This window comes from Dromiciops gliroides, chromosome 1, assembly GCF_019393635.1.
Source record: "Dromiciops gliroides isolate mDroGli1 chromosome 1, mDroGli1.pri, whole genome shotgun sequence".
NCBI lineage: Eukaryota > Metazoa > Chordata > Mammalia > Microbiotheria > Microbiotheriidae > Dromiciops > Dromiciops gliroides.
Window position 1 is genome coordinate 49,011,594 of NC_057861.1, and position 72,089 is coordinate 49,083,682.

Genomic DNA, 72,089 nt, shown 5'->3' on the forward strand with positions numbered 1-72,089 from the left:
GGACACTCAGGCCACTTTCACATCTTTTTTTTTTTTTTTTGTGAGGCAATTGGAGTTAAGTGTTTGAGGCTGGATTTGAACTCAGGTCCTCCTGAATCCAGGGCTGGTGCTCTATCAACTGTGCTACCTAGCTGCCCCCTCACATCTCCTTCTTGAAATTTAATTAGCTCCCATTTATCTGGTGCTTTATCTCATTTGATCCTTGCTACAACCCTATTGGGTAGTTTTTCCCCCTATTTTACAAATGACTAGACTGAGATTGAATCCTGAGCCCAAGGAGGTCACATGACTAGTAAACAATTTTGTTGTTGTTGTTGTTTTTTGACTAGTAAACATTTGAGGCAGGATTTCAACCCAGGTTTTTCTTCCTGACTCCCAAGTCTGGCAAACTGTGCCCCATGCCTCAGTTTCCCCCGCTCTTTGTTTCTGCCTCTCCCTCCCAGACATAAGATTTGGAGCTTGAGGAGAACTTAGCATGTATCTCAGGCTTCTTGTTTTATACATTTTGCTCCCCAGGCTATCAGAGATCAGAAAGGACTTGCCCAGGGTCACAGATATTCTAAATGTCAGAGTCAGGATTCCAATCCAGGTCTTCTGACTCCAAAAACATGGTAACAATAATTATTGTCATTATTATAACTAGCAGTTACAGACTGTGTTAGGGTTTTCAAAGCTCATTTGAGTCATCCCTCTGATTCCCAGGGTGGGAAGTCCACAGAAGCTCCTTTCCTATGCAGACTCCCTCCCAGTGCAGGAATCCTTTGAACCACAAGGCTCACAAAGACTCAGCTGGTCTCTGATTGACTGTGGGGAGCAGCAGGGAAGTTCCTCTGGGAGTCCATCCCAATGCCTCATGGTTCTCGGACGGTAAATGAATGAAAACACACAAACACTGATGTGCCCAACACTGTGCTAAACTCTGGGGAAAAAAAATGAAAAGGCAGAGACTATCCCTGCTCTCAAGAAACTTACACTCTAACGAGAGGAGTCAGCACACATAGGGGAGATTTGGGTCTAGAAAATGACAGACAGGGATGGTTACTGGAACCACACAGCAGGAAATTGACTCACGTTTCAGTTTCATGTTAAATCAACACACCTTTGTTCAGTGCTTACTGTGTGCCAAGCATTGTGCTAAGCATTTTCCTTCAGGATCAACATCAATGTCAGTATTGATTTGGTTCTTATTACAAAACTGGAAGGGGAAGAAGGTGCCTTGGCAGAGGATATGCTTTTGATGGACGATGGCTAATGAAGATGGCCAGAGAAGAAAGCATCGCTGGGGCAATGTAGATGGACCAGGCCCCAAGAGGCCCTCACGGATCATAGCAGCAGGAGCCTCAGGGCAGGAGTGCGGAGGTGAAAGGGTTAAAGCCTGCAGGGCATGCATGCTCTGGGCTGAGAGGGAAGGGGCAGGGAGGCTGCTTGGAGGATAAGAAATTTCTCTCTCATATAGAGTAGAAATCTAGGCAGCAGAGCTTAGTGATTAAAGGGCTGGGCTTGAAATCTGGAAGACCCAGATTTAAATCTTGTCTCTCTAAATCAGCTCTGAGGCCTTGTGTCTGTCCATTAAATGAATAAAGACTGGATTAAGTGTTGCCAGTCCTGACCAAACTCGCCAGATTTGGGTGCCGATAAGAGAGAGACAGAGAGAGTCAGAGAGACAGAGAAACACAGAGAGACAGAGACACAGAGAGAGAGAGAGAGAGACAGACAGAGAAAGAGACCGAGAGAGACAGAGACAGAGAGACAGAAAGAGACAAAGAAACAGAGAGAGAGATGGAGACAGACAGAAAGACAGAGAGACAGTGACAGAAAGACAAGGAGAGATACAGAGACAGAGAGACAGACAGGCAGACATAAAGCCAGAGAGATAGAGGGAGAGAAAGTTACAAAGAAAGAAAAGGAGGAGAGAGAGAAGAGAGAGAGAACAAGACAGAGAAACAGAGAGGAAGAGAAAGGAGAGGGAGGGTCAAGAGAGATAGAGAGGAGGAGAGAGGGGGAGAGAGAGAGAAAGGGAGAGAGAGAGAGAGAGAGAGAGAGAGAGAGAGAGGCAGAGGGAGAAGAGACAGAGTGTTCAGTAAGGAGGCAAAGGCAAAGACAGTATGCTTATCAAATCTGAAATGACATAAAGGTGGGAGTGATAGCCAACATGTTGGAAGGCAGTCAGGATCCAAAAAAAAAAGCTTGACAGACTAGAAGAACACTGGGCTACACTGAATAAAAGGCAACTGAATAAAGACAAACAGCCTGTCTTACATTTGGGTTCAAAAACTCAATGGCAAAAGTGCAGGACTCTGGCAAAACCAGCGTCCATGTGATATAGATGTGGGGGCCACATAATCATGGACTGAGGAACAGAAAGGAAGGAGCTCAGGGTCCTTCTAGGCCAACCTAGGCCTGAAGAAGAAGCCCCTCTACAACAAGTGATCATCCAGCCCTGACGAATGGCCGATGCCCTAAGGAATTAGCCTGTGCCACTTTGTAACGTTCTTCTTCACTTTGAGCTTAGATCAGCATCTCGGCAGCTTTCATTTCTTACTCTTAGAACTACGCTCCAGGACCAATGAAACTAAGTGTATTCTGGCTTCCATAGGACAGCCAGTCAAATACCTGAAGGGGCTCATCTATCATCTCCCTTGAATCTTCTTTTTGATGGGATACACTTTCCTGGTTTCTCCAACTGATCCTCCTGGTGGCTTGATGCAGAAGCTCTTCACCATTTTGATTGCTTTTCTCTGGGCACTCTCCAGCTCCAATGCGTAGCCAAAAGCATGGTGCCCAGAATTTGTCACAATTGGGACTTCAAATGTGATCTGACCAGGGCAGAGTAAAAAGGAATCGTCTGGGGCAGCTAGATGGAGCAGTGGATAGAGTACTGGCCCTGGATTCAGGAGGACCTGAGTTCAAACCCAGCCTCAGACGTTTCACACTTACTGGCTGTGTGACCCTGGGCAAGTCACTTAACCCCAGTTGCCTCACCAAAAAAAAAAAAAAAGAATTGTCACATCCTAATTCCTCAATGTGATGTGTCTTTTAATACAACCTAGAATTAGTATTGTATTAGCTGCCATATGGGTGGCTCAGTGGCTAGGGTGCTAGACCTGAAGCCAGAAAGACCTGAGTTCAAATCCAGTCTCAGACACTTACTAGCTGGGAAATCCTGGATAAGTCATTCAACTTCTGTTTGCCTCAGTTTCCTCAACTGTAAAATGGGATTACTAATGACATCTGCTCCCTCCCCCCTCAGGGTGTTGTGCAGATTATTGTGCAGAGATAAGATCTGTAAAGCATTTAGCACAGTGCCAGGCACATAAATGTCGTTGCTGTTGTTTGTCCTTCGTTCTGGAAGAGGACCATGACATCAGGGAGGTGATGTTATGACTTGCAGTAAATTGGATTGAAGAGAGGGAGGGCTGTGCAAAGTCACCAGCCTCACTCACTCCTCCAGAGTCATCTGGGTCCAGTGGCGAGATATAGACCAGGAGGACTGAAGATAGCCGGGGATACAGTGGGAGACCTTGGCCTTTTTAAGCTAAGGCCTTTCCTAGGTCTCAGTTTGCCTGAGGCAATGTCCATTCAGTGATTGAGGTTAAGTAGGAAATGTGGCAACGTCCTCTTTTAACTAGACAAAAATAAAAATAAAAACAAATAGATAGATAGATAAATGGGGGAGGGGGGAGACCCTCAGTGTTTCTGGCCAAAATAGAAACAATTGCTATGTATACCCACTCAAAGCTATCAAGAGGTAGGCAAATAAGGATATGATTCCCTATATGGAGAGAGAGAGAGAGAGAAGGGGGAATTAGAAGGGAAAGGGAAGAGGAAGGGGAAGGGGAAGGGAAGGGAAGGGAAGGGAAGGGAAGGGAAGGGAAGGGAAGGGAAGGGAAGGGAAGGGAAGGGAAGGGAAGGGAAGGGAAGGGAAGGGAAGGGAAGGGAAGGGAAGGGAAGGGAAGGGAAGGGAAAAGAAAGGGGAAAAGAAGAGAAGAGAAGAGAAGAGAAGAGAAGAGAAGAGAAGAGAAGAGAAGAGAAGAGAAGAGAAGAGAAGAGAAGAGAAGAGAAGAGAAGAGAAGAGAAGAGAAGAGAAGAGAAGAGAGGAGCTGTGTTGTCCAGCTGGAGCTGACCATACACATAATAAATACTTAATAAATGTTTCTTTCCTTCCTTGCATATCACACCATTGACTAATATCGAGCTTGCAATCCACTAAAACCTCCAGATCTTTTTCAAAGAATTGCTTAGTCATGCCTGTACTTGTGAAGTTGATGTTTTGAATATATGTGTAAAACTGAACATTTATCCTCATCTATATATGGCACCTAAGCATGCCATCTATGCCTTTATCCAAGTAATAGATTAAAATGTTAAACAACACAGGTTCAAGTACAGGTTCCTGAAGCAATACCTTTTGCCAGGAAGCAATTCCCATTGGAGCTGTCTGGAAATTACTTTTGTTAAGTACCACAGCCACAGCTACCAAAGGTCCAGGAAGTTTTCACTGCCAAAGTCCTTGGCTCTGTCAAATGGTTCGTCATCAAAAATGGACAAGCTTTTATCAGTAGAAATTATGTCAGAGAAAATGTATCACCATCTGCTTTGCTGCTGCACCCTCAGCACATGACCTTTCTATTTGACTTGCAGCTGAAACATTTCATACATATTATCTCCCCCCCTCTTAGAATGTGGATTGGGACTGGCTTACTTTTCAGTTTGTATCTCTGATCCTTAGCATAGTGCTTTGTACATTGTTAATGAGTGTCTTCATTCATTGATGCATTGGTTCTTAACTTGTTCTTTGATGAAACTATGTTTGTTCTTTTTTTGTTTGTTTTTGGCAGGGCAATGGAGGTTAAGTGACTTGCCCAGGGTCACACAGCTAGTAAGTGTCAAGTGTCTGAAGCTGGATTTGAACTCAGGTCCTCCTGAATCCAGGGCCAGCGCTTTAACCACTGTGCCATCTAGCTGTCCATGTTTGTTCTTTTTGATCACTGCTTCCTTTTCTAGTGTCCATTAACCATCCCTTTGATGACATAGTCTAGAATTTTGCCAGAAACTGAAATAAACCTCACCTGGCAATCATTTGAAGACTCCATTCTTTTTTCCTTTTGAAAATCGGGGCATTTTGGGGCAGCGAGGTGGTGCAGTGGATAAAGAACCAGTCCTGGATTCAGGAGGACCTGAGTTCAAATCTGGCCTCAGACACTTAACACTTACTAGCTGTGTGACCCTGGGCAAGTCACTTAAACCTCATTGCCCCACAAAAAAAAAAGAGAAAGAAAGAAAAGCAGAATATTTGCCTTTTTGTCCTCTGTTATCTCTCTTGTTCTACATGGTCTTTCAAACCAGACCTGTGGCTCAGAAGTCACACCTGCAGGTCCTTTCATTGCTCTGGGATCTAGTTTGCATCAGCTCTTGGTTTCAACCAGGGCAACTAGGGGATTTCTTACGATCTCCTTATTTATCTTGGATTTCAGATCCCTATTAGCCATTTGTGTCGGATCCTCTTCAGTCCATACATCAGTCACTTACTGTCTCATCCATCCTGAACAGTGATCCTATCCCTTCTTTGATACTGATGTGGGATGGAATTTGGGGGGAGGGAGATTGGGGGTGAGGTTTGTTCTTAGCTTTTCTTGGCAGCCTCAGCTCATTCTGAGATTGAATATTTCTTCTTATTTTTTTTTTTTTGGTGAGGCAATTGGGGTTAAGTGACTTGCCCAGGGTCACACAGATAGTAAGTGTCAAGTGTCTGAGGTTGGATTTGAACTCAGGTACTCCTGAATCCAGGGCTGGTGCTCTGTCCACTGCGCCACCTAGCTGCCCCGAGATTGAATATTTCGGAAACTACTCATGCAGAACCATATCACGCTTTTGTGTGTAATCATCCATAACCTTGCCTTGCTTCTCTATTCCATAAATTCCTTAGTTAATTAATCTTAGTTTCTTAGTAAATTCCCTGTGCATGTTCATGTCTTCAAGCAACTCCCTCTTTTCAATATCATTGGACTTGTTTCTATTTACATCTTCAGAATTTCCTTCTGGAGAGCTGTCTATCCCTCTTGTATCAGTTGATCAGGCAGTCAACAAGCATTTAAGTTCTTACTCTGTGATGGGCACTGTGCTGGGGATACAGAGAAAGACAAAAGCAGGATCCTTGTCCTCTGGGAGCTTACATTCTGATGGGGAGACAACATGTAAATAATGTTGCACTTACTATATTTTGTGGTTATTGTTGTGGATGGTGGTGGTGTTAAACAGATACAGTATATATGAATAGGTTACAAAGTAACCATGTGGGAAGGCACTAGCAGCTGGGGAAACCAGGAAAACCTGATAAAAGGGGGTTTTTCTATTGAATCTTAAGAGAGCCTGGGATGTGGAGAGGCAATGAAGGAGAGGAAGAGCATTCCAAGCAAATGGGACAGCCAATAGAAAGACATAGAGGTGGAAGATGACAGATTCATGTGTGAGGAACAACTAGAAGACCAGCGTGACTGGAACATAGACTATGTGGAGGGGAGTAGTGTGTAATAAATCTGGAAAGGGAGGTTGGGGCCAGGGTGTGAAGAAGGCCTTTAAATGACAAATACAAGAGTTTGTATTTGATCCTAGAGGCAATGGGGTTTATTGAGGAGTGGAGTGGGGTGGGGTGTGTGGTATGGTCAGACCCACCCTTCAGGAATATTGCTTTGGTGGTTTATGGAGGGTAAATGGGAAGGGAAGAGACTTGAGGCAGGGAGACTAGCTAGGAGGCTAATGCCACAGTCCAGGCAAGAAAGAGTTAATGAGGGGGCAGCTAGGTGACGCAGTGAATAAAGCACTGGCCCTGGATTCAGGAGGACCTGAGTTCAAATCCAACCTCAGATACTTGACACTTACTAGCTGTGTGACCCTAGGCAAGTCACTTAACCCTCATTGCCCCGCCAAAAAAAAAGAAAAGAAAGGGTTAACGAGGGCCCAACTTAGGGGACTGGTTGCATGAGCAAGAAACAGGGTTGCATGTGAGAGATGTGCAGGTAAGAATGATGAGATAGAAATGATGAGATTTAGCAATGGAATGGGTATGTCTAGGGGAAGGAAAGTGAGGGTGACACTGAAGTTGGTTTTCGTCTTGTTTTGGGGGGGCAGGGCAATGAGGGTTAAGTGACTTGAGCAGGGTCACACAGCTAGTAAGTGTCAAGTGTCTGAGGTAGGATTTGAACTCAGGTCCTCCTGAATCCAGGGCCGGTGCTTTATCCACTGTACCACCTAGCTGCCCTGACACTGAGGTTTTGAACTGTCCTCCATAGAAATTGGGAAGTTCAGAAGAAGGATTCATTTGGGAAGAAAAGAGAGAAAATGGATTTTGTTTTGGACAGGTTGAGTTGGAGATGACTTCCAGTTTGAAACAGCCTGTCTCCTTTCTTCAAAGTCTTTGAGATCTGTTCTCCCTAAATCTGGGATGTGTTAGATTCTGACCAGCCTTCTTCCCTTTCTCTGTGATAAATTCTAAGATAAGTGGTCATTCTCTTTGGCAGAAAAAAACCACGAAGCAAAATGAGAGTTGAAGCCATTATCATTACTCCTATTATTTTCTTTTTCTTTTCTTAAAATTTTTTTGCAGGGCAATGAGGGTTAAGTGACTTACCCAGAGTCACACAGCTAGTGTCAAGTGTCTGAGGCTGGATTTGAACTCAGGTCCTCCTGAATTCAGGGCCGGTGCTTTATCCACTGCGCCACCTAGCTGCCCCACTCCTATTATTTTCCCTCTAGAAACCAGTCTGTACCTTTTGGGGAGAATTACATCCAGATTTTAAATTTCCTCTTTTGGTTCCTTCACCTTTTGAAGAATAAAATCATCATTAAGGCAAATCAAGAAATTATTAGCTACTCTGCTTTTGGCAGAGAGAGTACTCAAGCAGATGTTTGAATGTTTGAAGTGCCAGGCATGGGAATTATTTCTTGGACTCTTCATGTGGTTCTTCTTTCTGCAGAGCTGCCACTAGGAAGGGGTAATAAGGATTTTGCCCAGGGCACTTGATTCTGAGGAGCACACTTCCTTCCACAGTAGTCTTCCCACACCTCTCTGACATTTGCTAGCCCCTCTTATCTGTAGTCTGACTACCTCTATTCCCTCATCTGGACTTTGACTGCATGGGAATTATTTCTTGGACTCTTCATGTGGTTCTTCTTTCTGCAGAGCTGCCACTAGGAAGGGGTAATAAGGATTTTGCCCAGGGCACTTGATTCTGAGGAGCACACTTCCTTCCACAGTAGTCTTCCCACACCTCTCTGACATTTGCTAGCCCCTCTTATCTGTAGTCTGACTACCTCTATTCCCTCATCTGGACTTTGACTGCTATCCCTAATGGTCCTGTAACTGGAGTGAGACCTGAGGGCTGGACCTGGGCATTCTTGCAGTATCCTGAGGTCGAGGAAGATGAGCACATCTTTGCTCTGATTCACCACCACATTGCTTTTTACCTTCTACCCCCTCTTTTAGCCTACTCCTTGGAGTTTAGGGCCTGGGAGTTATTAACTAGGCAGAAGGGGCACAGGCTAGATTCTTCAGAGGAAGGACCACCAAAGCACTGACCCTCCCCCAGCCCCTGGAGCAACGGCAGGCTATAGTTTGAGACCTTTTTGGTAACGGGGTGGTTTTGCCTTGGTGAGTCAGAGGTCTGCTACCTTTGTGTTTCTTCCTGGAACACATATCTTTGACAAGCAACCAGCAAGCTTTAGAAATGGACATTTCCAGCCTGGGTGGCTGCTTCATCAGTGTGAGAGTTCCTGAGTTCTGGATTCTGTGTCAGCTGCCCAGTAGGAGGCACTTCCTGAAAACAAGGCTGCTTTTTGGAGACGATAACCACAGATAGGAGCCTCTGCCTGCAAAGTAACTAAGGAGATATGCCTGGCTGGCCAGAAGAACTGGACCTAAGCCGTTGTTCAGACCTAATGATGAATAGGAAATATCTGTCCAGCAATCCCACGAATGGTCTTTTACCTCCTGGGGAGAATATAATGGGTGTGATGCATTATTGTTTGATGTTTCAAGTATTTGTGAATATGCCTTTATGAGTCTTTTGTATTTTCAGCATTTCTTTTGTGGTTGAGAAAATAAATTGCTATAGAGCTGGGTACATATTGTACCTTTTCTAGAAAAGACCTTGCTTTTTATAAATACACTTTTATTGATATCTTTGTTTTTATAACACCTCTAAATTTCCCCTTGTATCCTCTCCCCTCCCTTTCCAGAGAATTATATCTTATAATAGAGATTTTTAAGAAAAAAAGAAACATTTTTAACAATATCAATCGATATATTTTTTAAAAATCTATTGTGTGCAATGTTCCATATCTGTGCTCCCCCACGCCTCCGCAAACATGTGAAGAAAGATGCCTTCTCTTATTGAAGAGACCCTATTAATCTTTTTTTTTTTTTTGCGGGGCAATGGGGGTTAAGTGACTTGCCCAGGGTCACACAGCTACTAAGTGTTAAGTGTCTGAGGCTGGATTTGAACTCAGGTACTCCTGAATCCAGGGCCAGCACTTTAACCACTGTGCCATCTAGCTGCCCCCGAGACCCTATTAATCTTATTTGAGAAAATTGAGTCATACCCAAGCTTTGCTTAAGATATTCCCCCTGGAACTCAGGGGTGTGGCAAAATGAAACAGAAAGAAGGAAAAAAGCCTGACACTTCTTGGGGGGGGGGGGGTGTAAGGCTGCCCCAGGATGTCATCAGGATCTACGTGAGTTCAGAGTAGAGCCTTTGGGAGAGGAAGGGTCTTGGGTCCCAAAAATAAAGCTGAGACCTTCATGGAAAAAGACTTTGGGTCTATAGTTCCCAGGATACAGGAAGGCTGCACTTGGAGAGGTTTTCCCTCAAGGGATGAAGCAGACAGGATGGAATGGGCAAAAGCTCACCTGGGATACAGGAAGGGGTGGCTGCTCCTTGGCTCTGTGGCCAATCATTTTTGAAGCAACCCCTTTGTGATGGGGACCAGGAACCACTGTTTCATATATGTCTTTTACTGAGAGGCCAGAGCCTGTACCTAACAGAAAGGGACCAATTCACATCACATGTGCTTCCCCAACTACCTATTGGACTACTTCAAACTAGATAACCCATTAGCAGGTAGGTGGCACAGTGGATAGAGTGCCAGGCCTGGAATCTGGAAGATTCATCTTCCTGAGTTTAAATCTGGCCTCAGATACTTACTAGCTGTGTGACCCTGGGCAAATCACTTCATCCTATTTGCCTCAGTTCCCTCATCTGTAAAATGAGCTGGAGAAGGAAACAGCAAACCAATCCAGTATCTCTGCCAAGAAACCCCCAAATGGGGTCACAGAGTCAGACACAAGTGAAATGAACGACAACAAAAAATCCCATCAGCATCTCATGCTCGACATGTCCAAAACACAACCTATCTTTCCCCCCAAATCCATCCCAGTTCCAAATTTATCTATTCTATGAAACTGAGAGTATGTTGGATAGAGCACTGGGCCTGAAGTTATGAAGACCTGAGTTCAAATCTTACCTCAGAAACTTACTAGTTGTTTGAATCTGGGCAAGTCACTTACCCTCTTTCTGCCTCAGCTTTTTCAGTTGTAAAATTGGAATAATATCAGCACCTACCTTTCAAGGTTGTTGTGAGGATCAAATGAGATATAGATAAAAGTACTTAGCCCAGTACCTGGCACACACTAGGCACTATATAAATGCTTATTCCCTCCCACTGTCCTTCTAGCCACTCAGTTTTGGGCCATCAGCATCATCCTCAACTTCTCACTCTCCCTCACCTCATATATCCACTAGGATGCCAAATCTTGTTCTTCCCACTTAAACAACATCTTTTGATTTGTTCTCTTCTTGCTATTCATACCACCATCATTGTCATCAGGGCCTCATCACTGTCCATGATACTATTTCAATAGTTCCCTAATCAAGTCTTTTCCCACAACAACCCATCCTCCACAGGGTTGCCAAAGAGATTTTCCTCAAGCACAGGTCTGATGGTCTCACTCCCCTACCACCTTAGAAGCAGCTCAATGGTGCAGGGAAGACCTGAGTTCAAATCCAGCCTCAGACACTAGGTATGTGACCCTGGACAAGTCACTTAACCTGTTTTCTCAATTGTAAAATGGGGATAATAATAGCACCTACCTCGAAGGGTTGTTGCAAGGATCAAATGAGGTTTTATGTATATATATATATATATATAGTGAGGCAATTGGGGTTAAGTGATTTGCTAGGGTCACATAGCTAGAAAGTGTCAAGTGTCTGAGGCGGGATTTGAACTCAGGTCCTCCTGACTGCAGGGCCACCTAGCTGCCCCTAAATGAGGTAATATTGATAAAGGCTTAGTAGACTACCTGGCCCATAGTAAGGGCTTAATAAATGCTTATTTCTTTTGCTCCCATAAACTTGATTTGTCTTGAAGATCAAATATAAACTCTTTCTGGCTTCTAAAGCCCTTCAAAACCTGCCCCCAACTGACTTTTCTAATCTTGCTATACATTTCCTCCCTTCCTGAGCTCTGTCGTTAAACTAGTCCTGCTTTCTAAAACATGACACGTCATCTCCTCCCTCCTGCCTTTGCCCTGTCCATTCCATACGGTTGGAAGGCCCTCCTTCCTCTCCTCCACCTTCGAGGATTCCTTCAAAGCTCAGCTCAAATGTTATCTTCAACGCGAAGTATTTCCTTATGCCCCTATTTAGATGCTAGTGCCCTCCCCCCACCCCTAAAAATTCACTTTGACCTTATCTTGTATGTGCTCATTTATGCACATTTTGTCTCCCTTGAATATAATACCATTGAGGGTAAGGGTGATTTCATTTTTGTCTTTACATCCCAGCCCCCTAGCAGAGAACCTAGCACATAGTAGCAGGCCTCCATCAGTCGCAGATGACCATGGATCAGCGCCTTGAAGAGCCACAGGCCACCGTGTGCCTGCGCAGTTCGATATGGGAGCCACAGCTCCTGAGTGACTATAACTGGTAACTGCTGCATCCCGTGTTGTATCTACCTTATAAGGAGTAGCTGGAGTGTCCTCTCCAGGGCACTGGCCTGGGCAGATCAATATGGAAAACAAGTTGTTGCCTATTCAGCAGGTTTTCCCTCTCCATGACATTGGTGGATCCAAAGGAGAGGCAGAGCCAATACAGTTTGGCACCAGTGCTGCCACAGGAGTTGCCAGAGGGATGTGATGTCCAACATCCAACTGTCTAAGGGATTCCAACTCCTGATTTTTCCACGGGGTTAACTCCTGAAGCCTTTCCCATATATGGGTATAGTCACAAGGCAGAGAAGGTTTAAAATCAGGATTTTCTTCCCCTAGGCTGGTTGCCTGCCAAGGCTAACGAGCCCCACCTGCCCGAAGCAACTGGTTTTAAGGCGCCAGTGACTCGCCTTTGCCCCTTCTCCTGTTAGTGGAAACAGTTCCGCCACGAGAAGGCCAGGAGTTGGGCTTCAGTTGTCAGAGGCTATTTGAGATGCACGCTATTAGAGCATTTTATAGAGAGTGGGAGCTTGTCCCCACTCCCACCCCAGCATGACAAACCTAGCACATAGTAGGTACCTGATAAATGCTTGTTGTCTGGATTGGTTATGTTCTGAGGTAGGAGGTCTCCTGAGCTTGCCCAGGTACCAAATTCACTGTCTATGGTGCTAAATTTCTGTCTGGGGTCTAAGGAAGTTGGAAAGCTCTCCTTGAATTTTCATTAACAGGCCTTTACCCAAAAGAAGTCTTTGTTGGTAAAGACATTGTCCCTGGGCCTTCTTTTTAAAACTATATGGACGGGGGAAGCTAGGTGGCACAGTGGATAAGAGCAACGGCCCTGGAGTCAGGAATACCTGAGTTCAAATCCGGCCTCAGACACTTAACACTTACTAGCTGTGTGACCCTGGGAAAGTCACTTAACCCCAATTGCCTCACTAAAAAACAAAACAAAACTATATGAAGGTTTAGGGGGAAAAAGAGAGAAAAAAAGAAAAAAGGTGGGGGCAGCTAGGTGGTGCAGTGGATAGAGCACCAGCCCTGGATTCGGGAGGACCTGAGTTCAAATCTGGCCTTAGGCATTTGACACTTACCAGCTGTGTGACCCTGGGCAAGTCACTTAACCCCAATTGCCTCACAAAAAGAAAAAAAAAAGAAAGCTATATGGAGGTTCTTTCACAACCTGATGGATGTAGAAATGTTTTGCATGACTACACATGTATAACTTACATTGAATTGCTTGAGTTCTTAAGGGGCGGAGGGAAGGAGGAAGAGAATTTGGAACACAAAGTTTTAAAAATTGATGTTAGGGGCAGCTAGGTGGCACAGTGGATAAAGCACGGGCCCTGGATTCAGGAGGACCTGAGTTCAAATCTGGGCTTAGACACTTGACACTTACTAGCTATGTGACCCTGGGCAAGTCACTTAACCCTCATTACCCAGCCCAAAAAAATGGGGGAAAAGGTAGGGAAATCTATGTTAAAATTTGTTTTGGGGGAAAATAAAATTCTTTAAAAAAAAAAAAAAAGCTATATGGAGGGAAAGAGGGCCAGGAATTGCTGTTTGGCATAAATGGGTAAATGATGACTAACATGAAAGAGAAGGCAGAGCTGCTTATCTCTTTTTTGGGGTCTGTTTTCTCTAACAGGGAGAATGACCTTTGGAGTAGAAGGGGTAGAATGAGATGTTTAACAGGGGTGCATACCCAAGGTAAATGGGACAAGAGCTGGAGAACACTGACATGGCCCTGATAGCTAGCATTTCCTGGGCATGGTGCTAAGCATTTTACCAAAATTACCTCATTTGATCCTCACAACCACCCTGGGAGGTAGGTCCTATTATGACTCCATTTTACAGTGGGGAAACTGAAGCAGAAGGTGGTTAAGTGACTTGACCAAAGTCACAGAGCTAGAAAGTGTTGGAGACTGGATTGGCCCTTTGCTCCACTGTGCTGCTTAGCTGCCTCCTAGTGAGTTTAAGCCACCTGGTCCAAATGAACTGCATCAAAGAATGGACAGATTTGATTGCTGAGTCACTGTTATTGATCTTTGAAAGACGGTGGCAAACAGGAGAGGTACTGCAGAAAAACAGAGAAAGGATAATGTCATCCCAATTTTCAAAAAGGAAAGAGAGCAGAGGGTATGAAATCCTGACTTTAATTATGGAAGCAATCATTAAAGTGATGGCTCGTGAGCCATCTTGCAAGGGAACCGGTGATCACAAAGGAAGCGGAAGCATGGATTCATTAAGGCAGGGCATTACAGAAGAGCCTTCTGTCCTTTTGTGAGTTGGGCTACTCCAGTACTGGGTCAGGGGAAGGCTATGGGGGCAATTTTGCTTTAATGTTAGCAGAGCATTTACCTTACATCTCACGCTAGTCTCTTGGGAAAGGGGGAGAGATATAGTCTAGGTAAGTGTCCATTTCAATGAATTTGGAACTTGCTGAACTACTGATTCAAAAAGTAAACATGAAGCCTTCAATGTCAATGAGACAAGAGTTATTTAATGGGGTTAGCGGGGGAGAGCTGGGAATCTATGCCTTGCCTTGTTTAATGTTTTTTTGTTTTGTTTTGTTTTATTTTTTGGTGAAGCAATTGGGGTTAAGTGACTCGCCCAGGATCACACAGCCAGTAAGTGTCAAGTGTCTGAGGCCGGATTTGAACTCAGGTCCTCCTGAATCCAGGGCTTTATCCACTGCTCCACCTCGCTGCCCCTTGGTTTAACGTTTTTGTTGATGACACGGATAAAGGCCTAGATGATGTGTTCATCAGATTTGTAAAGCACCTCAGAGCTTAGCCCAGTGCCTGGCATATAGTAGGCACTGAAGCAATGTTTATTGACTCCCTGGCTGACTGAACAAGCTGGTCAGGAAAGCTAACACACCTAAAGACAAAGTCAGGATTCAAAAAAGTCCTTGGACCTTTGATCCAGCAATACTGCTGCTAGGTCTGTATCTCAAAGAGATTGAAAAAAGGCGGAGGGGTGGACCTACTTGAGCAAAAATATTTATAGAAGCTCTTCTTGTGGTAGTCAAGAATTGGAAAGTAGATGTCTATTAGCTGGAAAATGGCTAAACAAACTGTGGTATATGATGATGATAGAATATTATTGTTCTATAAGAAATGACAAGCAGGATGATTTCAGAAAAACTTGGGAAGACTTAGATGACCCGGTGCAAAGTGAAGTGAGCAAAACTGGGAGAACATTGTACACGGTAACAGCAATATTGTGCGAAGAAGAATTGTGAATGACTTAGCCATTCTCAGCAATGCGATGATCCAAGACAATCCCAAAGAACTCATGAAGAAAAATTCTATCTGCTTCCAGAGGAGGAAGTGGTATTACCTGAATACAGACTGAAGCATACCATTTTTAACTCTCTTCTTTTTTCTTTCTCTTTCTTTCTTTCTAAGTCTTCTTGCACAGAATGACTAATATGTGTTACATGGTTGCATATATATAACCTATATTAGGTTGCTTACTGTCTTGGGGAGGAAGGGATAGAAATTGGAACTCAAAATTTTTTTAAATGTTAAAAATTGTTTTTACATATAATTGGGGGAAATGAAATATTATTAAAAGTAAACTTCGGGAAGCCAAGATGGCAGAGGAAAGACATTAAATGCACAGAGCTCCTGACACAAAAAGTAAACTTCAAAAAAAATTTTTTTCAATTTCTTGGACAGGTGAGGACCATGGGCTGAATCTAAAAAGATGAAATTCAATAAGGTTAAATGTCAAGTCTTACACACCAGCTCAAGAAATCAATATCAGAAGTAGAGAAAGCATACTTATCTAATGGTTTGTCTGGAGAGAGAATCTTTTTTTTGAGAGGGGCAGGGCAACAAGGGTTAAACTAGTAAGTGTCAAGTGTCTGAGATGGGATTTGAACCCAGGTCCTCCTGAATCCAGAACCAGTGCTTTATCCACTGTGCCCCTAATGGTTTGTCTGAAAAAGGTCTAGAAGTTTTAGGACACTCTAAGCTCACCAAATGACAGCCAAAAGAGCTAATGTGAATGTATATTAAGAGGATCAACCCAGAGGGCAGCTAGGTGGTGCAGTGGATAAAGCACTGGCCCTTGTGGGCAGCCAAGTGGTGCAGTGGAAAGAGCATTGGCCCGGGAGTCAGGAGGACCTGAGTTCAAATCCAGCCTCAGACACTTAACACTTACTAGCTGTGTGACCCTGGGCAAGTCACTTAACCCCAATTGCCTCACAAAAAAAAGAAAAGAAAAGAAAGAAAGATAAAGCACTGGCCCTGGATTCAGGAAGACCTGAGTTCAAATTCAGCCTCAGACACTTGACACTTACTAGCTGTGTGACCCTGGGCAAGTCACTTAACCCTCATTGCCTCACACCAAAAAAAAAGAAAAAAGAGGATTAACCCTAGGAATAAGAGGGGGTGATAGTCCCTCTGGAGTATTAGGTTCAATTCTTGACACCACAGTTGAGGAAGGACATTGATAATTTGGCAAGCATCCAGAGGAGTACAACCAGGAAAGTGAAAGGCCTTGAGTCCATGCCATGTGACAATCAGTGGAAGGAACTGGGGACATTTAGTTTACAGAAAAAAGGGTTCACTGAAGACCTCATAGTTGTGTTCAATTATGTAAAGGGTTGTCTTTTTTTGGGAAAGGATTGGCTCCAGACGATAGAAACCAACAGGGAACAGTAGCAAGAAGTCAATTCAAGTTGGACATCAAGAAAAACCTTCCAGGGGCAGCTAGGTGGCACAGTGGATAAAGCACCAGCCCTGGATTCAGAAGGACCTGAGTTCAAATCCAGTTTCAGACACTTGACACTTACTAGCTGTGTGATCCTGGGCAAGTCACTTAACCGTCATTACCCTGCAAATGAAAGAAAGAAAGAAGGAAAGAAGGAAAGAAAGAAAGAAAGAAAAAGAAAAACCTTCCAAACAGCTAGGCCTGCCCCAAAGCAGAGGGGCACCTCTCAGGAGGCACACATTCCCCTCTTTGGAGGCTTTCAATTAGAGGCTGGATAACTCATTGTCACTAATGTCACAGTGGGGCTTCCCTTCACATATAGGTTGAACTAGGAGGCTCCTGAGGTCCCTTCCAGATCTCAAATGATGTGATTCTGTGATAAGAAGAAACTTTTTAATAATCAGAGCTATCCAGATGGGCTGCTTTAGAGGTAATAAGGACAACAATCAATAGTCTATAAGGCACTTGACATATATTATTTCATTTAGTCCTTATCACAATCCCATGAATGAGGTAATATAAGTTTTAACATCTTCATTTTATAGATGAGGAAATGATGTCTCAGAGGGTTTAAGCTAGCAAGGTGGGCTATGAGCCAACTTAAAGTCCAGCACTATTTCATGCACACCACTCTATCTCTCTAATGGGTTTCTTCTTCACTGGGGTTTTCAAGCAGAGGGTGAATGACCACTTGTGTGTGTGTGGGGGGGGTTCCCACAAAGAGGACTCTTGCTAAGATACTGGTTGGACAAAATGTTCTTTAAGGTTCCTTCCAACTCTGAGATTTTCTTTTTTTTTCTTTTTCTTTTTTTTTGCGGGGGCAATGGGGGTTAAGTGACTTGCCCGGGGTCACACAGCTAGTAAGTGTCAAGGGTCTGAGGCCGGATTTGAACTCAGGTCCTCCTGAATCCAGGGCCGGCACTTTATCCACTGCGCCACCTAGCTGCCCCTAAACTCTGAGATTTTCAATCCTTGGAAGGGTAGGAAGATGGCGAGGTCCCTGGTAGATAAAGCAACAAGGCTGGGGTGGCCTGAAGCCTTCCCCTCCTTGCTTTATTCCTTCTTCCTCTTCTCAGCCTCCCTGGTTCCCTTGAGACTTTGAACTTGGAGGAGAAGCCAGATTTGTTTCCATGGATACCAGCTGAGCAAAGTTTCTCTGCCTTGTTAAGGGCTAAAATTCTAGCTAAACTGTCTAAAATATCTAATGAGTGGTCGCCAATAAATTATAAGCTTTAGCAAGAGTTAGACTTTTAAGCATTTATTAAGGAGAATAAGAATTTGGTAAAGAGAGAGAAAAAGGCCTAAATTCCTAGCTATTAAAGGGAGAGCACATTTCTAGCTCCGCTCTCCACCAGAGTCCAAAGGAAAGAGCGCGCGAGACTGAGCGCCAGTCTCTTCCTTCCTCCTCCCACTAGTCCGCGTCACTTCCTGACTCCTGAAGAAAAGACTCCTGGTCTTGCCCTCAAAGACCTTCGCTTCATGGGCAGAACTCTTCTACAGTTAGTATCCAGCAGGTGGCGTTATTCCAATCGTTACAGTCCCCCCTGTTGTTCCTCAAGAAACAAAATGTTTCCTTGACGGAACAGTAAAAAGAATATAATAACTATTGCTAGCTAATAATATGTGAACAACAATATAGAAAAGGAAGAGAGGAAAGTTTTGTCCAGAGGGGCGATTTTTTTTTTGTCCTCATGAACCGACGCTTTGACATTAGTCTTGCAAAGGGAGGGCCTCTGCAGAGAGTACATGTTACAGATGGTGTATATTATAACAGAAAGAGAAAAAAAACAACAAAAACAACAAATCAAAACTGTTCATTTAAAGTCTCTGAAAGTCTTTTCTTAGATGTCCTCTAGGTGTAGTCGTGGAATGGAAGTCTTTTCAGGGGTTGATGTGTGGATGCTGGTAATCAGCCAGGAAAATTTCCTACAAAATTGAGCTTAACACAACTTTAAAATAGCTTTGTCAATAATCAAATCCAACAATGAAAGTTCTCAAAAACATGTCTAAGGGAATTCAGAATCTTAGTTGTTACACATGAAACATATAATAAAACAAAAATTGAACCATTCTTTAAAATTATAATATTACTATAGTCCCCCCCTTATGGAGGGTAATTGAGAAGACAATTGCTGCGATATTAATTATTAAAAATAATTTTTATCTTTGTTTCATCACTTTTTGCATCATCTGCCTAATTATCCTCATGCCATTATGAGAAATTAAAAAATCTAATATAATTGGTAACAGGTGTCAAGGCCAAATTCAACACTGTATTTATCATGACACCTGAGATAATTATGGGGGTTACCATAAAAGAACAGAGAAATGATGGGATATGAGCATTCCCACACTTGAGCAATATATACTGCCCATGCAGTATGCCAGGTTTAAAATAGGTGGATGGAATATATGTCCATGCCACCGAACATATTGGAGGAAACTGAGTCAGACTTAATCAGATGCATGGGACTGAGATGTCCATGGCATCAGGCATATAGGAGGGAGCATGGAAGCCAGGTGTAGAAGTGAGATGGGTGGGATGAATACTTCCAGCCATCTGTACAATATTGTGGGGAAAAATAAAATAAAATATTAAACCAAGAGAATCCAACCTCAACATTAGTCAAAAGCCGTTCCCTCGGCCATACCTTGACTTCATGCATGTCTCCCCTCATGTGACAATTCAGTGTCTGCTCTTGCATGTATTCCTCTTGTGATTGGATGGCATCTTGGCCAACTGGCATCTGATAACTCAGAATAAAGGCAATTAGTGTCTTAAATGATAAGTTCCCATAATCCAAGTCTCATATGGATTTAAAAATTGAGGATAATAAATGATTGCAAAAAATGTGAATACATCTTGACTCAGAACACAATATATAGTTATGCAACAATTTCAAATAATATCTTTTTTTTACTTAGTATACAATTACTTTTGTGAAAAATCTGAACATATTTAAATAGAAGTTAAAGCACAACACAATCTCAATGAAAACTTTTTTTTTTTGAAAAAAGAACTTTTACAAATGTTCCCCTCTTTTTTTTTTTTTTTTGGAATATGCTTATCAAAAATAATACTTCTAGAATCAATTACACTTGCCATGGCAAACAATTTGCCAGGGAAATGCTTTAAAGAGTTTGATCAAATAATCAGTTGAGAAAAAATAGCAAAAACAAATAACTCAGAATATGGGAGCACAATACTCCTAGAATTAACATTGTATTATGAAATCAAAACCATGTTTCAAAATTAGATAGATGAATGAATAGAAGAAAATACACGTGGAATAATAAAAGACAATGAAATTCAAACTAGGGAAATCTAAATGAATATGAACTTAATATTAATAAGAGTATTACAAAATATAAACTTGATCGCATGACTATAAAAAGCTTTTACAAATATTCTCCTTGTTTTAAAAACTAAATATAAAACACAATCTCAAAAGCATGAAAATCTCTATGAAAATAAACCCATACCATTAATTTCAAAATGTATATGTAATAGCATAGAAATCCTATGTAACCTCTGAACTGATATTAATACTCTGAGTGAATTCAGAACACTTTTGATTCCGATATCTAAAATCCCCAATACTCATATCAATACCTTGCTGCTTACTTCTACATTTCTGTAAAATATATACCCTTCCATGGCAAAAGAGGCAGAGTCTTGAACTATGTTGATTGTCATTCTTATTCAGCTTAAGTTTTTCTTCTTTAACCCCTCTATATTGTCTGTCAGTCTTTCCACCATACAAATGCTTTATAAGATTACTAATTAAAGACAAAAGCAGGTTAGCAAAATTATGAACAAATCGAGCATATCTGGAATTTAAAGGGTTTTCTAAGGTTGTCTCAGAAGCACAGCCAGGCTGGGGAAGGACTGAGCCTGAAGCTGCAAATGTAGTTACAGAAAGTTGAGCATGCGCATCAGATCTCTGGACTTCCCAGGCAGGGGAAGCAATGGGCTTGGCCATAGGAGGAGTAGAGGGTGGGGTCTGGAGAGGAGGGGAGGGACCAGAGCAATTTGAATCAGACTTGATTTTGAACTCAGGCCTGGATTCCTCTTCCCCCACTTTGCCTCCAGGTGCTAGGGGATTAAAAGCTTCTAGAGGGTGGGTCATTGCCTCCAGGCATGCAAAATTAAAGCAACAATTAGTGTTAGAACTGGGAAAAGCTGCGGGAATCTCTTCAGGTTTCTCTGAAAAAGCATGGTTGGGAGAGGGAGAGATATTTCCTTGTGTGAGTAAGTTGCTGGCTCTTTTAACAAAAATAAAAAGAAAAATAGAAAATCCACAAAAACAAAGCATTAACATGATCTTATCCCCCATTTGTCTGGTTAAACAGACTAAAATCAAAAATAGGGTAATTAGGGAGTTTAAAAGGTCCATTCGAAAAAATTTAAAGGAAAACACAGCCAGTACGCCAGTACTTAGCAGTTAAAGGGAGAGGGAGGGGAAATTTCTTACCCAACCAGAAGATCAGAAGACTGAAGTTTAGCTTTCCTCTTCGTGGTCAGCCATCTGTTAAGGGCTAAAATTCTAGCTAAACTGTCTAAAATATCTAATGAGTGGTCGCCAATAAATTATAAGCTTTAGCAAGAGTTAGACTTTTAAGCATTTATTAAGGAGAATAAGAATTTGGTAAAGAGAGAGAAAAAGGCCTAAATTCCTAGCTATTAAAGGGAGAGCACATTTCTAGCTCCGCTCTCCACCAGAGTCCAAAGGAAAGAGCGCGCGAGACTGAGCGCCAGTCTCTTCCTTCCTCCTCCCACTAGTCCGCGTCACTTCCTGACTCCTGAAGAAAAGACTCCTGGTCTTGCCCTCAAAGACCTTCGCTTCATGGGCAGAACTCTTCTACAGTTAGTATCCAGCAGGTGGCGTTATTCCAATCGTTACAGCCTCGAAACCTGAGAGAGGAGGGGCTAAGTCCAAGGATGGGGGCAAAAGGGAGTTTGTCACTCTCCCTAGATGCAGGCCCCCCTCCCTGAAGGGACATTGATCCCTCCCTGGTCTCTAGATTCAGGGGATGCCAAGAAGTAGCTCTCTTGCAAGGAGCAGAGATCCAGAGCGGGAGCAAAGAGCCTGGGTGTCTAATTCCAGCACTTTCCCCAATGGACTCTGTAATCTTGAGTAAATCTCTTCCCCTCTGTAGGCCTCAGTTTCCTCATATGTAAAATTAGGGGGTTGAATTAGATGATCCCCAAGGTCCTTCCCACCTTTGACATTCTAGGATTCTGTGACTGAGGCCAAATACTTCACCTCTATCTCTATCTTCCCTTGGCAAATCTTCAACTCCCATTCTTGTGGGGTGGAGGCATCCTTCGGTTGAGTGACCTAAGTAGCTATTCGATAAACACTTATGAAGCACCAATGATGTACTGGGACCTGGTATGGATTGGGTCATCTTGAAAGAGAGATGGAGATGTATAAGATCTATGAAGTATGTGGTCTAGAAGGAAGGCTAGCTTTGACCCAGGTATGCAAAACTCCAATAATGGACAGAATGCCCCAGGAGAGGGACAGACATAAGGCTGGGGAAGTACAAAGGAGAGAAGGACAGAGAGAGGGGGGAAGGGAGGGAGAGGGGGGAGGGAGGGAAAGAGAGACAGAGAGAGAGACAGAGAGATCTCTGGGAAAAGTGGGAGAGGGGTAAATCAAGAAGACTTCCTGGAAAAAGTAGCACCTAAGCTTTTCCTAAAAGATTCATTTGAATTTCAACAGGATGAGATGGAAGTGGGTGGGGGGAAGGTATGTTAAGATTTCTTCCAGCCTCCAGTAATTGCATGGTGACCCATTGCCTAAAAGGAAAAGACCCCAATATAGAAAATATTGAACAGTGGCAGCTAGGTGGCGGAGTAGATAAAGCACCGGCCCTGGATTCGGGAGGACCAGAGTTCAAATTCAGACTCAGATACTTGACACTTACTAGCTGTGTGACCCTGGGCAAATCACTTAACCCTCATTGCCCTGCAAAAAAAGAAAAAAGAAAAAAATATATTGAATAAACAGTCCTAAGTGGATGTTTTTCCTGTTTACTGCACCTTTTATTTCCAAGTACTGACTAAGCAGTAGATACGGTGCTGGACCTGGAGTCAAGAAGACCTAAGTTCAAATTTGACCTTGGACACTTATTAGCTGTATGGCCTTGGACAAATCACTTACCATCTGTTTGACTCTGTTTCCTTACTGGTAAAATGGGAATAATAATAGCACTTATGTCCCAGAGTTGTGAAGATCAAATGAAACAATATTTGTAAAAAGTCTTTAGCATGGGGCAACTAGGTGGCACAGTAGATAGAGCACTGGCCCTGGATTCAGGAGGACCTGAGTTCAAATCCAGCCTCAGACACTTGACACTTACTAGCTGTGTGACCCTAGGCAAGTCACTTAAGCCCAATTGCCTCACCCCCAAAAAAGGTCTTTAGTACAATGCGCAGAGTAGGCACCCCATAAAGGAAGTAATGGAAGGCTCTTGAGCAGGGAAAGAGATGTGACCAGCATGAACTATGAGAAGATGTCTCTGGTGGTTCATGCAGGAAGAATAGAAAGGGAGATTGAGTGGTTTGAAGTACTCCAACAGTCAACAAATAAGAGAAGATCCAGGGAAAGGAGACAGTGGGAGAGGGGAAGAATGAAAGGAACACAGGAAGAGGAAAAAAGAGGGGGCAGCTAGGTGGCACAGTGGATAAAGCATCAGCCCTGGATTCAGGAAGACCTAAATGGGTCAGACTAAATGATCTCTGAGGTCCCTTCCAAATAAATTCTATGAGTTTCATTGGGATAGGGGGAGGGAGGTGGGGAATTAGGGAGTGGGGTATTTGGAGCCTAAATGATTTTAAAATCTGACCACAGACACTTACTAACTGTGTGACCCTGGGCAAGTCACTTAACCCTCATTGCCCTACCAAAAAAAAAAAAGAAAAAAAGAAAGAGATGAGAACAAGAGTCGAGGGGGAAGAGAGAATAGGAGGTAAGCAGAGGGGAAAGGAGGCAAAGGAAAGTGGTAGAGGGTAGAGGGAGAGGACAGAAAGTAAAAGAGAGGAGAGAAGACAACAGAAGTGAGGAGGAAAGTGAAATGGAATGGAGAGGAAAAGGATAGGGGATAGGGAGGAGAAGGGATAGGGGAAGCATGAGGAGTAGGAAGGACAGGAATGGAGAGAGAAGGGGATTGGACACGAGTGGAAAAAAGAGATGTTGGAGGAGGGGAGAAGAGAGCAGAATAAAAGGGAAGAGACTGGAGCTCTCCTTTGAGAGGAGAGGAAAAGAGGGAAGGGAGAGAGATGAAGGAGGAGACAGGAAAGACAAGGCAAACTCGAGGGGAAAATTTCCTTCCTGGAGCCAGGGTCCCAGCATCACAGATTTAGAGCTGGTTGGAACCATCTATCTTCCATTTATCTTGTTTGTATGTTGTTTGAATATTTTCTCTCCCATTAGATGTTTTTGGCCTTTCTTTGCATCTCCAATGTTTAGCAGAATACCTAGTATATTATAGGTATTTAATGAATGTTTGTTGACTTGACGTGAGGAAGTGGCTGTCCTAAGGTCCAAAGTCATACATTGTAGTAAATGGCTGAGGCAAGATTTGAACCCAATTTCTCTAAGTCCAAATCCACCCCACTTTCCACAATGTCACAATATACTGGGGGGGGGAGGGGGGCGGGGTTGGGGAGGGAAGGGATGCTCATAGCCAAACTCTGGCTCTGGGAAGGAAGCTCCCCTAAATTCCATACTACCATGGACCATAGGAATTTAGAATATCATAGTTGGGAGGATCTTTAAAGATCACCTTGTCCATTCCATCCTGCCCCCCAACCCCCTAACATTTTTCAGATAAAAAATTTAAGACCCAGAGGAGAAGGAAGGGGAAGAGGCTTGGCCAAATTTGCCCAGAGTCTACAATCCCAGTGGGTAAGGTTGTTTCAAAGGGTCTGGTAAGCAAATCTTTTCCCCCTACCTTTCCCAAGTCCTGTTTTCTTGCTTCTCCTCCTCCTCTTCCTCCTCTTCCTCCTCCTCCTCCTCCTCTTCTTGCCATGTCATTGAGCTGGGCGACATCTTGTGGTGAGATGATGGTACTGCCCTACCCTTTCCAGGCGAGAAGGATCATGAATCTAAGGGTATGGGGAGGAGCCGACTCCAATGGGGTCTTGAGAGCCAATTGCTAAATTTTCAGTGTGATCATTTCCACTTCTGAAATTGGAAGATGCTTCAAATCAGGGCTTAATGAATTGTTTTGTTGATTGACCAGACTTAAGAAAGCAATGGAGAAAATGTTAATGACGCAGGTTAAACTGAAAAGTGTCCTGCTTCTTGCAGAGAGCCAGCTGTTAAACATTTACTAGCCCAATCGTGGTTGTGGGGGGAGACTGCTGCAGATATGGACTAGACTAATTGGCCTTTTGAGTTCCTTTCAACTCAGATTCTGTGATTTCACAACTACCCTCCTTCCTTCCCTCCCAGGGATATTAGGAGGAAAGCCTTAGAGAAATGGGAGCGGGGAGGAGGAGGGTGATGACTGATGATGATTTATTAGAGGGAAGTCAAGTATACAATAAAAACCCATTTCAGGGAAAGCAGAAACAGGAAGCTGTGGTTTTGACTGGGAATCAACTGCAATAGTCCAGCTAGGAGTCTATCAAGGTCCACAATGTAAGGAAGAGGCTATTTTAGGCTATTATTGTCTGTTGAATTAGAATTGGTGACCACCTTCCTTGCTGATAAAGAGTGTTACTTGGAGACCTGTTCAGAGTAGTGGAAAAAACACTGAATTTGGGAACCTCAGTCTCCCCCCTCTATAAAAATTAATGGGTCAGACTAAATGATCTCTGAGGTCCCTTCCAAATAAATTCTATGAGTTTCATTGGGATGGGGGGAGGGAGGTGGGGAATTAGGGAGTGGGGTGTTTGGAGCCTAAACGATTTTAAAACCATTTACCCTAAAATCCCTCTTGAGCAGTCCATACCTACTGAATCCCATTCCGGCTCCCAACCTTTTACTCTTGTCCACAGAAGATGAGGCAGCTACCAGGGTTTCCATGGCAACCAGTATAGTGTTCCCTGTTACCACGGTGACCACATCCCTCTACTGGGGCCTGAGAACTGGTGGCCAGTGCCTAAAGGGGGGGGTGGGTGGGGAAAGAAGGAAGAAAAAGAGGAAGAAGTAAAAGAAAAGGAAGGGACTTTAAGGAAGACAGTAAGCAAAGAAGCACTTCAGTGAGAGATAATGGAAGGCATCCACCAAGATGATTTATCCAACCTCCCATGCCATGGGTCTTTAGTACAGGATATTCGCCTAGAAGACCTTCCTTTGGAAGACAGACTTCCCTTGGAGGATATGATAACTACTGCAGAAAGGTATGGATGGAAAAAAGGTGAAAGGAAGATAAATGAACAACCCAAGCCCGGGATAAAGAAGGAGTAAAGAGAGACCTTAGACTTCACCTGTCATCCACATTGCCCTAAATGTCTAGGTAGAAATGAGGAGAATGGGGAAAGGAGGAAGAAAGAGAACAACAAAAAATTCACCCTATAAACCAAACAGTTGGGCCACCCAATTGCCCTGTCTCTGGTCTTGAATCTGAGAATGTTCCTGCTTTCCTGTTTTCATCCAGATTTTGGGGTGAAACACCATTAGTGGGATATTAGGAGGCAGCCTGGTACAACAGAAATAAGACTAGCTTTTAAGTCAGGAAGATGTAGGTTCAAATCCTGGCTCAGCCATTTACCAACTGGGTGACTGTGCAAATCACTTCCCTTTTCTAGGCCACAGCTTCTGCCTCTGTAAATTAGGGTAGTTGGACTAGCTGACCTCTAAGATTTTTTCCAGTTCTAAAGCTAGGACTGTAATCTCATAGCCTGTATTTAACCCCAGCTTTGCCACTTACTAGTTTCAAGCTAAAAGGGAGATGTTTAAGGCTACCCACCAAGGTAGATACCATAGAGAGTAGCTACAATACAGAAAGAAGAATAATCATTAAGATACCCAAAGGTTCACAGGCAATAAAATCCAAGGGGGATTCATGGCTTCAAATATCTGCTAACATGTATATAACAACAAAACAAAGTATAGTTTACATATACAACAACTAAACAAAGTATAAAACAAAAGACAAAATGAATTAGACGTCCTATCATCCTAATTTAGACATCCTAGGCAAAGTTCAACTGGCAGGTATCACTGAGACTTGATGGGATGAGACCCTGACGGCGATATGCCTCTGGATAGATATATCATATTCAAAAGAAACAAGACTGGGGGGCGGCTAGGTGGCGCAGTGGATAAAGCACCGGCCCTGGATTCAGGAATACCTGAGTTCAAATCCGGCCTCAGACACTTGATACTTACTAGCTGTGTGACCCTGGGCAAGTCACTTAACCCCCATTGCCCCGCAAAAAAAAAAAAAAGAAAGAAACAAGACTGGTAAAAGGCAAGGTGAAATTGGCATAGTATATTGAGAATATGAGAAAATCCAGGGACTAGAGTAGTGAAAGATAGTGGAAGAGAATATGGATAGAGATTGACGGAGGGAGAGACAGAAAGGTTTTTGTCACTGGATTATGCTGCAGATCACCTGAACAGAAAGAAGCACTAGATCATAAATCTGGGACAAGGGCACAGCTGAGTAGTGATAAGGGACTTTCATTGTCTGGACAGCTGCTGTTGCTTTCCCTCTGCCCAAAGCAGAGTAGCGACGAATGTCTTGATTATACTGAATGCTCATTTTGTCAAGGGAAACTTCATTCCTGGATCTGATCTTCACCAGTAGGAAGGAACTGGTTACTAGGGTGATAATGATTGGAGTGGTGTGAATTTGTCATAGAGAAAGAGCAGAAAGAAGGGCAGGCTTCCACGCAACCCAGATTTGGCAAGAGCAATTTCCAAAGAGTTCAGAGACAGAATAGGCAGTATCATAAGAACTTAAATTCTACAGAGGAAGTCAATCAGCTTGGGAGGCATAGAATTCTGTGGGATAGAGAAAGCCTGTTACAGCAGTGTATAGTGCCTGGCACATAGTAGGTGCTTAATAAATGTTTATTGATTGATAGTGATCATTATTTTTTTTTTAGTGAGGCAATGAGGGTTAAGTGACTTGCCCAGGGTCACACAGCTAGTAAATGTTAAGTGTCTGAGGCCGGATTTGAACTCAGGTCCTCCCCACTCCAGGGCCAGTGCTCTATCCACTGCCCCATCGTGATTATTAAAAACTGCTAGAATTCTTTCCACAAAGAGCAGAGCAGCTGAGAACTCCTTGCTTTAATGATCATTTAATCATGAAACTGATTCAAAGTTACTGAGGATCCCTTAACTGCCAGATCTGATGGTCTTTTCTCAGCCTTCATTGTTCCTGACCTCTCTGCAGCCTCTGACACTATTGATTACTTTCTCCTGGATACTCCCTCTTGACTCAGAGCTTTTGTGACTCTCTCTTTCTCTCTGTGTCTACCCCCCCCCCAGCTTTTCTCAAGGGCTCCAATCTTGTTTTGTTTTTTGGCGAGGCAATTGGGGTTAAGTGACTTGCCTAGGGTTACACAGCTAGTAAGTGTTAAGTGTCTGAGGCCAGATTTGAACTCAGGTCCTCCTGACTCCAGGGCCGGTGCTCTATCCACTGCGCCACCTAGCTGCCCCAAGGGCTCCAATCTTAACCAACCTATGTACTAGACGTTTCAAACTGAATGTCCTGTAAGCGTCTTAAACTCAAAATGTCCAAAACAGAAGTCAATATTTTCCTCCCAAAACTCTCCCCTATTCCAAACTTCCTTATTACTGTTGAAGGCAGTTTCCCCAGGTTTGAAACCTCAGGGTACTTCTTGACTCATCATTCTCACTCATCCCACAATCCCCAATCAGTTGCCAAATCTTGTTGTTTCTACCTTTGGGAGATCTCTTACACCCCCATCTCTTCACTCACAGCTACCACCCTAGAGCAGACCTTCATCACCTCTTGCCTGGACAGCTCCTGGGTCATTCCCCCCCAACCACTTAGGCCTTCCTTCAAATTCTGTCTGAGGCTGGATTTGAACTCAGGTCTTCCTGACTTCAGGCCTAGCACTCTATCCACTGTGACACCTAGTATGCTGTTAGTAGGTGAGCTCCTTGAGAATAGGGATGATCTTGTTTTAGTGCATTTGTATCCCCAGCCTAGTACCATGCCTGACACATACTAAGCCCTTAATACCTTAATCATCTATCTATCTATCTATCTATCTACTCTCATCAGCTCCCATGGGTTTAATAATCATCTCTATGAAGATGACTCCCAGATCTATTTATTCAGCTCCATTCTCTCCCCTGAGCTCTAGTCCTGTATGTCTACAGGATATTTTGAACCTGACATCCATTAAACATGAACCTGTCCAAAACAGAACTCATCTTTTCCCCCAAAACCTATCCCTCTTCCATACTTCCCTATTTCTCTCAAAGGCATCACCATTTTTCCAATCTCCCAAGTTGATCACTTCAGGCTTGTGCTCATCTCCTCACTCTACACATATCCTACCATTTGTCAATTCTTGTGATTTCTACTCTTTACTCACACAGACACCACCTTAGTTCAGGCTGTCATCACCTCTTGCCTCACCACCACCACCAACAATATCAACAAACAACTTCTTACCTACATCTTTGCAATAACTTCCTGCATTATCATTCTGCCTCAAGTTTCTCATGACTCCAGTTCATTCTACACACACAAGCTACCAAAGTGATTTTTTCTGTATGTACAGATCTGACCATATCACTCACTTACTCAATCACCTCCAATAGCTCCCTATTACCTCTCAGATAAAATAGTCTTTTCTGTTTGATTTTGAAGGCCCTTTACAAACTGGCACCAACTGATCACTATGCATTACTCCCTTTCTGCAGCTCAAAATTCAGCCAACTGGTCTTTTCTCCATTCCTCACAAAAACCTCCATTTCCCATCTCTCTGCCTTTGTGCTGGCCATCCCCCTTTCTTGAACCATACTTTTTGTTCACTTCTGCCTCACTGAGTCCCTCCCTTTAAAGATTCAGCTCAATGCCATCTTTTACACATAGCTTTTCCTGATCCCCACAGCTGCCAATGTTCTTCCTGCCAAACTACATTTATTCTCTTTATTTTTATTCTCTACATGCTTATATGTGTATGTACTTGACTACCCAAGTGGAATGTGAGCTTCTCGAGAAGAGGGGTTGTTCCATTCTTTGAATCCTTATCCCTAGTGCTTAGTGTAATGCCTTGCATATATTAGGCATTTAATAAATGCTTGTAGACTGATTAATGGATGGATGTGGATGAATGAGAGTGAGAAGCCAAGGCTGAGATGAGGTTGTACACCTGAGTGACTATTGTAGATGACCTTCTCAAGGAGTCTATCCACTACCATAGGTGTCCTATGGGAACGTAATTTGTAAGCAGTAGGGAAGGAGACAGTAGACAAGGAGACATTGAAGATAGAGTAACAATCTTCTGGAGAGGACAGGATAGAATGTATATACACTTGTGTATGTAGAGGGGTTTGTGTTGGCAAGGAAGAGGGCCACCTCAGTGTGTGAGATAGGGGCAAAGGAAATGGTAGCAGAAGGCATCTGGGTGATGTGAGATAAGGAAGAAGGGGGGACAGCTAGGTGGCGCAGTGGATAAAGCACCAGCCCTGGATTCAGGAGGACCTGAGTTCAAAGCTGGCCTCAGACACTTGACACGTACTAGCTGTGTGACCCTGGGCAAGTCACTTAACCCTCATTGCCCCGCAAAAAAAAAAAAAAAAAAAAAAAAAAAAAGGAAGAAGGGAGAAGAGGGAGCTATTGGCAAATAACCTCCATTTTTCAGTGAAATATGAGGCAAGGTTCTCAGCTGAGATGATTGGACACAGAGGGAGCCATGAGAAGTTTATGGAAAGATGAAAAGGTTTGGAAGAGTCAGTGTAGAGAGCGGGATAGTGAGTGGATAAGGTGTGGTGTAGAATGATTGCCCAGCAGCAGTGAGAACTCAGTTGAGGTTGTGTAATATAAATTTGAGTCTGATGCTCTATGGAATGACATTTCTTCTCTTCACCATGGGAGGGGGGGAAGGTTGGTGGGCAATGGGAGGGACAGGTTCTAAATTCATGAAAGAATAAATGTATTCTTTAAAAATATTTTTAATTTAATGTCCAAAAAAATTTAATGTCCACAAAGCAGTTGCGACTACAAATTAGGAGAGAGACTAAGGTTGGATATATATTTGGTTAGACAATCAGGTTTAAGTGACTTGCTTAGAGTCATACTGGTAGTAAATATCTGAGGCTGGATTTGAACTTAGATCCTCATGACTTCAGGGCCAGTGCTTTATTCATTGTACCACCTAGCTGCCCCTAGTGCTAGATATATAGATCTGAGAATCATTTCCATAGAGATTATAATTGAGCCTAGGGGAATTGATGAGAGTGAATAGAGAGAAATGAGGGCCCAGGACAGAGCCTTTGGGGATACTTACAATCAGGGGGCACGACATGGATAAAGATCCAGCAAAGGCAACCAAGAATGAACTTCAGAAAGGTAAGAGGACAGCATGAGAAATGTCATGAAAAACCAAGAAGGACAGAGTATCCAAGAGGAGAAGCAGGTCAACAGAGTTAATAGTGAGGAACTCTGTATATGGCTTAGACTAGTTGGCCACTGAAGTCCTTTCCAATGTATGGTTTAGACTAGTTGGCCAATGAAGTCCCTTCTAAGTCTCAGCTTCTGGGATCCTTTGTCAAATGATGCAAAGAGTTCAAGAAAGAAGAGGATTGGTCAATTAAGAGATCACTGGTCATTTTTGGAGAGAGCAGTTTCAGCTAAGTGATAAAGCTGGAACCATATTGCCATGGGAAAAAATATAGACTCTTCAATTGGGCATTTAAAAGTCCTTCATGGGGCAGCTAGGTGGAGCAGTGGATAAAGCACTGGCCCTGGATTCAGGAGGACCTGAGTTCAAATCCAGCATCAGATACTTGACACTTACTAGCTATGTGACCCTGGGAAAGTCACTTAACCCTCATTGCCCCACAAAAAAAAAAAGTCCTTCATAGTATGCCTTCATTCTACTTCTCCAAACTTATTTCCTATTACTCTACATTACACACTCTTTCTTCCAGTCATGTTGCTCAAATTTTTCACTCTTTCTCCTACCTCCTTGCCTTTGTACACACTTTCCCCCAGTCCTGGAAGACACTCCTTCCTCACCTCAGCTTCTTGGAACCTTTAGCTTCTTCCAAGACTGAGCATAGGTACCACCTCCTACAGGATGCCCTCCCAAATCCTCTAGGTGTCGGTGTCCTGCTCTCATTCACTTCCCTGAGAACAGAGACTGTTGTTCAGCTTTGTCTGTGTATCTCTAACAGTCAGATTAGGACAAGGACAAGATTTATTGGTTTAATTTATTGGTATTGGGAAATCCAAAAAAGGAAATTTCCTCTCATCCAATGAAGACCAGCTCCTGCTCTGTAAACTGGGATTTTAGAACACTGCCTAGAACCAGAGAGGTTAAGTTGCCTGCACAGGGGCTCACAACCAGTATGCTTTGGAGATTCTACTTGATCCTGGTCTTCCTGGCTTCACACATGACTCTTTATCTACTATGCTGGATTGCCTAGCAGAGAATAGGCACTAAATGTTGGAATTGATGAATTGTCTAAGGTCACAGTAAGTTGGGGTTTGGGAGAAGAATAGAGAGTAGTGGATTCCAGCCCAGGATACAAGGTTTGATACCCACATTCACACAATGCCATGCAGCTAAGATGTTTCTGAGCTGACACCAAAATCTGTGTCTTCCAACTCATAGGATTTAGAGCCAGAAGGGACCTTTGGAATCATCCACTCCCATTGTCTTATTTAATAAATAAGGAAACTGAGGCCCCAGAGAGGTGATGGGATTTGTCCAAAGTCACATAGTAAGGAGAAGGGAACCAGGATTCAAATCCAGGTTTCCTGGCTGAAAATCCAATTCATTCTATACTACAGAAAGAGTAGGGGAGACAGAAGACAGAGAAGGGGAAGAAGAGAGAAGGAGAAGAAAGGGCAAGAGGTGTTGGTAGAGAAAAAAGTGGAGTAAGCAGCAGCAGAAAAAGAAAATGAGGGGAAGAGGGGCAGCTAGGTGGTGCAGTGGATAAAGCACCAGCCCTGGATTCAGGAGGACCTGAGTTCAAATCCAGCTTCAGACACTTGACACTTACTAGCTGTGTGACCCTGGGTAAGTCACTTAACCCTCATTGCCCAGCCAAAAAAAAAAAAGGAAAAAAAGAAAGTGATTGAAAATGAGGGGAAGGAAGAGGAGAAGGAGTTGAAAGAAGAGGAAGGGAAAGAATAGAAGATGGTAACTGGGGAGAAGAAAGGAGGAGGAAGTAGAAGTGAAGAAAAAAGGAGGCAGAGGAAGAAAGGGGAAGGTAGAGAAGAAAATGGAGAAAAAGAGGAAGACTAGGAAGTGGAAGAGAAGAAGAAAGAGGAGGAGGTGGTGGTAGAGGAGGGCAGAAGGGGAAAGGGGAAGAAAAGGAAGGTAAGCTCTGTAAAAGTAGGGACATTTGTATCCTGCCACCTAGCACAATGCCTGGATTATGGTTGTTTAATATATGTTTGGTATATGATTGATTGAGGAAGAGAAGGTAGAGGAGGACAGAGATTAGTGGGAGCCACATTCTCAGGGTTATAGTTGAAAGCAGAGGTCATTGAATAAGAGGGGGTACAGACAGGCATAGGAGGCAGCTCGGTGGCCTGAAGTCAGGAAGATCTGTGGCCCTGAGGAAGTCACTTAACCTCAGTTTGTCTTAATCCACTGGAGAAGGAAATGGCAAACCACTCCAGTATCTTTGCCAAGAAAACCCCATAGATGGCATACTCCATGGGGTCAGGAAGAGTCAGAAACAACCCAACAACTACAACACAGACAGGCATAAGGGCTATCCATAAGAGAGAAACTTTCCCTGAGCACGTGTGCCTTAGGGCAGGGGAGGACAGCTCAGGCTGTATTTGGCATTTTATCCATTCATAGGACCCAGAGCAGAAAAGGCCCTTAGAACAACATGAAAACACCAAGGGCATCCAAGTTCAAAGCAGGAACCTTAGCCCACAGAAGGTCAGAGCTGGAAGAGACCTTGGTACACAGAACCCAGAACTTCAGAGATGGATGAGAGCTCAGAACACAGATTCTATAACTCTGAAGGTTTTACACAATTCTCTGATGGGGGCAAGGATTGAGTCCCCAGAGGAGAAGTTCAAGGTCATACAGGTACCAAAATGGAAGCCGGGGCTTTGACCCCAAGGTCATTGGGCTCCAAATTTGGGGCTCTTTCCAAGACCCTCTACAGCCTTCTCCTGCCCTCAACCCTAACACCAAATTCTTCCCAAGGGAGATCATCTCACATCCTTGTATACAAGATGATGAAATACCGGATGTCATTGTCACTGAGCTTCGGTCATGGAAGAAGAGCCATCATCACCACAGCTCTCGACGCCATCGGAAATGCAGGCTCGATGAGCTGGCCAAACCCAAGGTCAACCACCAGATCATCGTGGACAGGTATGGACTTGAACAGGAATATTACTGGGCAACAAGCGAAAAGGATGAAAAGATCCCAGTCTCTTTTTGTTTTCCTTAGTTTCCCCATCTGTAAAATGGGAAAGGGGGCACTGTGTGGGATGGTCTCAGGGGCCCCTTCTAGTGCTGACATCCTATGTTCTATTTTCTAAGATTCCTTCTAGATCTGACTCTAAATGGAAATAGGAGCTCAGGGTCTTCACTAATCTCTGTCCCCTAGGACCGCCTCTCCCCTCTTAAACCTCCGGATCCCTGGGCCACCACTTGCCAGCCTGTGACCTTTCATCCCATCCCATCCCAAATCCCTTCACAGCTCTCAGACCAGGGCCAGGTGAAGGGTGGGGCCATAACAAGGAAAGGAAGCCTTTAGCTTGGAGGAATGGAGGAAAGGAAAAACAGGAAGGAGAGGAGTGTGGGACAGAATGGACACAGTTCAAGAAATCAGAAAGGAAGGCAAGGCAGTGCGCTATAGTAGAGAATGCCTCAGAATTGGAGGAAGAGAACCCAGGTTTGGTTCTTCAACACTGTGTCACTTGGTCCTTTTACCACTTTTGAACTCCAATGGTCCCATCTGTAAAATGTGGGGTTTGGATAAGTCTGACTCCAAATTCTTTGGGATTCTTTGCTGCTGAGAAAGAGTCTGGCATGAGACTGAAAGACTGAGAGACTGATGAATCATCTAAGGAGGGGAGGGTCCCTGGCTGATGATAGCATAGAAAGGAATCCTTCCAGGTTGAAATAAAGGGCAAGCTCAGGGCAGAGATTAGCCCCCAGTTTCATCTACCTGAGTGCATGGGTGAAGGAATGGTATAAATGGATACATTGGATGGAGGAGGGAAGCCACTGGGGACATCTGAGACACCTGGGCCTCAGTTTCTTCATCTATAAAATGGGAAGGAATGGACTAGATTATACCTGAGGGTGTTTTCAGCTACAGATCTTATAAACACTTGGTTTCTTCCAGGCCTTCAGTATATTGGACCGATAAGATGCAACCAGATACTACCCTCAGTGTGACTTTTCCTAGTAAGTCAAGCCTACATTCTATACGCAGCTTCCTTCCCCGTTGTCCCTAGGGAAGTCTCTCTCCCTCCATCTATACACATGGTCTCTCTTTTCCCACCCTTGCCCACTGGTGACCTCCCAACTATTGTGTAACTAAGTATATCCCAGTACACAGATTGGGGCAAGGGGTGTCATACTTCAATCCTGCCACACACAGGCTGCATTCCCACTTCCCCTTTCAGCACCTCAGTTTTCCTACCTGTACAATTATTTCTGCCCAACATCCCTCTGACTCTTACTTGTGTTCTAATGTCTGTCCATGTTCTGACATCTTCTCCATGTTCTAAAGTCCCTCCCAGACCTGACAGTCTGTTCCAAGGGCCCACCATTACATATTCTAAGGGCTATCTGAGTTCTGGAATTCTATGTTCCGGGGTCTAAGTTCTGACATTCTGTACTCTGCGTTGGGAGGTCCCTCCCTGTTCTATATTTCCTCCCTATATTTTAAATTGGATTTGACTTGAATACAACTTTTTCAGGAATGTGCCTATTGTGCAAGGCTAGGGGCCCCTCAGGAACTGGAAGCAGGAATAATTCCTGGACTGTTTTTTAAAATTCAATTGTAGTTGTGACACCAAGACTAGAAGAGCTCTCTAGACCCAAACACTTCTATTCAACCTACTATAATGAAAGCAGGTAAGAGGGTTCAAAGGGAGCACTGCCAATGACAGAAGAAAGAGGTGGCTGGACCAGCCCCCTTGCACTCAGCCCCACCCCAATTCCTCCTCTCATCAGGAATCCAGACAAAGCTGGGGAAAGCTGAGGGGATAATGAAAGGCTGGGGCTAGGTGGTTTCTGAGGGCCCTCTCAGCTCTGGCATTCCCTGTTCTAAGGTCCCTCCCAGCTTTGATATTCCCTGTTCTAAGGTCCCTCCCAGCTTTGATATTCCCTGTTCTAAGGGCTCTCCCAGCTTTGATATTCCCTGTTCTAAGTTCCCAGTGCTGTAGACTAGACTCACAGAGTATTAGAACTGGCAAGTACCTTATAGAATATCTAGTATAACCCCACGTCCTTTATAGATGAGGAGTTGCAGGAGGTTCTCCAGCCCTGATATACTGGGTTCCAAGGGCCCTCCCAGCTCTGATACTCTGTGTTCTAAGGGCCCTCCCAGCCTTGACATTCTAGGTTCTAAGGGCCCTCCCAGCTCTGACATTCTGTGTTCTAAGGGCCCTCCCAGCTTTGACACTCTGTTTCTAAGGGTCCTCCTAGCCCTCACATTCTGCATCCTAAGGCCCCTCCCAGCCCTGACATTCCCTGTTCTAAGGTCCCTCCCAGCTTTGATATTCCCTGTTCTAAGGGTTCTCCCAGCCCTGAAATTCCCTGTGCTAAGGCCCCTCCCAGTTTTGATATTCCCTGTTCTAAGGCCCCTCCCAGCCCTGACATTCCCTGTTCTAAGGTCCCTCCCAGCTTTGATATTCCCTGTTCTAAGGGCTCTCCCAGCTTTGATATTCCCTGTTCTAAGGGCCCTCCCAGCTTTGATATTCCCTGTTCTAAGGGCTCTCCCAACCCTGACATTCCCTGTTCTAAGGCCCCTCCCAGCCCTGACATTCCCTGTTCTAAGGTCCCTCCCAGCTCTGATATTCCCTGTTCTAAGGTCCCTCCCAGTCCTGACATTCCCTGTTCTAAGGTCCCTCCCAGCCCTGACATTCCCTGTTCTAAGGTCCCTCCCAGCTTTGATATTCCCTGTTCTAAGGGCCCTCTCAGCTCTGCCCTTCTGCGTGGTATGATTCTAACTGGTATGAGTCTTAGTTAGGAAGCCCTATAGTTATTGGTAGGCTCAGTCTAGCAGAGCAGGACCTGGAGAGGGAAGCACTCAAGAATTAACCTCTTCCTGCCTGTGACCAAATGAGGATGGCTGGGGCCAAGGCTTTCCTTATGGGTCCAGTTGACATGTCAGAGGGAGAGGGAGAGCCTGGAGATCCCAGGGCTTCTTCTTGGAACCCTCCTAGTAAAGGAAATGTTCCTGGTCACCCAGGGCCTATCCACTCCTGTTTACCCATAAGCCCAGGGCACCAGAAAAGAGCTGACACTTTGGTATGTCCCAAATTTATATTAAGTTATTTCCAGCAGGGTCTGGGAGGATGCATGTCTAGGTCTCAGCCCTGATGCCCCTCCCAGCTCCATCCTATAGCCCCCAGCACACCTCCAAGAGGAAATCTTGGCCCACACGCCAAGTTGAGAATGGAGAATTAATGATGCAGGGGAGGAGGGAAGGGAGGCGGATCTCACACAACCTTTGTCCCCTGGTGGAGAAGGACCACCAGGAGCAGGAGGGCTCTCTATTGTGATGTTCCCTGGGGGCCGACCCTCCCTATCTCAGGTCCACACCTATTTGGCCCATTTCTCGGGCATCACTCGAGGCCAAGGCTTCACCTCGTCTGAAAGTGCTTGCGTATCCAAAGATTCGGAACAACATCTGGGTCATTGATCCTTCTGAGGTATGTGTCTTCTCACTGCTTTCTACCTACTAGGTCTTTCTGGGGTGATTGCCACCTTCTTCCATTCCCAATCATCATACCAAAATATTGTTCTCCTTGTTTGTTGGAGAGAGGATGCTAGAGGATATTAAAAACCTACTGCGATTTTTTGTAAGCTGGTACCTCCTGGAGTTATATTCCTTGAGGTACATTGAACGATGACAGAGCCTCATTCTTTTTGTTTGTTTGTTTGTTTTGGTTTTTTTGTGGGGCAATGGGGGTTAAGTGACTTGCCCAGGGTCACACAGCTAGTAAGTGTCAAGTGTCTGAGGTCGGATTTGAACTCAGGTCCTCCTGAATCCAGGGCCAGTGCTTTATCCACTGTGCCACCTAGTTGCCCTGAGCCTCATTCTTTAAGTCAACAAACAATAAACAATTATAATTACCTACTATGTGCAGAGTTCTGTGCTGGACCCCGTTAGCTAGGGAAGGAAGATATAACATTTAGATAAGACACGGTCCCTTCCCTCAAAGAGTTCTCTGTTTACTAGGGGAATGAGACACAAATATAGAGGACCGATTATAATGCAGAATGTTTCATGATATGTTTGTTAGAGAGATATAGCATGCTCTGTGAGTCCTAAGGGGAGAGAGAGGAGGAGAGGAGAGGAAAGAGAGAGAGGGAAAGAGAAGAGAAGAGGAGGGAAAGAGAGAGAGAAAGAGGGAGGGAAAGAGAGAGGAAGGGAGAGGGAGGGAGAGAAAAAGAAAGAGTGAAAGAGCAAGAGAGCGAGAGCGAGAGAGCAAGAGAGAGAGAGAGAGAGAGCCAAAATTCTTAAGGCAGTTTTTTTTTTAAGTTTATTTTTATTTATTTATTTATTTATTTATTTTTAGTGAGGCAATTGGGGTTAAGTGACTTGCCTAAGGTCACACAGCTAGTAAGTGTTAAGTGTCTGAGGCCGGATTTGAACTCAGGTCCTCCTGAATCCAGGGCCGGTGCTCTATCCACTGCGCCACCTAGATGCCCCCGTTTATTTTTTTTTAATTTAATTTAATTTAATTTTTTTTTTGGTGAGGCAATTGGGGTTAAGTGATTTGCCCAGGGTCACACAGCTAGTAAGTGTCTGAGGCTGGATTTGAACTCAGGTACTCCTGAATCCAGGGCCGGTGCTTATCCACTGCGCCATCTAGCTGCCCCCTTAAGGCAGTTTTAACACTATATAGGGCTAGCTTTGTTGTGACAGCTAAAAAGATGTTGTTAGGTCACAAAAATGACATAAGGGAGAAAATAAAGGAGGAGGACCACTGTACACTTATGTCCAAGAAACAGACAAGAAACTGTTCCTGAAGAAGAAAGAACTGGATTCTCTGGGGAGGAAGCAGCTGGATTCTCTGGGGAGGAAGTACCTTCAAGCAGTGATGATGTGGCTTTGAAAGTGCTGTTGGGAAAGAGTTCATCCAATAAGACCTGGAGGAAGAAGAGAGGAGGAGAGGTGCCTGTACAGACCTGAGGATAATTCACATCTTGATTTAAAAAAAAAAAAAAGGAAAAGAACAGAGTCTGCAAGCAATATATCAGTGAGCTAGGCTTTAGCACTTGGTGAAATTTTAAAATGTATCTCTGAAGTGTGTTTCCATGGAAGATGTGTGTGTGTGTCCACATGGGATATCAAAATGTGGTTAGAGAGCAGCTAGGTGGCGCAGTGGATAAAGCACTGGCCTTGGATTCTGGAGGACCTGAGTTCAAATCCGGCCTCAGACACTTGACACTTACTAGCTGTGTGACCTTGGGCAAGTCACATTGCCCCACAAATTTTTTTTTTTAATGTGGTTAATGGGAAGCAGCATCTGAACCACCCCCTGAGGAAACAAGGAGAGGCAGCATGATAATGGAAGGGCAGGCAAGGCCCAAGAGTACCTATAGGCTGCGTGCTCTTTCATCCACTCTCCAAGGAGTTATCAGACCAAACATATCTATCTGTCCTCTCTAAATTCTGCTGGCCTAGGAGTACAATAGAATCAAAACAAAAGGCTGTTTCCCCTAACAGTTGCCCAGAAAGGGGGAGGGGTGACAACAAGCTTTAATGCCTTCATCCTTCCCACCAAAAGCCTATTTAGATAAAAGACCATCCCAAATAGTGAATAGCAAGTAAATCCATTTCTCCAAGTAAATAGCAAACAGAAACTGAAGTTGTACAGATGAAGATATGTCAGAAAATATCCAAGAATGAAAATCAAAGGGATGTCCATCAACTGGGGAATGGCTAAACATGCATATATATGATTGTAATGGAATATTATTGTGCTATAAGAAATTACAAGCAGAATGATTTCTATGAACTGGTGCAAAGTGAAGTGAACAGAACCAGGAGAACATTGTACACAGTAACTACAATATTGTTCAGTGAAGAACTGTGAATGACTTAGCTATTCTCAGCAATACAATGATGCATGAGAAACCCAAAAGCCTAATGATGAAGCATACTATCCACCTCCAGAGAAAGAACTGATATTGATTGAACATAGACTGAAGCATGCTGGGGTTTTTTTGCTTTCTTTCATTTTTTCTTTTATTCTAATCTTCTTATACAAAATGACTAATATGGAAATATTTTACATAATTGCACATGTACAACCTATATCTGATTGTTAACCACCTCAGGGAGGGATGAGGGGAGAGAAAGAAAGAAGGAGGGATAGAATTTGAAACTCAAAACTTTAAATAAAAATGTTAATTATTTTTAAAAATATCCAAGAATGAATGAACTGTTTAGATAGAGTGAGATGAAATCTTATTTCAACCAAGAGAGGTCCAGCACTCACTTACCCAAAGGGAAATTCCCCAGTCTTTAGGGAGGAAAGCTGGAAATCAGAGGCTCATTGAGGAAATAGCTGCCCCTACATGCCTGAAAATGTCAAAGTCTATTCTTCACTACGAATCTGGAGTCAGTGGGGCCACATGGGTTCTTTCTCAAAGAAGAATGTCTGTCCTCTCCAAAGCTCTCACAAGGACTCAGTCCTCATGCAGACTCTCTATGACAATCCAGAATCTCCTCTTGTATATATAGCAGCATGCAAAATGCTCCATGTTGTAGATATCTTTAAAGGGATGATTAGTGAACAGTTAGAAAAAGGGCAGCTAGGTAGTTACATTGCCCATAAAGCACTGGGCCTGGGAGTCAGGAAGATTCATCTTCTTGAGTTCAAATCTGGCCTCAGACACTACATGTGTGACCCTGGACAAGTCCCTTAACCCCGTTTGCCTCAGTTTCCTCATCTGTAAAATTAGCTGGAGAAGGAAATGGCAGGCAAATCTCTCCAGTATCTTTGCCAAGAAAACCCCAAATGGGGTCACAAAGAGTTGACCACTACTGGAAATACTGAATGACAACAAAAGAAAACAGTCATCCCAAAAAGCCAAGAAGATTCCAACAAGATTAGTTTAGACTTGCAAATCATGGGAATACTATAGATATATTTTAGGAAAGCATTTGACAAAGTCTTATATTATTTATGTGAGAGAAAAGAAAGAGATATGGAGAGTACACCGAGGGACCCTTAGAACTACTCAAGGGCCAGGCCTGTTGTTATTAATGGTTCACATTTTTATCCCTAATTGAATGAAAACATTGACAGCATGCTTATCAAATTTGCAGATGACACCAATTTAATACCCAAGCTAGGTAGCACCATAGTGCACAGATCAATGAGTTTGGATTTAGGAAGACCAGAGTTCAAATTTGGCCTCAGGCACTTACTAGCTGTGTGACCCTGGGCAAATCACTTAACCTCTGTTTGCCTCAATTTACTCAACTATAAAATGGGATAATATTAGCACCTACTTCCCAGTGAGGAACAAATGAGATAATAATTCTAAAATGCTTAGCACAGTGCCAGGCATATAGTAAGAGCTATAGAAATATTAGTTACTATTATTATTATTATTAGCGTTGGAAGGAACTTTAGAGATCATTTAATCCAACTTCCCTCAGTCAACAGGATCAAGGCTATAAATATCTCTGGACAAGCAAGAACAGATTGGGCTGAATCCAATAAAATTAAATTTAATAGACATAAATATGAAGTCATACACTGAATTAAAAAACAATTCATGTGGGGCGGCTAGGTGGCGCAGTGGATAGAGCACCGACCCTGGAGTCAGGAGTACCTGAGTTCAAATCTGGCCTCAGACACTTAACACTTACTAGCTATGTGACCCTGGGCAAGTCACTTAACCCCAATTGCCTCACTAAAAAAAAAATAAATAAATAAAATTCATGCGATCAAGTGTAACGATTGGAATGATGCCACCTGCTGGAGAGTTACTGCAGGAAAGTTCCTCCATGAGGAGAAGGCGTCTGAGGGCAAGCCATGCAGCTTTTCCTTGGCGTCAGGAAGTGACATTTGTTCATGGGTACTATCAAAGCTACCAGCCAATTAGCTTGGAGCTGTGTGTGCACGAGTGGATGGGGTGTTCCCAGTTTCACAGGAGGTTTGTGGGATGAAGGAGGGGTGGTTCTCTCTTCTTTGTCAGGACTCCCATGGAGAGTGAGGCAGAAATGTGAGCTTCCTGAGATAAATAGCTGAATCTAGGCCTCTTTCTCTCTTCACCAAATTCTTATTCTCCTTAATATATGCTTAAAAGTCTAACTCTTGCTAAAGCTTATAATTTATTGGCAACCACTCATTGGATAATTTTAGACAGACTAGCTAGAATTTTAGCCTCTTACACAAGTAAGGAAGGGGGAAGTATGGGCAGACATAGGTCACTGAGAAAAAGTACTTGGATATGTGTGTATGTTTTTAGGGGGAAGATCTCCCAGGTTTATCACAGTGCCTGGAACTTAGTAGGTATTTAATAAATGCTTGCTGACTTGACCTGACTTGACTTTCCTGACAAAAGACTCAGGGCATAAGATCAACATAAATCAACAGTGTATGGGGTGGTGGTGCAATGGATAAAGGACAGGCCCTGGATTGAGGAGGACCTGAGTTCAAATCTGGCCTCAGACACTTGACACTTATTAGCTGTGTGACCCTAGGCAAGTCACCTAACCCTCATTGCTCCACAAAAAATCAACCAATCAACAGTGTGATATGGCAGCCAAGAGAGCTAATGAAATCTTAGGCTAATCTCCTGGAATGAGAAGGTCACTGTCTTCCTCTGCTCTGCCTCTAAATAGTCTGAAATAGTCTGTCCCATTCTGGTCCAACGTTTTAGCTATGACATCGACAGGGTGGAGAACTGCCAAGGTAGCCATGCAGGTTGATGGTAAAGATCTCCGGATTATGTCTCATGACAATTGGCTGAAGGAACTGAAAAAGGTTAGCCTGGAAGACAGAAGACTTAGGAGCAGCAGATTGACCCCCTTTAAAGTATTTAAAGGACTGTCATGTGGAAAATGTTCTCCCTTTTGGTTTGGGGGGGGATTTTTTAGACTTGTTTCGCTTAGTGCCAGAGGGCAGAACCAGGAACAATGGAAGGTATTTTGGAAAGAGGCAGATTTAAGCTGGGGATCAGGGGGGAGAAATGCTCAATGGCTAGTATTGTCCAAAAGTAACAGCAGAGGCTGGGAGTTTAAGGGATTCCCTGAAGGTAACATGGGGAGGATGCAGCACAACCAGGATAAGTTTATACCTGGGATCCCCAAGTTCAGATGGTCCTCTAAGAGGTTGTTGCATCCTTCTCTGGGCCTGCAGACAGGCCCCCTCCTTAAACCATCCTACTTAGCTGAGATGGAATTCTAAACAGGAAGCTCTCCCCTTGCCTCCTGGATTTCCGGGCTTTCTCAGCTAAAAAGCTGCCTTCTGCAAGAAGCCTTTTGCAGTCCTCCTTATTTTAGTGACCACCCCCAATTTATCCTATAACTGTCTTGTTTGTGCAGAGTTGTTCTCATGCTGTGTCTCCTATTAGAATGAGAGCTCCTTGAGGGTGTGGAACTGTCTTTTGCCTTTTTTTGGGGGGGGGGTATCCCGAGTGTAAGGCTGAGCGTCTTAGCACAGTGCCCCACACCCAGTAGGCACACAATGGTTATGACCTGACTGACATGGATGATTCTAGAGCTGTATGTTATAGTGGGAGGAGGGAGGGATAGTAACATGCTAGCTCCTTCCCCACATCACATACTTGCTTTCTTCCTTCTTCCCTCCCTTCCCTAGATCCAGGTATCAAAGGCAGCACAACTGGCCCGAGCTGGACCTCGGACCCTGGAGCTGGCTGCCCCCAAAAGCAAAAGCCTGTCAACTACTGAATGGTTCATCGCACAAAAGACCAAGCAGCGCCCTCCAGACTTTGACCGGATCTACAACTTGGCTAGTAGGTTGCCTGCATTGGGATTATTTCCAGTTACTAGGAACCCTGCTGCATTTTCCCTCTTAAATTCTAGGAGATGGAAGAAGCTGAGACTTGGAGAAAGCTTGGCACACTCACCATCCACTAGCCTTCCTAATAGGAACTGCTAACAGGGTACCAGATACTCCTTAGGAAGACCTCTCTGCTTCCCTCATGTCAACCCTCTCCATTGACCTGATCTAGTACCCCAAACTTCACCATCAGGAATGAATTCTTTTCCTTGTTCTTGTTGTTGTTGTTGAGTCATTTTCAGTCACGTTTGATGCTTTGTCACCCTATCTGCAGTTTTCTTAGAAAAGACACTGAAGTAGTTTCTCATTTCCTTCTCCAGATTATTTTACAAATGAGAAAACTGAGACAAACAAGGTTAAGCGACTAGTCAAGGATTACATAGCTAGGAAGTGTCTGAGGCTGCATTTGAACTCAGGTCTTCCTGACTCCAGACCCAGCACTCTATCCACTGCACCACCTAGCTGCCCCTAATAATATATGATATATACTTACATATTACTTCACAAATACCTAGAAATGGAAGTTATTAATATCATTCTTCTTATAAATAGGCCCAGAAAGTCCTATTCTAAAGTCTTATCATGTCATAAAGGTGACCTGGATTCTCAAAGGGTATGCCAAGCAACCATAAGCTTTGACAGGTTCTACCATAATGGGAAGGGTTTGTTCTTCCCCCTGTCTTTTTAAATGATTTTGTTTTTCAATTAATAAATATTTATTTTCTCTTCCTGTCACCTCCCCAATTAAAAAGGGGGGGAAAGGAAGGGTTATACACAGTTAAGCAAAACAAATTCCCACATTGTCCATGTCCAAAAGCATATATGTCATTCTTCACTCTGAGTTCATCACTCCTCTATCAAGAGTGATAAGTCCTCTGGGATTGCAATCAATAATTGCACTGATCAGAGTTCTTATGCCTTTCAAAGTTGTTCATCTTTACGATGTTGTGGTTACTGCATAAATTGTTCTTCTGGTTCTACTTACCTCATTCTGCATCAGTTCATACAAGTCTTCCCAGGTTTCTCTGTACCTACTCCATTCTTCATCTCTTATGACACAATGTTGTTCAATTATATTCATATATAATAATTTAATCAGCCATTCCTCAGTTGATTGGCATCCCCTTAACTGACAAAAAAACCTTTTATCTATGGTTCCCACAAGAGACCTGCTTTCCAAAGACCAGCCTACTTTTGTACAAAACAGACTATTACCGCTAGGTAATGAATTCTTTGGCTATCGCAACCTGTGAAACAATGAAAAATACAAAACAGTTTCCAATCTGGCACATCCCCCTTCCTCTTCTGCAGTAATGGAAAAAGGAGGAATCAGGTACTGAGAATCACACAATTTTTGGACTGCCTGTAAACATTAACAGCTGTTGGGATTCTAAATAAGCTCTTTATCCAGTGATAGAGTGAATATGCCATGGAGGGACTGAATCATATCAGTGTTGACATTCTTGCTATAAATGAAAGCAGAAGACAGAAGAAAGTTGCCACTAAATGGAAAGATGGTTTGCAAATTCTCTTTGAAGAGATGAACAATAAGGACACCAAAGGATGTTAGAAAATGGCCTCAGCCAGCAAACATTTGATCAACTTACCAAGAAGAGAGGGATGGACATCAAAAGAGACACTGGTTTAAAATATAAGCTCAGAAGCAGTATAAAAGTTTACAGGAAATATGGAAAGAACCCATCCAGATCATTCTGAGGGTATTTAAGGATACAATTGGAAGGAGAACCACAAACAGACCAAAAAAAATGGAAAAGATTGGTAAAAAAAAATTTAGAACAAATTATTTTCTCCTTAAAGGACAGTGGCACCACCTCACTGGGGACTCGTACTTCACAGAAGGAATTCACCAGAGATTGAAGCAAAGGAGGAGAGAATAAGGGAAATCTTGTCAAGTATTTCTGAGCTATGGAACTAGGAACCAAGCTTGAAGGAAACCACAGAAATCAGGAGGCAGAGGTGAGAAGGGAGAGTATTCCAGGTATGAGGCACAGTCAGTGAAAATGCCTGGAGTCTGGAGATGGATTTTCCTGTGAAGTAAACAATAAGGAGGCCAGTGCATAGGGGAAGGTGGGAAGGGATACTGAGGGGGGAGTTTGAATAAGGCGTAAGAAAGATGTAAATGTTGTGTTGAAGGCTGCCAAGTTGTAAAGAGCATTAAGAGTCAAACAGAATGGCCTGGAGTCAGGAAGATCTGAGTTCAAATCCCACCTCCGATGTTACTTTAACCACTGCTTGCCTCAGTCTGATCATCTGTAAAATGGGATAATAATAGCACCTACCTCCCAGGGTTTTTGTGAGGAACAAATGAGATAAATAATTGTAAAGTGCTTAGAACAGTGTCTGGCACTTAGTAAGCACTATATAAATGTTAGCTGTTGTTGTTCGTACTGGAAGTAATAAAAAAGCCATTGGAGTTTATTGAGTAGAGAGATGAGATGTTCAGACCTGCACATTGGGAACCTCACTTAAGCAGCTTAGTGGAAGATGGACTGGAATGGGAAAAGACTTAAGGCAGGAAGACCCACCAGAATATTCCAAGATTGAGGTGATGAAGGTTTGCACCAGTCACTGAGTTAATAAGTATTTCCAAAGTACCTACTATGTGCTAAACCCTGCAGATACAAAGAAAGGCAAAAGTGATCTTTTTGCTTGAGGAGGTAGTAGTCTAATGGGGGAGACAACATGCAAACAAGTATGTTCAAAAAAAGAGACACAGAAGACAAATAGGAAGCAATCAGCAGAGGAAAGCCACTAAAATGGAGGGAGATTGGGAAAGGCTTCCTGTATGTAGATGGAGTTGTATCCAGGACTTGAAGGAAACCAAGGAAGCCAGGACAGGTAGATGAAGAGAAAGAGGATTCCAGGAATGGGGGGCAACATGAAAAAATGTCTGGAGCTAAGAGATGCAAAGTCTTATGGATGGAATAGCAAGGATGCAAGTGTCAATGGATTTGAGAATACTTGTAGGGGTGTAAGATATAAGAAGACTGGAAAGGTGGGAGGGGAGGAAGATTATTAAGGTCTTTGAATGCCAACTCAAGAATATCATATTCAGTCTTGGAGCCACTGCAATCTGAGTAGTTGAGTAGAAAGGATAATATAAGTCAGATGTGCATTTTATAGGAAAATCATTTGGGTGTTTTAATGGAGAATGAACTGGAGTAGAGAGAGACTTGTGGGAAGATGGTAATGCCCTCAACAGTAATAGAAGAGTTTAGAATGGGGAGGATTCTGGTAGAAATATAAAAGTTCTGTTTTGGACATGTTGAGTTTCAGGTGTCTAGAGGACATCTATTTTGAGATATCTATAACATTAGACTGGAAGGCAGCAGAAAGCTTGGATAGAATAGGTAGATTTGAGAATCATCAGTATGGAGATGATAATTGAAGGTAATAATTGCATCCAAAAGAGCTCCTGAAATCACCAAATGAAAGAGAATAAGGCTTGGAAAAGATCTCTGTGAGATGAGGAGGAGGGGAGAATAGGGAGCTATTGACAAATGGCCTCAATTTTTTTCAGTAAAATATGAGACAAGGTTCTCACCTGAGAGGGTTAAGGAAGGGGAGCCATGGAAGATTTCATGAAAGGTGAAAAGGTTTGGAAGAGCCACTGTAGAAAGTGAGATAGTGAATTAATTAGGGAAGTGCAGAAGGACTTCCCAGAAGCAAATGAGGGTCCAGTTGAGGTTATATACAAGAAATTTGTGGACCCAATCAGAACAATTTCATGTCTATTTAGCAGGATGTGTGTTGAAGTGAAAGCGGTGTATGATGGGAGTCATCCAATAATGAGGCTTGGTGGGACATGATGGGTAATACGATAAGGGAGGTCAAAAACTCAAGAGAAGAGGAATTTAGAGTTTATTTGGTTCACCAAGTGCTCAAGATGGGAAAAAGAGGAGAGAGTGACTAGCACAGGGGTTATGGCAGGGAGAGAACTAAGGGGCTGGAGGACTGGAGGTCCTGGTATGAACAAAGAGCAAGGTTTGGTAAGGGAAGGATGATGAAGAGGTAGGAAGCCAATAGACTGTGATCAAAGGAGGGAACTTTCACCACCAGAGCAGTGACTGTGTGAATAGAGGTAAGGGGACATATAGGGGACAATTAAGGCATGTTGTGACAGTAGAAACAAAACAAGACTGGGCAAGATATCCAATATATGGGATGAATGTGAGTGTGGATGAGGTTTTGAGCCTGAATAACTGGAAGTATGGTGCTGCCCTCCACCATTATAGGGAATCTGGAAAGAAGTCAGGGTTTAGGGGCAAAGCAAAGAGGAATTTCATGACAGATGGTCTCTTTTTTCTTTTTAAAATAGTACTCAAGGTCCTCTGCTGAAAGGGAGGGGACAAGGAGTGATATAGATGGTCTGAGGAGAGAAGAGAATATTTAGAACAGTCTCAGAGGGAAAAAGAACAGGGTCAGTAAAGGAAGAATAGAGGGATGCCTAGCAGCAAAGAGGGCCCAATGGATATTAAATCATGAACTGGTGGTGGACCCAGTCAAGCAGCTGTGTGACTTCCAACCTCCCACTCACCCAGATTCAAAACCTCAATGTCATCCTTGACACCTCCCTCCTACTCACCCCAATCAGTCACCAAATCTTGTTGTTTCTGCCTCTCCTCTGCATTGTCTCTCTCATAGGCATTCCTCTCCTTCACTCCTACGGCCCTTACCACCTATTGCCTGCACAATGGTGGTCACCTCCCTTTTGGTCTCCCTGCCTCAAGTCCATCCCCTTTGGAATTCAATCACCCCACAGCTGTCCAAGTGATTTTGCTGAAGTTTAAATTTGGGGTAGCTTGGTGGCACAATGGATAGAACACTGGGATTTAAATCAGGAAGACTCATCTTCATGAGTTCAAATCTGGCTTCAGACACCTACTAGTGTGGGACCTTAGGCAAGTCACTTAACCCTGTTTGCCTTTAAAAATAAATGAATAAATAAATAAATAAATACGTATAATAAATAAATAAAGTTCAAGTCTGACTGTGTCACCACCAACTCAATGGTAGTTGTCCTTTGTTTTTGAAGAGGACATGAATGACATCACTATGTTAGAGTCCAGTTACAGTGTGTCCAACTGTGGCTGATCAGACCAGTATGAGCTCAGGTCAGGCACAAATAGTCCATGGGAACATTTAGGGTGGATTCTCTAACTTTGCACATTTCATATCTTTTTGGAGCTATTTCAATTCTTCTTTGCTCATAGAGCACAGCACCTTCTTTGATAAGGGCATGTCATGCTGGGCGGTCCTGTGCCAGGGTCTCCCATGTCATGCAATCAAATTCCATAGTTCTTCAGAGAGACTTTGAGAGTGTCTTTGTATCACTTCCTCTGCTTGTCTTGTGTGAGTTCTCTGTAAAATAGTCTTTTAGGGAAGTGTAAATTTGTCATTTGAACAACATGGCCAGCCCATTGGAATTGCTTTTTCTGGAATAGAGTTTGAATGCTTGGCAGTTTAATTCAAGAAAGGATCTCAGTGTCCAGTACCTTATCCTGCCAGGTGATCTTCAGAATCTTCTTAAGACAATTCAAAGGGAAGTGATTCAGTTTCCTGGCATGACACTGGTACACTGCCCAGGTTTCACAAGCGTACCAGCACACCACAATGAGGTCAGTATAATGGCCCTGTAGACCTTCAATTTGGTATTCAATCTAACATCTCTTTGATACTGTCAGTTGTCAGGGATTATGGAAAATTATGTTGAAATTTGGTTGCCCAGAGAAGTTCATCAGTATTGTGCACCAATTTCACAACAGTGTGCTTGCCTGGGTTCTGGATAATGGATGATGCTCTCATGCTTTCCCAGTTACCAGCGGAGTGAAACAAGGCTCTCTGTTTGCTCCCATGCTTTTTTTAGCGTGATGTTTGCAGCAATGTTGTCAAACGCCTTCAGTGAGGACAAACACACCATCAAGATCAGCTGCTACACTGATGATAAATTATTTAACTTGAAAAGGCTACAAGCCAAGACTTAAATGAAGGGAGAGCTGGTGTATGATTTTTCTTCACAGATGAGTGTGCATCCAATGCAGTCTCTGAAGCTGAGATGCAACAAAGTATGGATCCATTCTCTCCTGCTTATGCTAATTTTGACGTAACAAATAACACCAAGAAAAAACAGGTTCACCGCCAGCCAGCACCACACTACCCATATGTGGAACCATCAGTTACAGCAAATGGAGCAAATGGGAAGCTCCAAAGGATAGTGTGGGAGAGAAGAGGTATTACCTCTGGGGTCAAATACAAACCCTTCTGATTAGATTCTAACCCACCTTTCTAATTTCTTTTTTTTAATAAATAAAAGTATTTTATTATTTTCCAGTTACACATAAGGATAGTTTTCTCTTTTTCCTTTTTTTTTTTTTTTTTTGGTGAGGCAATTGGGGTTAAGCGACTTGCCCAGGGTCACACAGCTAGTAAGTTTCAAGTGTCTGAGATCGGATTTGAACTCAGGTCCTCCTGAATCCAGGGCCAGTGCTTTATCCACTGCACCACCTAGCTGCCCCTAAGGATAGTTTTCAACATTTGTTTACATAGGATTTTTAGTTCCAAATTTTTTCTCCCATCCTCCCTTCTCTCCCTCCTCCCCAAGATGGTAAGCAGTCTGATATAGGTTATATATGTACAATCACATTAAACATATTTCTGCATTAGTCATCTTGTGAAAGAAGAATCAGAACACAAGGGGGAAACCTCAAAAAAGAAGGAAAAAAACAGTCCAAAAGTAGAAACTGTATGGTTCAATCTGCATTCATAATCTATAGTTCTTTTTTCTGGATGTTGAGAACATTTTCTATCATGAGTTCTTTGAAACTGTTTTGTATTGTTGCACTGATGAGAAGAGCCAAGTCTATCACCATTGTTCATCACATAATGTTGTTGTTACTGTGTACAATGTTCTCCTGGTTCTGCTCCTCTCAGTCAGCATCAGTTCATGTAAGTCCTTCCAGGTTTCTCTTAACTCCTCCTGCTCATCATTTCTTATAGCACAATACTATTCCACTACATTCATATACCACAACTTGTTTAGCCATTCCCCAATTGATGGGCATTCCCTTGATTTCCAATTCTTTGCCACCACAAAGAGAGCTGCTATAAATATTTTTGTACATGTGGGTCCTTTCCCTCTTCTATGATCTCTTTGGGATACAGACCTAGCAGTGGTACCACTGGGTCATGAACAGTCTCATAGCCCTTTGGGCATATTTCCAAATTGCTCTCCAGAATGGTTGGATCAGTTCACAGTTCCACCAAAAATTCATTAGTTTTCCAATTTTTCCACAACTTCTCCAACATTTATTATTTTCCTTTTTCATCATATTAGGTGTGAGGTGATAGCTCAGAGTTGTTTTAATTTGCATTTCTCTGTTCAATAGTGATTTAGAGGGGCAGCTAGGTGGAGCAGTGGATAGAGCACCAGACCTGGAGTGAGGAGGACCTGAGTTCAAATCCAGACTCAGACACTTGACACTTAATAGCTGTGTGACCCTGGGCAAGTCACTTAACCCCAATTGCCTCACCAAAAAAAAAAAAAATAGTGCATTAGAGCATTTTTTCATATGGCAACAGAGAGCTTTGATTTCTTCATCAGAAAACTGCTTGTTGTTATCCTTTGACCATTTCTCAATTGGGGAATGACTTACATTCTTATAAATTTGATTTAGTTCCCAATACATTTTAGAAATGAGGCCTTTATCAGAAATACTGGTTATAAAAATTGTTTCCCAGTTTTCTGCCTCCCTTTTAATTTTGGCTGTATTGCTTTTGTTTGTACAAAACCATGTTAATTTAATGTAATCAAAGTCTTCCATCCTGTATTTCATAATATTCTCTATCTCTTGTTTGGACATAAATTGTTTTCCTCTCCATAGATCTGAGAGGTAAACTATTCCTTCCTCTCTTAATTTATCTATGGTATCACCCTTTATGTCTAAATCTTGAACACATTTTGACCTTATTTTTGTATAAGGTGTAAGATGTTGATCTATGCCTAGTTTCTGCCATACTATCTTCCAGTTTTCCCAGCTGTTTTTTCCAAATACCATGTTCCTATTCCAGAAGCTGGAGTCTTTGGGTTTATCAAACAGTAGATTACTATAGTCATTTACTACTGTCTTCTGTGCCTAACCTATTCCATTGATCCACCACTCTATTTCTTAGTACCAAATAGTTTTAATGACTGCCACTTTACATTATAGCTTCAAAATTGGTAGGGCTAGCCCACCTTCCTGTGCATTTTTTTTCATTTGTTCCCTTGATATTCTTGACTTTTTGTTCTTCCAGATGAATTTTGTTATTATTTTTTCTAACTATAAAATAATTTTTAGGTAGTCTGATTGGTACGGCACTGAATAAGTAAATTAACTTAGGTAGAATTGTCATTTTTATTATATTAGCTCAGCCTATCCATGAACAATTGATATTTTTCCAATTACATAGATCTGATTTTATTTGTGTGAAAAATATTTTGTAGTTGTGTTCATAGATTTCCTGGGTTTGTCTTGGCAGGTAGACTCCCAAGTATTTTATATTGTCTAACGTTATTTGTCTTCTATTTTTGGGGGGGGGAGGAGGCAGGGCAATGAGAGTTAAGTGACTTGCCCAGGGTCACACAGCTAGTAAGTGTCAAGTATCTGAGGCTGGATTTGAACTCAGGTCCTCCTGAATCCAGGACCAGTGCTTTATCCACTGTGCCACCTAGCTGCCCCCTGTCTATCATTACTTTAAATGGAATTTCTCTTTCTATCTCTTGCTGCTGAGCTTTGTTGGTCATGTATAAAAATGCTGATGATTTATGTGGGTTTATTTTATATCCTGCAACTTTGCTAAAGTTGTTAATTGTTTCAAGCAGTTTTTTTAGTTGATTCTTTAGGATTCGCTATGTATACTATCATATAATCTGCAAAGAGTGAAAATTTTGTTTCCTCCTTGCCTATTCTAGTTCCTTTAATTACTTTTTCTTCTTTATTGCTATAGCTAACATTTTAGTACAATATTAAATAATAGAGGGGATAATGGACATCCCTGTTTCACCCCTGATCTTATTGGGAATGCCGCTAACTTATCCCCATTACATATAATGTTTGCTGATGGTTTTAGGAGGATAGTGCTTATTATTTTAAGAAAAGCTCCACCTATTCCTATGCTCTCTAGTGTTCTTAATAGGAATGAGTGTTGTTTTTTGTCAAACACTTTCTCTGCATTTATTGAGATAATCATGATTTTGGTTAGTTTTGGTATTGATGTAGTTGATTATGTTGATAGTTTTTTTAAATGTTGAACCAGCTTTGCGTTCCTGGTATAAACACACCTGGTCATAGTGTATTATCCTGGTGATCACTTGCTGTAATCTCCTTGCTAATATTTTATTTAAGATTTTTGCATCAATATTCATTAGGGAAATTGTTCTGTAATTTTCCTTCTCTGTTTTGGCTCTGCCTGGTTTAGGTATCAACACCATATTTGTGTCATAAAAGGAATTTGGTAGAACTCCTTCACCTATTCCTCCAAATAGTTTGTATAGTATTTGGAATTAATTGTTCTTTAAATGTTTGGTAGAATTCACTTGTAAACCCATTTGGCCCTGGATATTCAATTTCTTTTTCTAAAATGGGCCTATTTAAGGGTTTTATTTCCTCTTCAGTTAACCTGGGCAATTTGTATTTTTGTAAATATTCATCCATTTCATTAAGATTGTCAAATTTATTGGCATACAGTTGGGCACAATAGCTTCTAATTATTGCTTTAATTTATACTTCATTGGTGGTGAATTCACTGCTTTCATTTTTTAATACTGGTAATTTGGTTTTCTCTTTCTTTTTTTTAATCAAATTAACCAAAGGTTTATCTATTTTATTGTGGGTTTTTTCATAAAAGCAGCTCTTAGTTTTATTGATTAATTCTATAGTTTTCTTGTTTTCAATTTTATTAATTTATCCTTTTATTTTTAAGATTTCTAATTTAATATTTAATTGGGGATTTATAATTTGGTATATGACAAATATGACAAATTTGATATTTAATTGGGGATTTATAATTTGGAATATATCTATCATATCTAACTTTTTTCACATTCTATTCACCTCTTTAACTTCGTTCTTATTTATTTTGTGGTTAGATTTATCTAATTCTGAGAAAGGAAGGATCAGATCCCCATTAGTATAGTTTTGTTGTCTATTTCCTCTTATAATTCATTTAACCTTTCCCCTAATAATTTGAATGCTATACCACTTGGTGCATACATGTTTGGTATTGATATTACTTCATTATCTATAGTACCTTTTAGCAAGATGTAGTTTCCTTCTTTATCTCTTTTAATTAGATCTATTTTTTCCTTTGCTTTGTCTGAGATAAGAATTGCTACCCCTGGTTTTTTTTTTTCACTTCAGCTGAAGCATAATATATTCTGCTCCAACCTTTTACCTTTACTCTGTGTGTCTCTCTGCTTCAAATGTGTTTCTTGTAAACAACATATTGTAGGATTCTGATTTTTAATCCACTCTGCTATTCACTTCCCTTTTATGGGAGAGTTCATCCCATTCACATTCACAGTTAAGATTATTAACTGTTTATTTCTCTCCATCCTCTTTCCCCCTTTGTTTGTATTCTTTTTTCCCTTCTTTTACCCTATTTCTCCTGACCAGTTTTGCTTCTAACCACTGATTCCCTCAATATGTCCTCCCTTTTATCAGCCATGCTTCCTTTTCTTGCCCCTTTTCCCCCTGCTTCTGCCCTCCCTTCTATCAATATCACCCTTTCCCCTTCCCCTTTTGTTTCCTTAAAGAGTAAGCTAAAAAAAAAAAAAGAGTAAGTTAAGTTCCTTTATACAAATGGGAGTGTATTTTATTTCCTCTCTGAACCAAATCTGATGAGAGTAAGGTTGAAACAATGCTCACCCCTCCCTTCTTTCCCTCAATTGTAATGGGTTCTTTTTGTGCCTCTTCATATGATGTAATTAACCCCATTCCACCTCCCCCTACCTCTTCTTCCCCTAGTGTAATTTTATTCTGCCCCTTAAGTTTCTTTAGATCATCACATCAAAGTCAATTTAATAACAATACCTTAATAGAGATACAGATCCCAAGAGTTAAAAGTATTATCCTCCCTCATAGGGATTTAAGCAGTTTAACTTAAATGAACAACTTCCCCCTCCCCTTGTTTATCTCTTTATACTTCTCTTGAGTCTTGTATTTGGAGATTAAATTTTCTGCTCAGTTCTGGTCTTTTTCTTAGGAAACCTTGGAAGTCCCCCATTTCATTGAATGTCCATCTTTTCCCCTGAAAGGGAATAATCAGTTTTGCTGGGTCATTGATTATTGGTTATAATCCAAGCTCCTTTGCCTTCCAGAATGTCATATTCCAAGCCCTGCCAGGTCCTGTGCAATCCTGATTGTGGCTCCATGATATTTAAATTGTTTCTTTCTGGCTGCTTGGGGTATTTCCCCCTTCACCTGATAATTTGGAGTTTGACTACAATATTCTTTGAAGTTTTCCTTTTGGGGTTTCTTTCAGGAGGTGATCAGTGGATTCTTTCAATGATGATTTTATCCTCTGATTCTATAATTTCAGGGCAGTTCTCCTTGATAATTTCCTGGAATATGGTGTCTAGATGCTTTATTTGATCATGGCTTTCAGGTAGTCCAATAATTCTTAGATTATCTCTCCTGGATCTATTTTCCAGGTCAGTTTTTTCCCAATGAGGTATTTCACATTTTCTTCTATTTTTTCAGTCTTTTGATTCTGCTTGACAGATTCTTGATGTCTTATGGAGTTATTAGCTTCCATCTGCCCGATTTTAATTTTTTTCCCAATTTTAATTTTTAAGGCATTATTTTCCTCAGTAAGCTTTCGCATCTCTTTTTCCATTTGGCCAATTTTTTCTCCCATTTGGCCATTCTTTTATCCCATTTGGCCAATTTTTTCTCTCATTTGGCTAATTGTATTTTTTAAGGAATTGTTTTTCTCAGTCAATTTTTGTGCTTCTTTTCCCAGCATAACTCTCATTTCTCTTGTTTCTTTTTCCATTTTTTCTTCTACCTCTCTCATTTAGTTTTGAAAAGCCTTTTTGAGTTCTTCAAAGAAGGCTTTTTGGTCTTGAGACAAGATGCTCTTCCTACTTGAGTCTTCACTTGTAGGCATTTTGACAAACTCATCTGAGTTTTGGTCTTCCTTTTCACCATAGAAGCTGTCAATGGTAAGGGTCCTTTTTTGTTTCTTACTCATGTTGTAGCCTATTTTTAAACTTATAAAGTTGAAGTCTGCTCTTGGGGCACAGGGGTCACTGTTGCTAGCTTCTTGCAGCTCTAAGCTGCCCCACTCTCAGCTGTGTCAAGCTGCAGCTGTGTTGAGCTGCCTGCTGAGCCAAGCAGGGTTAAACCACCTTTCCCTTTCACCCAGGTGAGACAGACCTTTCCTGAAGTCCTCTAAATTATCTCAAGTAGGAGGATTGTGTCTCTCTGTCTTTTTGTAGATTCTGTAGTTCCAGAATCTGTTTAGAGGCTTGATTTAATGTTGTTTTTGAGGGAAACACTGGAAAGCTCAGGCAACTTCCCAGCTTCTCTCTGCCATCTTGGCTTCACCCCCAGAACTCTGGCTCCCCAACCTTTCTAATTTCATTATGCATTCTTCTTTATTATGCACTCTGTGGTCCAACCACATTTGCCTTTTTACTGTTCCTCACACCTCACACCATTCCATCTCATGTCTTTTGTCTTTGCACTGGCTGTCCCTCATTCCTAGAATACTCTCCTTCTTCACCTCCATCTTCTTGGATCTCAAGTCAGTTAATCTGGATTGGAGTTGCTAGTCTGCTATTTATTATCCATGTGACCTTAGAAAACATAGCATTGGGGGAAGCTAGATGGTGCAGTGGTTAAGGCACCAGCCCTGGATTCAGGAGTACCTGAGTTCAAATCCGGCCTCAGACACTTGACACTTGCTGGCTGTGTGACCCTGGGCAAGTCACTTAACCCCCATTGCCTGCAAAACCAAACAAACAAAAAAAAAAGAAAACATAGCATTTAGAATTGGAAAGGACTTTGAAGGCCATCTAGTTCAACTCCTCCATTTTACAGATGAGGAAACTGAGACCTTGATCAATCCCCAATCCCCTTCCCTCATCAATTTCCATTTCTGAAAAATGAAGGAGTTGAACTAGGCAAGCATCAAAGACCCTCCCAACTCTAAACCCAATGATTCTATGGTGCAGTTTGGAATCACTAGAACTTTTAGGCATCTGCCTACTTCTTTAAATCTCCTTCTTCCTAGAGTCTAGCTCATAGTTCTGCCCAAACCTAACTTGATTCCCTTTCTTGTCTGCCTTTACAGTGCCCAAGATGCTTGCCACTAACTACGCCTATGACAAACCCTGCTCCTGGGTGATCTCAGAGGGTACCAAGAATGCTGTGGCCAGTAAACGGATCCTGTATTTGGCCAAGCCCAAGGAGCGGAAAGATTGCAATGAGGGCCATGACCCCTACTGCATCTCAGTGGCTGCCATGAGGGCGGAGCCATCTCCCCGAATCTATGAGCTTGCCACTCCTAAAAGGGTAGCCAGAAAAATCTAAGAGCCTCATGTACTTCGTTCTCACCCCTTTCATCTTCCCAGATGGCAGCAACCCAACCTCTCCCGCCAAGTAAACAACTCCAGCATGTCTTCCCTGTGCAATCTATTTTGAGCAAGGAGGAGCAAATGGGGGGAAAGGGCATAATAATAATAATAATAATAATATTAATTATAAGCATTATAATAGTTACTACCATTTGTACAGTAGTGGTTTTTTGTTTTGTTTTGTTTTATTGTCGTTTTATGTTCATTCCAGGGAAGGGAAACAGGACAGAAATTTGGATCTCTATTTTACAGAGGAGAAAAATGAATGCCAAAAAGAGATGAAAGTAATTTGCTTGAGGTCTCACCAGAAAATAAAGGGCACTACTGGGATTAGAACCCAGGCCTCTTTTCATTTGTGTATCATATTGACCAATGAGCTTGGGAAGAGAATCCAGGCGAACTACTTCCAGGGGTTCTGGTAACTTGAATACAGTTACTGGCATAAGAGACAAACATGTAGTTAAGCCTGAATCACTAGATGATAAACAGCAGCTGGTCTCATGCTCCCAAAGGGGTCCCCAGAAAACCAACCCAGGTTCATGTCATTTGAGTGGGTCTGTTCCCTCTTTCACACAGAAATGCACTCTGCCACATAAGGCACATAGGCAGGGAATAGGCATAATGGAGAAGCACACATTAGCAGATGACTTCTACCACTGCCCTCTAGTGGTGACATCCTGCTGCTCTCTATCGGCGTATACTCTGAGTTCCTACTCAGTTCCTGCCCCTCCCAGGGTCTCAGGTCTGAAGAACTCACACATACAAAACTATTTCATCTGTTTGGAGTCACAGACCCCAGCCAGTCATGTGCTTCTGTGATTAGGCATTTAATTCAACCTTGTGTTTAGAAGTCCTTTATCCTGTTGTCTCTTTCTTATTTGACTCTCTCTGAGGGCTCTTCCCCAAATTGTACTCATATGCTTTGGGAGAAAGGGGGAGGTATTACTTATTCCCCTCAGGAAGGAAACAAGCATTTATGTTGCACCTACTATGCTCCAGGCACTGTGTTAAGCACTTTACAAATATTATCTCTTTTGATCTTTACAATAACCCTAGGAAGTACTTTTATGATCTGCATTTTATCATTGAAGAAACTGAGTCAGACAGAGGTTGACTTGCCCAGGGTCACATAGCTAGTAAGTGTCTAAAGCTTGATCCTGAACTCAGGTCCGGTGTTCTAACTACTGAGACACCTAGCTGCCTCAGGGTTCTAAAAGGAAGACAAGGCTGTTTTTAGTATTTCCACTCATGAGTCCCAACAATAATAACTAGCATTTATTGTAGCACTTTAGAAATATCTCATTTGATCACTGCAATGATGCTTGGAGGCAGGTGCTATTATTATCCCCATTTTGCAGATGAGGAAACAGGCAGATAGCATTTAAGTACTTGCACAAAGTCACACAGTAAGTTCCTCAAGCCAGATCTGAGCTTAAGTCTTCCTGATTCTACATCTAGCATTCTCTCCACTGTCCCATTTCTATGTCCATTATCTTTTTTTTTTTTTGGTGAGGCAGTTGAGGTTACCTGACTTGCCCAAGGTCACATAGCTAGTAAGTGTCAAGTGTCTGGAACTGGATTTGAACTCAGCTCCTCCTGACTCCAGGGCCAGTGCTCCATCCACTGCACCACCTAGCTGCCCCTTTTATATCCATTATCAGTTGGATTTAATTAGCTTTTCCAAAAGGTATTTACTAATGTTATATAGCAAGAACAGTTGATTCAAGACATTCCCCAGATGTCTTTGGTGCAACTCCTGCCAAAAAAAAAAGTCTGAGTGGCCTCAAAGTGAAAGTATAGGTAGTAAGACACATAAGTAAGGAGCACAGGTAGGTAACCAAGGAGTATTAAGGCAGCTGGTTACTCTAACTCCTTTGCTCTCAGAGTGCCCATGAACTGCCCATTACTGAGCTCTGAGAGTTGCTGCCCTTCTAGAGATCATAGATGGACCCTTCTCTGCCCTGAGAATCAGACCCCTTGAAGCTTCCTTTCCTTGGTGTGTCTAATTTGTTCTTGAAATGTCAGGACCCAAAAGAGGCAACTGAAAAATTAGTAGCTTTTGTAAGAAATGATGAGCAGGCAGATTTCAGAAAAACCTAGAAAAGCTTAAGTGGATTGATGTTAAGTGAAGTGAGCAGAACCAATAGAACATTGTACATTGTACACAGTAACAGCAATATTGTGTGATGATCAACTGTGATAGACTTAGCTTTTCTCAGAAATACAATAATCCAGGGCAGCTAGGTGGCTAGTGGATAAAGCACAGGCCCTGGATTCAGATCCTTAGCAAGCTGTTTGTGGAAGCTTTTTTATAGATCTGGAACAGAGGCAGTCCTTACACACTGCTTCAAGGTGATTGGTTGGCGTCTTCCAAATCCATTGTCTTTGAAGGTGTTCTCAAGTTGAGTTCATAGTCTAGTTTCTGAGAACAATACCTTCTTAAGGGATAGCCAGGTGTGATTACAATCCAATTAACTTGAAGTAGGCTTAATCAGCAGTCAATTACTCTCACTTGATTCAATCAGTCTTGATTAATCTCCAGGTGGGTCTTTGAGTATCTGCTAAATCCCATTATTTCATCACAGTACTCTTTAATAAATACTTAATGCCAAAAACTGGTGCTAACACTTCTAACTTATAAGTAAACCCTAGCTAGTTTCCCACACACACACTGGGGGCAGAAAAAAGGTGACCAAACATTAGATTTTTAAAATATTTTATTTTATTTTATTGGTGAGGCAATTGGGGTTAATTGACTTGCCCAGGGTCACAGAGCTAGTAAGTGTTAAGTGTCTGAGGCTGGATTTGAACTCAGGTCCTCCTGAATCCAGGGCCAGCACTCTATACACTGTGCCACCTAGCTGCCCCCACACATTAGATTTTAAATGTCACAGATCCAAGATAATTCCAAAGGACTAATGATGGAAAATGCTCTCTACATCCAGAAAAAAGAACTGTGGAATCTGGATGCAGATTGAATCATACTGGTTCTACTTTTTTTGTTTTTTAAAAAATTGTTTTGAGGTTTTCCCTTTTGTTCTGATTCTTCTTTCACATCACTAATGCAGAAATATGTTTAATTTTATTGTACATATATAACCTATATCAGATTGCTTGCTGTCTTGGGGAGGGGGGAAAGAAGGGAGGGAGGGAGAAAAATTTGGAACTAGCAATCTAACAAAAACAAATGTTATGGGCTAGCTAGGTGGCACAGTTGAGGGAACTCAAGAGGACCTGAGTTCAAATCCAGCCTCAGACACTTGACACTTATTAGCTGTGTGACCCTGAGCAAGTCATTTAACCCCAATTGCCTCACCAAAAAAAAAAGTTAAAAACTATCTCTACATGTAACTAGAAAGTAATAAAATACTTTTATGATTAAAAAAAGAGAGATGCACAACATCTTTACCAAAATTGACCATAGATTAGGCCATAAAAACATTTGTTAAATGCAGAAAAGCAGAAATATTAAATACATCCTATTCAGATGACAATGCAATAAAAATTACAGATTAAAAATTAATTGGGGGCAGCTAGATGGTGCAGTGGATAGAGCACCGGCCCTGGAGTCAGGAGTACCTGAGTTCAAATCTGACCTCAGACACTTAACACTTACTGGCTATGTGACCCTGGGCAAGTCACTTAACCCCAATTGCCTCACCAAAAAAAAAATTTAATTGGATTTTTCCACCATCTTGCAGTGCTGCCACCATGGTGCGCATGAATGTCCTGGCAGATGCTCTCAAAAGCATCAACAATGCAGAAAAACAAGGAAAATGCCAGGTTCTCATTAGGCCGTGCTCTAAAATAATCATTAGGTTCTTAACTGTGATGATGAAGCACGATTACATTGGCGAATTTGAGATTATCAATGATCACAGAGCAGGAAAAATTGTTGTGAACCTCACAGGCAGATTAAACAAGTGTGGTGTAATCAGCCCCAGATTTGATGTTCAGTTGAAAGATCTGGAAAAGTGGCAAAATAATCTGCTACCATCCCATCAGTTTGGGTTCATTGTGCTTATAACTTCAGCTGGCATCATGGACCATGAGGAAGCAAGATGAAAACACACAGGAGGAAAAATCCTGGAATTCTTTTTCTAAGGGTGTAAAACATACATACAAATAAAATGCTCCAATGGACAAAAAAAAAATTTAATTGGAGGGGGCAGGTAGGTGGTACAGTGGATAAAGCAGCAGCCCTGGATTCAGGAGGACCTGAGTTCAAATTCTGCCTCAGACACTTGACACTTACTAGCTATGTGACCCTGGGCAAGTCACTTAACCCTCATTGCTCCACCAAAAAAAAAATTTAATTGGAGACTAAATAACTAATCTTAAAGAATGAGTGAATTAAAGAACAAGTCATAGGACTTCCAGTGCCAAGATGGCAGAGTGAGGGCAGAACCCTCTGAAGCTCTCCCAAGTTTCCCCTCCAAACCAATATAAAACTGCCTCTGAATATTTTCAGGAGCAGGGAAGCAGCCTACCAGCCTGGCAGAGAAGGTCTGTCTTACCTGGGTGGGAGGGAAGTGAGGTCCAAGAGGAGCAGCAGCAGCAGCAGCAGCAGCAGCAGCAGTAGCAGCTTCTAAGCTCACAAGAGGGATCCTGAAGCAGGACTCTCAGCTTGGGGCAAATCACCAGTAAGGCCTTGCCTACCTGCAAACCAGTAGTCCTTAGGCAAGTGAGTAGTCTAAGCAGTATAGTAGGGACTCTCACCAGGCAACCCACAGCTAGCACAGACCACCAGGGAGGCTTTGACCCCACTGCTGACCAGCAGTGAAGTCCTGCCCAAGACTGGTCAACAGCAAGTTCCCACCCCTGGAACCTCCCAGCAGAAAGACTCTTTTTCAGGCAAACCAGCAGCAGGGGCCTCCAACCCTCAGCAGATCTACAACAAAATTACCCTTCCAAGGCCTGCTAGCAGAGGGACTCAGTTACCATAGCAACCCAACAGCAGGACCTCCATACCTGGGAAGATTGGCAACAAAATTACTCCTCTAGGGACTGCTAACAGAGCAACCCAGCATCAGGGCACCACCCCTGGGGCCAACCAACAATAAAATCACTCCTCCAGGGCCAGCCACCAGAAAGACTTTGTTAACTTTTGCAATCCAGCACCAGGATACCACCCCGGGAGAAGGCCAGCCCACACACAAGGGAGGTCAAAAGGGAGGACTAACTCCCCAATACCAATGAGAAGGGATGCTTACTCTACAGAGAAAGAAAGCAACTAAGCCCTGAAGCCCCGTGAAAGCCACCAGTAAGACCCAGAGCCTCAGCACAAAAACTGGAACAGTACAGGAACTGAGCCCAATTCTCTCATTAAAACATCAAGGTGCAAAAATGAGCAAAAAACAAAACAAAACAAAATGAGCTTGGCTATTGACGGTTACTATGGTGATAGGGAAAATCAAGGCATAAACATAGAGGAGGACAATAGTAACAAAATGGCTACAGGTGAAGCTTCAAGGAAAAATGTAAATTGGTTTCAGGCCCAAAAAGAATTCCTGGAAGAACTTAAAAAGGACTTTAAAAGGACACCCCCTAAAAATACAAAAACAAAATAAAGGGGTAAGAAAGAAATTGCATGTAAGAAAGAGGGAGTGGGAATTGAATGGGGTAAATTGTCCCACTCACCAAAAAAGAGGCATGAAAGAACTATCATAATGGAGGAAAAGATGGGGCGGGGAGGGAAGAGGGGACTCTCATCAAAGTTGGCTCAAAGAGGGAATAACTAAAACACTCAGATATAGAAATCTATCTTACCCTATAAGGAAGCTAAATAAGGACAAGGATAATAGAAGGGAGGGGGGATGGATACAAGGGAGGGCATATTGGGAAAGTCAGTGATCTTAAGTAAAACACTTGTGAGGAGGGAAAGGGAAGGGGTTAAGAGGGGGGGGGCGGATAGGGGCAGCTAGGTGGCGCAGTGGATAGAGCACTGGCCCTGGAGTCGGGAGGACCTGAGTTCAAATACAGCCTCAGACACTTAACACTTACTAGCTGTGTGACCCTGGGCAAGTCACTTAACCCTAATTGCCTCACCAAAAAAAAAGAAAAAGAGTGGGGGGTGGTGGGGGATAAACAGGTGAAAAATAGCATGGAGAGAAATAGTCATCGTAACTCTAAATGTGAATGGGATGAACCCACCCATTAAATGTAAGCAAATAGCAGAATGAATTAAAAACCAAAATCCTACAATACATTGTTTACAAGAAACACATTTGAAGCAGAGAGATACACACAGGGTAAATATAAGGGGCTGGAACAGAATCTATTGTGCTTAAGCTGAAGCAAAGAAAACAGGGGTAGCAATCATGATTTGAGAAAAAGAAAAAGCAAAAATAGATCTAGTTAAAAGAAATAAAGGAGGAAACTATGTCTTGCTGAAAGGCACCAAAGACAATGAAGTCATATCCATACTTAGCATATATGCACCAAATGGTATAGCATCTAAATTTTTGAAGGAGAAGTTGAATAAGTTACAGGCAGAAATAGATAATAAAACTATCCTAGTGAGGGACCCTAACCTTCTCCTCTCAGAACTGTATAAATCTAACCAAAAAATAAAAAAGAAAGAGGTTAAGGAAATGAATAAAATTCTTGAAAAGTTAGATATGATAGACCTCTGAAGAAAACTTAATGGGAATAGAAAGAAATATACCTTCTTCTCAGGAGTACATGGGAATTACACAAAAATTGACCATGTATTAGGGCATAAAAACCTTACAACCAAAAAAAAAAAACCAAACAAACAAACCACCTTACAACCAGATGCAGAAATAGTCAACACATCCTTTTCAGATCATAATTTAATCAAAATTACATTCAATAGTGGACAATTGCAAGAAAGATTAAAAATCAATTGGAGGGGGCGGAGCCAAGATGGCGGAGAGGAAGCAGCAAACTGCCTGAGCTCTCCTTCTGTTCCCTCAAAAAGAACATTAAACCAAGCCTCTGGATGGATTCTGAAACTACAGAACCTACAAAGAGACAGAGAGACACAGTCCTCCAACTAGAGATAATTTAGAAAACGTCAGGAAAAGATCAGTCTAACTTGGGCGAAAGGGAGGCCCAGTGCAGGGCAGCAGCCCAGCGCCGAGGGGGTCAGGGCAAGTCAGCAGGAGCTACGGGCCACAGCCGAACAACTGAGGCCCCTGGAACCTGGCTCAAAAATCTGGTGGCCAAGAAGGACAGTGGAAAAACCTACCTGCACCGGCCGGGAGGGCCACAAACGGGTCAGGCGGGATCGGGCGCTGGGATCAGGCGCCTGGCCAAGCGCTCAGACAGGAAGTGCAGGGGGGTGAACTGCACACACTATAAAGGCCTCACAGTAAAAAGCCGGTCACACAGCACCTATACCCCTGCACAAAAAGCCCAAAACAGGGACCCTGGTGCCCCCAGAGCAGACCTCAACTTAAAAAATAAATTTAAAAGCTGCAATAATGAGTAAGAAGCAAAAGAGAGCCCTCTCCATTGAGAGCTTCTGTATCAATAGGGAAGAAGCCAATGCAAACTCAGATGAGGACAATACCCTCAAATTGCCTACATCTGAAGCCTCACGAGGGAAGGTGAATTGGTCTCAAGAACAAAAAGCCTTCCTGGAAGAGTTCAAAAAGGATTTAAAAAATCAATTGAGAGAGGTAGAAGAAAAAATGGGGAGAGAAATGAAAGCAAAACAAGAAAACTATGAAAAAAGAATCAGCAGCTTGGAAAAGGAAGCACAAAAATTGACTGGCCAAATGGAAAAAAAAGAGCATAATTTCACTGAAGAAAACAATGCCTTAAAAAATTCATTTGGCCAAATGGAAAAAAAGGTGCATAATCTCATTGAAGAAAACAATGTCTTAAAATATTCACTTGGCCAAATGGAAAAAAAGGTGCATAATCTCACTGAAGAAAACAATGCCTTAAAAATTAAAATTGGTCAGTTGGAAGATAAAGAATCCATGAGACACCAGGAATCAGTCAAGCAGAATCAAAAGAATGAAAAAATAGAAGAAAATGTGAAATACCTCATTGGAAAGACAACTGATCTGGAAAACAGATCAAGGAGAGACAATTTGAGAATCATTGGTCTGCCTGAAAGCCATGACCAGAAAAAGAATCTAGACACCATATTCCAGGAAATTATTAAGGAGAACTGCCCTGATATCATAGAATCAGAGGATAAAATCATCATTGAAAGAATCCACCGATCACCTCCTGAAAGAGACCCCAAAAGGAGAACTCCAAGGAATATTGTAGCCAAATTCCAGAATTATCAGGTGAAGGAGAAAATACTCCAAGCAGCCAGAAAGAAGCAATTTAAATATCATGAAGCCACAGTCAGGATTGCTCAGGACCTGGCAGCTTCAACATTAAAGGACCGCAAGGCTTGGAATATGATATTCCGGAAGGCAAAGGAACTTGGATTGCAACGAAGAATCTATTACCCAGCAAAAATGTGCATTCTCTTTCAGGGGAAAAGATGGACATTTAATGACATTGGAGACTTTCAATCTTTCCTGATGAAAAGACCAGAACTGAATAGAAAATTCGATCTTAACATATAAGAATCAAGAGAAGTTTAAAAAGGTAAACAGAGGGGAAAAAAAAAGGTTACTCAATTAGGTTAAACTGCTTATATCCCTACACGGGAAGATAATACTCATAACTCTTAAGAATTGTAAATGTATTTGGGCAGAGAGAAGGAGTTTACACAGAGGGTATAAATATAAATTGTCTTTGATGTGATGATACAAAAAAAAATTAAGGGGTTAAAAAGGGAGTCTAAGGGGAGGAAAGGAAAGGGGAGGTGGAATGGGATGAATTATATCATATGAAGAGGTGAAAAAAAAAACCTATTACAATAGAGGGAAAGAAAGGAGGGGTGAACATTGTTTCAACCCTAATTTCATTAGATTTGATTCAAAGAGGGAATAACATATACATTCATTGGGATAAAGAAACAGCACATTCTTTAGGGAAGCAAAAGGGAAAGGGAAAGGGGGGGGGACTGATAGAAGGGAGGACAAAAGCAAGGGAGAAAAGGGTAAAGAAAAGAGAGGGGGGTGATAAAAAGGGAGGGCAGATTGGGGGAGGCAGGGGTAAGAAGTAAAACGTCAGTGAGGAGGAATAGGGTGAAGGAAGGCGGGGGAAGTACAATAAAATGGAGGGGAATAGACAGTCAGTAATAATAACTGTGAATGTGAATGGGATGAACTCTGCTATAAAACGGAAGCAAATTGCAGAGTGGATTAAAAATCAGAATCCTACAATATGCTGTTTACAAGAAACATTTGAAGCAGAGAGATACACACAGAGTAAAGGTAAAAGGCTGGAGCAGAATATATTATGCGTCAGCTAAAGTAAAAAAGCAGGGGTAGCAATCCTTATCTCAGACAAAGCAAAGGCAAAAATAGATCTCATTAAAAGAGATAAAGAAGGAAATTACATCTTGCTAAAAGGTACTATAGATAATGAAGTAATATCAATATTAAATATATATGCGCCAAGTGGTATAGCATCCAAGTTCTTAGAGGAGAAGTTAAATGAGTTACAAGAGGAATTAGACAGTAATACTATACTAGTGGGGGATCTGAATCTCCCCCTCTCGGAATTAAATAAATCTAGCCAAAAAATAAATAAGAAAGAAGTGAAAGAGGTGAATAGATTACTAGAAAAGTTAGACATGATAGATGTCTGGAGAAAATTGAATGGGGTTAGAAAGGAATATACCTTTTTCTCAGTAGTACATGGCACATTTTCAAAAACTGACCATGTATTAGGGCGCAAAAACATCATAGTCAAATGTAGAAAGGCAGAAATAGTAAATGCATCCTTCTCAGATCATGATGCAATAAAAATTACATGAAAGAAAGAGCCAGGGAAAAGTAGAATGAAAATCAATTGGAAATTAAATAATATCATTCTAAAGAATGAATGGGTCAAACAACAAATCGTAGAAACAATCAATAACTATATCCAAGAAAATGACAATAATGAGACAACATACCAAAATCTATGGGATGCAGCCAAAGCAGTGCTTAGGGGAAAATTTATAGCTCTAAATGCTTACATGAAAAAAAAAGAGAAAGAGGAGATTAATGAATTGGGCATGCAACTTAAAAAGATAGAAAAAGAACAAATTAGAAATCCCCGATTAGATACTAAACTAGAGATCCTGAAAATCAAAGAAGAAATTAATAAGATTAAAAGCAAAAAAACCTATAGAATTAATCAATAAAACTAAGAGCTGTTTTTTTAAAATTAATAAAGTATTTTATTTTTTCCGTTACATGTAAAGATAGTTCTCAACTTTTGTTTATACAAGCTTTACAATTTCAGATTTTTCTCCCTCCCTCCCCTCCCTCCCCCTTCCCCTAGACAGCAGGTAATCTGATATAGGTTATATATATTTTTATATACACATAATAACATTAATCCTATTTCTGCATTTGTCATGTTATAAGAGAAAAAATCAGAGCAATGATGAAAAACCTCAAAATAGAAAAAAAACAACAGCATCAAAAACAAAAGAAATAGTATGGTTCATTCAGCATCTATACTCCACAGTTCTTTCTTTTTTTTTTTTCTTGGATTTGGAGATCCTCTTCTATCACGAGTTCCCTGGAACTCTTCTGTGCCATTGCATTGGTGAGAAGAATATAGTCCATCACAGTAGATCAACACTCAATGTTGATGATACTGTGTACAATGTTCTTCTGGTTCTGCTCATCTCACTCATCATCAGCCCATGCAAGACCCTCCAGGTTTCTCTGAACTCCTCCTGCTCATCATTTCTTACAGCACAATAGTATTCCATTGTATTCATATACCACAACTTGTCCAGTCATTCCCCAATTGATGGGCACCCCCTCAACTTCCAATTCCTTGCCACCACGTAAAGAGCAGCAAAAATATGGAATGCTTCACGAATTTGCGTGTCATCCTTGCGCAGGGGCCATGCTAATCTTCTCTGTATCATTCCAATTTTAGTATATGTGCTGCCAAAGCGAGCACTAAGAGCTGGTTTTATGAAAAAACCAATAAAATAGATAAAATATTGGTTAATTTGATTTAAAAAAAGAAAGAAGAAAACCAAATCACCAGTATCAAAAATGAAAAGGGTGATATTACCACCAATGAAGTGGAAATTAAATCAATAATCAGGAATTATTTTGCCCAACTGTATGCCAATAAATTTGACAATCTAAATGAAATGGATGAATATTTACAAAAATACAAACTGCCCAGGTTAACTGAAGAGGAAATAAAATCCTTAAATAAACCCATATTAGAAAAAGAAATTGAACAAGCCATTAATGAACTCCCTAAGAAAAAATCCCCAGGGCCAGATGGGTTTACGGGTGAATTTTACCAAACATTTAAAGAACAATTCATTCCAATATTATAATTATTTGGAAAAATAGGTGAAGAAGGAGTTCTACCAAATTCATTTTATGACACAAATATGGTGGTGATACCAAAACCAAGCAAAGCAAAAACAGAGAAAGAAAATTATAGACCAATTTCCCTAATGAATATTGATGCTAAAATCTTAAATAAGATATTAGCAAGGAGATTACAGCAAGTGATCACCAGGATAATACACTATGACCAGGTGGGATTTATACCAGGAATGCAGGCCTGGTTAAACATTAGGAAAACTATTAACATAATCAACCACATCAATAAGAAAACCAACCAAAATCATATGATTATCTCAATAGATGCAGAGAAAGCTTTTGACAAAATACAGCACCCATTCCTAATAAAAACACTAGAGAGTTTAGGAATAGGTGGAGCTTTCCTTAAAATAATAAACAGTATCTACCTAAAGCCATCAGCAAGTATTATATGCAATGGAGATAAATTAGAGGCCTTCCCAATAAGATCAGGGGTGAAACAGGGATGTCCATTATCACCCCTATTATTTAATATTGTCCTAGAAATGTTAGCTTTAGCAATCAGAGAAGAGAAAGGAATTAAAGGAATTAGAATAGGCAAGGAGGAAACAAAACTATCACTCTTTGCAGATGATATGATGGTATACTTAAAGAATCCTAGAGAATCAACTCAAAAATTATTTGAAACAATTAACAACTTTAGCAAAGTAGCAGGATATAAAATAAATCCACATAAATCATCAGCATTTCTATACATGACCAACAAAGTCCAGCAGCAAGAGATAGAAAGAGAAATTCCATTTAAAGTAACGGTAGATAATATAAAATACTTGGGAGTCTACTTGCCAAGACAAACCCAGGAACTCTATGAACACAACTACCAAACACTCTTCACACAAATCAAATCAGATCTAAATAATTGGAAAGATATCAATTGCTCATGGATAGGCAGAGCTAATATAGTAAAAATGACAATACTGCCTAAATTAATTTACTTATTCAGTGCCATACCAATCAGACTACCTAAAAATTATTTTATAGAGCTAGAAAAAATAATAACAAAATTCATCTGGAAAACCAAAAAATCAAGAATATCCAGGGAAACAATGAAAAAAAAAACCTCAAAGGAAGGTGGGTTAGCGGTACCAAACCTAGAGCTTTACTATAAAGCGGCAGTCATCAAAACTATCTGGTACTGGCTAAAAAATAGAGTGGTAGATCAATGGAATAGGCTAGGCACAGGAAATGCAGTAGTAAATGACACTAGTAATGTAGTGTTTGATAAACCCAAAGACTCCCGCTTCTGGGATAGGAACTCAGTATTTGACAAAAACTGCTGGGAAAACTGGAAGATAGTATGGCAGAAATTAGGCATAGACCAACATCATACACCTTATACTAAAATAAGATCAAAATGGATACACGATTTAGACATAAGAGGTGATACCATAGGTAAATTAGGAGAGAAAGGTATAGTCTACCTATCAGATCTTTGGAAAGTAAAATGGTTAATGACCAAACAAGAGATAGAGTATATTATAAAATGCAAAATGGATGATTTTGATTACATTAAATTAAAAAAATTTTGTACAAACAGAAGCAATGCATCCAAAATTAGAAGGGAGGCAGAAAGCTGGGAAACAATTTTTGTGGTCAGTACTTCTGATAAAGGGAACTAAATCAAATTTATAAGAATCCAAGTCATTCCCCAATTGAGAAATGGTCAAAGGATATGAACAGGCAGTTTTCTGATGAAGAAACCAAAGCTATCTATTGTCATATGAAAAAATGCTCTAAATCACTATTGATTAGAGAGATGCAAATTAAAACAACTCTGAGGTACCACCTGACACCTATCAGATTGGCTAAAATGACAAAAAAGGAAAATAATAAATGTTGGAGAAGCTGTGGGAAAATTGGAACACTAATGCATTGTTGGTGGAGCTATGAATTGATCCAACGATTCTGGAGAGCAATTTGGAATTATGCCCAAAGGGCAATAAAGCTGTCCATACCCTTTGACCCAGCAACACCACTTTTGGGTCTTTTTTCCAAAGAGATCATGGAAAGGGGAAAGGGACCCACATGTACAAAAATATTTATAGCTGCTCTTTATGTGGTGGCAAGGAATTGGAAGTTATGGGGATGCCCATCAATTGGGGAATGGCTGGACAAGTTGTGGTATATGAATACAATGGAATACTACTGTGCTGTAAGAAATGATGAGCAGGAGGAATTCAGAGAAACCTGGAGGGTCTTGCGTGGGCTGATGATGAGTGAGATGAGCAGAACCAGAAGAACATTGTACACAGTATCATCAACATTGAGTGTTGATCTACTGTGATGGACTATATTCTTCTCACCAATGCAATGGTACAGAAGAGTTCCAGGGAACTCATGATAGAAGAAGATCTCCAAATCCAAGAAAAAAGAAAGAACTGTGGAGTATAGATGCTGAATGAAACATACTATTTATTTTGTTTTTGGTGCTGTTGTTTTTTCTATTTTGAGGTTTTTCATCATTGCTCTGATTTTTCTCTTATAACATGACTAATGCAGAAATAGGATTAATGTTATGATGTGTGTATATATATATAACCTATATCAGATTACCTGCTATCTAGGGGAGGGGGGGAGGGAGGGGAGGGAGGGAGAAAAATCTGAAATTGTAAAGCTTGTATAAACAAAAGTTGAGAACTATCTTTACATGTAACGGAAAATTAATTAATAAATTTTTAAAAACTATTAAAATGTATGTTGAAAATTATCTTTACATGTAATTGGGAAAATTCTATTAAAAGAAAAAACTAAAACTAAAAAAAATTAAATTTAATTAAATTTTTTAAAAAATCAATTGGAAATTGGGGCAGCTAGGTGGCACAGTGGATAAAGCACTGGCCCTGGATTCAGGAGGACCTGAGTTCAAATCCAGCCTCAGACACTTGACTCTTACTAGCTGTGTGACCCTGGGTAAATC

At 41.9% G+C, this 72,089-nt stretch overlaps 2 protein-coding genes and 1 non-coding gene across 3 annotated transcripts; 2 read left to right on the forward strand and 1 right to left on the reverse strand.

The window, feature by feature from the left end:
• The first annotated feature begins 25,929 nt into the window (after positions 1-25,929).
• Positions 25,930-57,675, forward strand: THEG (theg spermatid protein). The gene is made up of 7 exons (XM_043979927.1): positions 25,930-26,060; positions 34,050-34,220; positions 35,203-35,264; positions 35,870-35,939; positions 37,624-37,741; positions 43,877-44,033; positions 57,437-57,675. Exons 1-7 carry the CDS (start codon positions 25,930-25,932, stop codon positions 57,673-57,675), a joined length of 948 nt encoding a protein of 315 aa, XP_043835862.1.
• A 3,755-nt stretch (positions 57,676-61,430) lies between these two features.
• On the forward strand, positions 61,431-61,784 carry LOC122743526 (40S ribosomal protein S15a-like). The gene has a single exon (XM_043988515.1). It carries the CDS (start codon positions 61,431-61,433, stop codon positions 61,782-61,784), a length of 354 nt encoding a protein of 117 aa, XP_043844450.1.
• Positions 61,785-68,619: 6,835 nt separating this feature from the next.
• Positions 68,620-68,726, reverse strand: LOC122737432. The gene has a single exon (XR_006354267.1). It is a non-coding gene; the product is annotated as a U6 spliceosomal RNA (small nuclear RNA).
• Between the last annotated feature and the right edge of the window lie 3,363 nt (positions 68,727-72,089).

Bases quoted from the DNA above. Each gene is read 5' to 3' on its own strand.
- LOC122743526 (XM_043988515.1), top strand. From the start codon at position 61,431: ATGGTGCGCATGAATGTCCTGGCAGATGCTCTCAAAAGCATCAACAAT.
- THEG (XM_043979927.1), top strand. From the start codon at position 25,930: ATGGAAGGCATCCACCAAGATGATTTATCCAACCTCCCATGCCATGGG. The intron at 35,265-35,869 runs GTAAGTCAAGCC...ATTCAATTGTAG, and splicing joins CCTCAGTGTGACTTTTCCTA to TTGTGACACCAAGACTAGAA. The intron at 35,940-37,623 runs GTAAGAGGGTTC...TCCCTATCTCAG, and splicing joins ACCTACTATAATGAAAGCAG to GTCCACACCTATTTGGCCCA.